Consider the following 60,948-nt stretch of genomic DNA (forward strand, 5'->3'; position numbering starts at 1 on the left):
TTTGCCAATAACTAGCTCTGTGACCTTGGGTAAGACACTTCACCCCTCTGAGCCTCACACTCCACATCTGAAAATTGAGGATATTAAACTATATGATCTCCAAATTCCTTGCTAGGCCCAACACTTTGTTTTCTGTTAATCTTTTCGCCATGCTGCTCGCCACATAGCATAAGAGAGTGCTGAAGGTGTTTTCAAGCTCTACAATACCCAGACTCTGTAATTTGTCTCCTCTGTTGACTTACCAAATTAACATCAAACACAAAATTGTCACTTACTGAAAATAGTGATATGTCACCTACTTTCCCCACGGAGCTAAAAGAGCAACCAATGGGAACCAATTAATGAGAACCTGTAGTGAATACTGTACTCCCATATTCAACCACTATAATGTGTGTTTGCTGTATTGACAATATTCAATTCTGCTAAAGAGAAAACAAGTGGGATGGATAAAACTCATAAGTGTTAAATATAGATAGCAAGTTAGGAAGCTGTGAAACATGTTAAACATAGATCAAATAAATGGAACATAAGTGTGTTAAACACAGATAAAAAGGATTGAATAAGAGTCCTATTTATAAATAGAATGGGGTGGGAGGACCAAGTCATAATGTACAAGTCATGCCACCTTCAGAATGACAGCTTATGTCATCCCTAAATCCAACACTCTTCATTGACACCCAGCACAATTCCATTTTGGCCCCACATGCAATATCCCTGAGAAAAGCTGATAAAACCCATTGCTACTCATCAAATTAACTGTTAAACTACATTTATGGCCAGGAGTACTCTCCAATAAAGCAAGCATGTTGGCTCCAGGCACATCCCATCTGCTGAACCCCTTTCTGTTCAGTCTCAGCTCTGGTCCCCATAACCACAACTTCAGCGGGGAGGCTGATACAGCAGAAAGAGAGAGAGACTAGATATAAACAATAATGTATAACCCAGGAATCAGATGGTACAATCCTTCCACCTGTCTTGCACTCTATCCTAAGTGTATTAACCTGCTCCATCTCTTTCCTCTGCTTCTTCCTGCATATTTTAAATTGACTTCAAAAGCCACATGATTCAAGCATCTGAATTTGGTCTGGGAGGCTTTGTTTGTGACCTCTGCAAGTGTTCTTAGGGGCTCCCATTGCATCAAGATAACTTCCCACACAACAACCACTTAGGTGAACATTTTCCATTAAAAAAGGAAGAAAAAGAATGTTGTTCTTAATACTCAGAGGTTTTACATTATCTAGTTAAGTGTTAACTCAGCAGCAAGGGTTAAGTGCTTGTTTTTTCCTAGGATGAAATGGTTCCACCCAGGCATTTTTAAAGAAAGACAAAAAAAGCTAATATGATGATTCAGCATCAGTTAAAAAAAAACAAAAATGGTGGGTGAAGGGAGGCGAGTGGAGAGCGAGGAAGGAAGAAATTACAGGGCGACATTCACACAGCTCTCTGCCTGGTACAGACGCAACTTCAAGTTCCTTTTCCTGACTTATACGATGAGGGTGGTGGTGAATTTTCTTGTCAGCAAATACATATCGGTGCTTCCTGTGTGCCAAGCACTGTGCTAGGCATGGGAGAAACAAATGTAAACGTATACTTTCTGCCCTCAAGGACAGACACATAAGCAAGACAGTTTTCTGGTGACAACCTGTACAGTAGAACAGTGCACAGAGGGAGGAGGCTGACAATGACTCCACAGAGGAAGCATCATTGAACTTGAGTCTAAAGAGATGAATAAGCATTTACCAGGCAGGAGAGAGAGGGAGAAAAGGGCATTCATTGGAGGACTGCTGCATGTATGTGAACACCCACGTGTTTTATGTTATCCTGACACTTTTCTTTCTCTGCAAGCATCTCTCTCACCAAAAGTCCAACAGAGAAAGCACCTACTCAACCTAATATTGGAGGGAATTCTCAGGCCCCTGACCGGCCAAGGGGCACCAGGTTAGCACAAAGCAGAGCAACAGGCAAGAGCGCCACTGGTCCACCAGGTGAACTGAGGTAGCAGAAGCAGCCGCAGCTAGAAGCATGCAAAAACAAACATACCAGGGCAGCCCACATCAGCTCTGAGTGATGGAGAAAGTCGGTGACATTTTCATCTAAACTGCAGCGTGTTTACACAGAGACCCTCAAAACACGGCAGACTCCTGATACAGACGTGGCACGTGCTTCTTGCCCAAGTCCCACTTAGGCTCATGGTAAGACTGGTCCGGAAAGGTAAGCAACACTTGTTAATATGAAATAGCAGTTGGCTTTTTTATGTCTGAGAGCAAAGGAAATTTGCCAATCCAGAACTGCCAAACATCCACAGGGCAATTTATGCTGCATGGAGGCGGAGGGGGTACATGTCCTACTGTTAGGTCCTGTGGCCCTTCTTTGAGAACATCAAATGTTATTGATCCAAGCAGCTTTCAAAGAAGCAGAAATCACAAGCAGGAAGTAGTGGAGACACCAGGAGACCCCGAGTTAATGTGTGAGGAATTTCTGTCTCCACTAACAAGTTCATGATAACATTCCATTAAACCTCCATTAACTCCAGAAGCCAAAATGATGAAAAGTAAACATGTGTTATAGCTTATTACTGTACCCAGTGCAGGGCTAACTGCTTTGCACATATCATCTCATTTACAAAAGCTCTAGGAGGTAGGCATTATATTATTGCTACTTTACAGACGAGAAAACTAAGTCTTACAAACTGTAAATAATCTTCTAAAGGCCACTTGGCTAGGAAGCTGTAGAGCTGAGATTCTAACCCAGGCAGGCTGCTGCCACTAGCTACACTCTCAACTGTGCTGTACCTGCTATTGCCAATGTGTGTGATCTCAGCGCATGGTGCATGTGGAAAATGGAAAGATCACCATCATCTATCCAGTGCCTGGCACTTTGTATTCACTTAGTAAATATTTATCAAATAAACGAAAGAATGATCTATTTGTACATCCCCTATGAGGTAGATGTTGACATCCCCATTTTACAGGTAAGAAAACTAAGGCAGAGAGAAGTTGTATAGCTTGCCCAGAGCCACAGGCAAGTGACTGGAGGCAGAACTGACTCTTGCCCACGGACAGTCAATCATGACACCCCGTGGCATTTACCTGGTACCCTGTTTGCTTCTTCATCCTTCTCCCATTCCCTTCTCCCACTTCCCCTCCCTCCTGCACTCCAGCCACACAAGCCTCCTTTTCCTTCTTCCCAGGGCCATGTTCCTTCCCGCCTCAGGGCATTTCCATCTGCAGGGACCTCTCTTCTTCTTCTACCATCCTTTGGGTACCAACTTAATTGCTACTCCTTCAGGCCAGCTTTCTCTGACCACCCCAGACCAGCTCAGATTCGCCGTTTCTTCCTCATTGTATTTAATGGCAGTTGGGGCTTTGTGTGTGTAATCATTTTATTAACGGCTATCTTGCCCAATAGACTGTAAATTCCATGAGGAATTATTTACTGACATATACCCAGCACCTAGCACAGTGCCTGGCACATGGTAGGCCCTCAACAAATATTTGTTACATTAATAAATTACATCTTGGCTCCAAAGTCTAGAACACAACATAAGAAGGAGTTTCCTGGAAACACTCAAATATAACCCCAATCTGTTAAGAAAAAGCACATTAAAATAATGAACCACCTACGGAATAATAAAGGCAGCTGAGGACACCCAACTCCTCCACTAGGGGACTAAGCCTAAAGAATTCTGTGACACACAGTATTAATTAATTTTTTGTAATTACTATGTGACTCAATCAAAAGAGATTCCGGTGCCCCCATAATTTTACTAATTAGATAGGCACTGTAAGGCAGCTGAGCTCTTCTGGTAAATGTTCAAAAATACCAGTAAGGAAATCAACTCACTCCTTCCGTCACTATCCTCACCCTTCCACCCCCATCTCAGTTGGAAGCCTGATAATAAAAGGAGATGGATGCCAGCTCTATCTGAATCACAAGACAGGAGAACAAAAAGGAAAGGACTGGTGAAAAGATTTTTTTTAATATGATTAAGACTGCATTGTAGAGCAAAAAAAAAAAACTATCCATCAGCAGAGAATGGTAAAGTCAATTATGGTGTACACACCCAATGGAAAATGATGTGTGATAACACAATGATACCACAGGTATTGAAATGACATACAGAATTCCTACACAATAATGTCAAACAGGTACAAAGTTGCATGTATAGCATCATATCAAGTACACATAATATGTACTTAGTGGTGCGTCAGAGCCCTAGTTGCACAGTGGTTAAAGTGCTCGGCTGCCAACCAAAAAGTGAGTGATTCAAGCCCACCAGCCGCTCTGCAGGAGAAAGATGTAGCAGTCTGCTTCCGTAAAAATGTACAGCTTTGGAAACCCTATGGGGCAGTTCTACTCTATCTGACAGGGACACTATGAGTCGGAATCAGCTCAACAGCAGTGGGTTTGGTTTTTTTTGGTTTAATAATGCATAGCAGAAAGATAGATATGGCCTTCAAACAAAACGTTAGCAATTGGGAGCTAACATGTTTCTTCTTTCCATATTCCTGGATTTTTCAAATTTTCTCTGAGGATTATTGTAAGGAAAAAAATAACACATTTTACGCTAAAATAAAAGGGAGTATGTTATAGAGCTAGGGAGAAACAGGAAATGTATCCCATAAAAGAAGAAAATGAGTACCTATCACTTTGTGTTCAGTCGCATAATTGTGTATCCTCAAATCGATGAGAATAGACTCTCCCTCTAGCCCACTTCAACCAGGCCTGGCTTTCCATGGAATATTACTCCCCTCCTTAATGGAGACATCCTTGAGTAGCACAAATGGTTAAGTGTTTGGCTCCTAAGCAAAAGATTAGTGGTTCGAGTCCACCCAGAGGTGTATCGGATGAAAAGCCTGGCGATATACTTCCAAAAGAAATGAGCCACTGAAAACCCATGGAGCAGAGTCCCTCTCTGCATACATGGGTTGCCATGAGTTGGAATGGACTTGACAGGGACAGGACCAGTTGGCTCTCAAAATGGGCAGCTTGAGTGTTTCAACAAAAACAACTTTCAGCTCCCTTTGGCCAGCTCCATGCCCATGCACACGACAGTCCCAGAAGATGGAGCTGAGGTGTATGTATCTTGGCAATCTTGAGCAGTGAAGCTTCTTAAGGTGTCATTTTAATCTCCATCGACTGTCAAGAGCCTTAGAACCCCAAGAGTTCACCCACCACATTGTGTTTGAAATTGCATGTATGAAAGGTTGGTGGGTGCAAGCAAGAATATTGCTCTCGGCAAGGGGTTCTCTCCAGGTTCTTATTAAAAGCAAGAGGGCCGCAGCCCTTGGCCCTGCCCTCGAGGAACTACCCATACAGCCATTTACCCATTTGCTCATTCACTGATCACTTTAAAAACATTTATTAAGCGCTCCTATGACCAAACACTATGGACATAAACTAAGGTGTGTTTCCTGTCCTCCAGGATCTAAGAGTGTATAGTAATGAAGACAAAAGACATAAATGAATGGGAACTGTCTACTTGATCATTTCAGAGACATATGAAAAGTAGGTATGCTCCGGAGACATCTAGAATAACCTGGAGCAGAACTAGAGGGTGCTTCATCAAGGACTTGATTTCCTGGATAGGAGGTAGTGTAGGGTAGTGGTTAAGGGCTTAGGGTCTGGAGCCAGACTGCATTTCAACTTCCAGCTATGCCACTTAGCTGTGTGGCCTTGAGCAAGTAACCTCTCTATGTTTCACTTTCCTCATCTGTAGAATGGGAATAAAACTGTATCTACCTCAGTGGCTACAACAATGGGCTCAAGCATAGCAAAGTTTGTGAGGATGGTGCAGGACCAGACACTGTTTCATACTGTTGTACACAGGGTCACTATGAGTTGGAACCAACTCGATGGCACCTAACAACAAGCTCTTAAAACAGTGTTTGCCGCGTCCAAAGCACGTGGCAATTGTTAGTTTATTTGGAACAAAGTTGGAGTAGCCTGAGTCCTAGAAGATGGCTGGGACACCAGTCTATGCCAGCACCCACCATGCTGTGTGAGACTTGGCACCATAGCTGGTGCTGAAGTCAAGGTCAAGTGTATGGTTGTATGGCTGTGGGAGGACAAGCAGCAGGGTAGGGGTTGCCAGCCATGGTCACTGGCACGGTTAGTAGCCAATTCTAACTCTCTTTTGTTAATAAAAAAAGAAAGAAAAAACTTAAGAAATAGGCAGCAGTCTATGGGCCTCCCAGTTGCTCCAGTCTCGGTCCAGCCAGTCAACACCCAAACATTTGAGTTTTTACTGCCTGCAAGATGTCAAGCTAAGGGCTTTAAATATGCCACCTAATTTAATCCTCACAGTAGCCTAATGATGTCAGTATTGCTACCTCCATTTTATAGATGAAGTACAAAGAGTTAGAAACCTTTCCACTAAGTAGTACGGTTAAAATTCAAACTCAGATCTAAGCCCAGCCACAACGCGCCACTGTCTCTCAGCACCGTCTATCACAGACAAATCAGTGCCTGAATTCCAGCTCCATCACGTCCCAGCTGTGAGACCCTGAATGCCTCAGTTTGCCTTCTTCGTCCTTGAGATGCCTCCTCTATACCATGCTGATGCCTACTTTTCAGGTTTGCTGTAAGGAGTTAATGAAAGAATACATAGAAAGTACCTAGTACACAGCTAGTACTCAATAATAAGTAATTCTGCCTCTCCTTAGGATATTTCTGAAGAGCTTTACAAAAACGGAAAATCTACACACTAAAGCCTGAACTTTTACATTTGCTAAGTGTGTTCACAAACATGATTCCATTTCATACTCATAACAGCCCACTGGGTTGGCAATTAAAAGCATAGTTCAGTGGTAGAATTCTTGCCTTCCATGTGGGAGACCTGGGTTCAATTCCCAGCCAATCTGTTTTATGTGCTTCCACCCCCATCTGCCAATGGAGGCTTGTATGGTATGTTGCTATAATGCTGAACAGGTTTAAATGGAGCCTCCAGACTAAGAGGAACTAGGAAGAAAGGCTTGGTGATCTACTTGCAAAAATCAGCCAATGAAAACCCTATGGATCACAATAGTCTGATTCACAACTGATCAAGGGATGGCACAGGACCAGGCAGCGTTTTGTTCCTTTGTGCATGGGGTCACCACAAGTCGGGGCCAACTCAACAGCAGCTAACAACAACAACAAAGATAAGGAAACTCTGGATTGTAGAAGATGACTTGCCCAAGATCTCACCTGTAGCAAGTAGCAGAAATCACATCTTGTGACTTCAGCTTTGAAGTTCTTCCTGTATATTTCTGCATGGCTTCCCCAATTCGCAGACAAGTGCCAACCATTAGACTTTTCTGCTCCCCTCCAATGCCAGGCTTCCCCTACCTGAGGGGCACTCCTCCGAGACTTTAAACTGCTCCAGTTCCGTGCAAGGTACAATCTCTATCCTGCTTTAAAAGTTTGGAGCAGTGGGCTGGCCTAATTACAATTAGTCCCCTTTTGTGCAGTCCTAATTCTCAGGCAGTAGGTAGTGGGTGGGAATTCTCAGGCACGAAAGAGACATTTAAAATGCTGTGCTGGCCTTGACCTTGCCACATCTACTCAGATTGAACAGTAAACACTACAGCTCATGTTCAATTGCTAAGCTTTTCTAATTTATGATTATGCATTATAAATCATTTTTTTATGTGTTGTTTCAAATGCTGTTTTTCAAGAATAAAAATCTGCCTGCATTGAAATGCACAGCAATTTTAATATGCAAACCTCCTATGGAGATGATGTCTCATTTTAATTATTGTTTCAGTTTAATGGGTTTTCATTAAATTAGAGGATAGAGCAATTACTAGGGTGAACAGCTCATGTTTCAAAGGTAAGCTCCCATACCTCTGTGGGCAAAACGACAGTTGTGGCATAGAGAAACAGAAAGCGACACTCTTCCGGATAAACTTGTATTCAGCCTGATGGGAAACAGTGCTGGCTATTACTTTGACCAGCTTCAAAAACGGAGGGGCACCCTCTCGCTGTGATTTGCAAACAGCTCTAAGCGTATTTTTAACTTGGAGTATCTTAACCACATAACTTCTCTATCAGGAATCTAGGCTTCCCTGTCATCAGGTTGGAAAGTGCTCTTACAAGTCCACAGCCCTCCAAGCTAGATGTCAAACCACAGGAAAACATTCCGGATGAAACTGTCTTCTCTCACACACAAGTAATGTAGTTGGTTTAGTGGATTAACGTCTGACTTCCCACCCCTGGGAAATTGGTCCAGCTTCCATGCTGGCTGCAATGACCAAAATCATATTAATTAGGCAAGCTGTCAGAGGCTCAATGAGGAATGACTTTGGTGGCCTCAGCAATATTTCACCCCAGAAACTACACAGAGTTGGCACTCGGGGACCAACAGGGCAGAATTATCTCAGATGAAGGTTAAGAAATGCATCAGAAGTAGAGAATGAGGGAGGGTAAGAGGTGAAGTCTGCCATATTGGGGTTCCAATGGTCAGAGGTGCGGTACATGACTCCATACCAGGAAGGGGTGGGGGCTGTTCAATGCAGAAGCATGTATCACAGGAGGTGGGAGGGCTCGGCAAACTTCAAATGTGTAATTTCTTTCTCTCCAAATGAACTAGAGGAGGAAGAGAAGAAAGCTAGAGGCGATCCTTCCAGAAATAACTGGCCTATTATATCAGAGCAGGACTGGTCACTATGTCTAAAAAACCCATTGCCATTGAGCTGATTCTGACTTACAGCAACCCTATAGGACAAAGTAGAAACCAAAAGGTTTCCCAAACTGTAATCGTTATGGAGAGCAAACTGCCACATCTTTCTCCCATGGAGCTGCTTGTGGGTTTGAACCGCCTGCCTTTCAGCTACCAGGTCAGTGCTTAGCCACTGCACTACCAGGGCTCCTGATCACTATGTACACCGTATAAACAGTTCAACAGCATCTCACATGCCATGGGAAGAAGGGGAAAAAAAGAAATCCTTTCCACACCAGAGAGAAATCATAAAGTAGCACTGCTATCAGCTACCATCAAGTCAGTCCCTGATTCATGGTGACACCATGCACAACGGAACAAAACACCGCCCAATCCTGCACCGTCTCCATGATTGGTTATGGACTGGACCACTGAGATCCACAGGGTTTTCACTGGCTGATTTTCAGAAGTGAATCACCCACAAGCCTCCATCGAAAGATGGGTGGTGGCTGCACGTGAGGCACATTAGCTGGGAAGAGAACTTGAGTCTCCATCACAGAGGGTGAGAATTCCACCACTGAACCACCAATGCCTCACAAAGTAACATTAGTCAGAGGTAATCTAGCAGAGCTAAGTAATGAATCAGGTACTCCCTCATTGCCACCCCCACCCCGACCCTGACAATGACCACCTTGCTTTTCCATGGCCTGCTGGGGGAGGCTCTTTCCTTTATTCTTGCAAGCGTCTGGAATATTTCGGACAGGAATAACAATTTGGAACTCTTCAATGCAATCCTTTCTTCTCAGCTCCTTTATAGCCACTACCCTAAAAAGTACACCATCAGCTCTTTGATCACGTGCATTAATCTAATTACATGCCTTGTTAACTAATTAGTTCCAGGGTCACTGCTGGGGAGGTCTCCCTCACTTTTTATCTATGTGGATGGCAGGGTACCCTAGGGTTTCAGGTTCCTTGGGAAATGGTACAATTACTGGCCTTTCAACTGTGCTAAAGAAGGACAATGAAGCTTTCTCGACTCAGGACTCACCTGAAGCTCTGGGCTTTGAACAGAAGCACTGAGAAATGTATACACCTGTCCAGAAACCAGGATACAGGAGTAGTTTCTTGTGGACTTGCTGCTCCTCTTTGAAAACTGACCTCCTCTTTAGGGGTTTCATTCTGACCATAGTAAACGTTAATATCACCCTTAAAATGAATTATTGGAAATGCTCCTTGACTCTTGAGCTCAAAGCCAATTGCCATCTGGCTGGTGAATCTTTCTCCACCAATTTCCCACCCCTACTCTCACAAAATAAAAAAGAGCCATAACCAAGGGCTAAAACCATAATCCTCATTTACTGAAACTTTAAAAAAGAAATGAAAATGTCCACTGGGGGGAAAATTGGTCTTTGATCATTGTTGCAAATAATTTGGTCCCTGCATGTTTTGGCAGTTTTCGGGAAATTACTTCTTCGGTGTATTAAACGGTGCCTTCACAATAATTCACTTCAAAGGGAGCCTGGTAGGTTCACAAAGAGACTTTTCTACTTGGGGATGATCTGATTTAGACAATAGGTATTCTTTCTGACTCCCTGAACTACCCACCCCCGAAGTGGTTAGTTCATTATGCACCCTCCCTCCCAGACTACAGTGTGAGCTCTCTCAGTGCAGGACCGGGAGACACCTGGAGCCGTAACCTCAACTCTTCTCCAGCCTGAAGTCCCCACTGCCTTCTCCGTGCCTATCTAAATCCTGCCCACATCTCCCAGCCCAACCCAACTCCTCTAACTCCGTGGAGCTCTGGCACCCCAACAGAGGATAATTTTCCCTCTCTACTCCAAAATCCATTCACTCATCCATTTAAACACATACTATAGCGCGTGGTCTGTGTCACCTCTATACCGTGGTAAAAAACATAGGCTCAGCCTGGAGAGAGACATCCAGCCAGGATTTTTAAGTGCACTGGCCGGTACTCCCCACACTGCTCATATCCTACATCAGTCAACTCCAACGGTAGCTCTCTATCCTCATATTAACTGACCTCTCCCAGCCGCGAAAGAGTCACCCTCTTTTCCTTTTTCCAGTCCTCTTGGCATTGTATGGAGCCCTAGTGGCACAGCGGTTAAGAGTTCGGCTGCTAACCAAAAGGTTGGCAGTTTGAATCCACCAGCCACCCCTTAGAAACCCTATGGGACAGTTCTACTTTGTCCTATAGGGTCGCTATGAGTTGGAATCAACTTGGCGGCAACAGGTTTGGTTTGGGGTTTTTTGGCATTGTGTTATTCTGGTTTTCCTCCTACCTCAGCCGTCTTGGACTCCTTCATTGTGCCCTTCTCCTCTGCCCGCTCTATAAATGCTAGGACGTTTCAGAGCACATCTGTCCATCAGCAAGTCCTGAGCCCACTGCCACTGTGACCCCCAACCCTTTCAACTAGGCTATTGCAACAGTCACCAACTGTTACCTTGTTCCCACTTACGGTCTTTTTTCCCTTCTCTCCTGTTTCTCTCTTCCCCATGCAGCAATCAGACAACTGGGAAATCATTTGCAAATTTAAATCACATCACTCACCACAGTTCCTTACTTTAAATCCTCAAATAGTTGCCTGTATTAATTTCCTATTGCTGCTGTAACAAATTATCACAAGCTTACTGGCTTAAAACAAAACAAACTTAATATTTTACAGTTCTGGACCTTAGAAGTCTGAAATTGGTTTCACTGGGGTGAACCCAACGTATCAGCAAAGCCATACCCCCTCTGGAGGCGCTAGGGGATAATGCATTTCCTTGCCTTTTCCAGCTTCTAGGTTTGCATTCCTTGGCTCCTGGTCCCTTTCCATATCTTCAAAGCCAGCACTGTAGCATCTTAAACTTTCTCTCTGCTTCCATCTTCTCTGAAGCCCTTCTCTCTCTGTCTGAACCTCTTGCCTCCCTCTTAATAAGGACCCTTCTGATTATACTGGCCACATCTGGATGATCCAGGCTACTCTCCCCCATTTCAAGATCCTTTTTTTTTTTTAACTTAATCACATCTGCAAAGCCCTTTTTATCATGCAAGGCAGCATATTTACAGATTGACTGGGTGCACAGTCAGGACCCAGCACAGTGGCTGACACACATCAGCACAGCTAGGGCTCTGTTAAGGCTTGATGATTGTTAAGTATTTAAATAAACTTCAGATGTTCTTTTTAAAGATAAAGCCCCCCCCCCCAAAAAAAAGACTTTTCTCATGCCACTCACTCAAAGATTGAGAGAAAAGAAATTCCAGAATCACATGTTGGAAAAAGAGAGATCCAAAGTAGGAGTCGAGAAAGTTGCTCTTCCAATCCTGCCCCGTTCCCCAACACACATGTAGACACACAGACTCGTAGGTTTAAACAATTCTTTAATTACGATCTTTTGTATAAATAAAATAACAACAAGATGCTATGACTAGCTTATGTATAAAACAAGCAGCTAAAAGCTGACTGGTGGGAAAACTCCACCAAGCTCCAAATACCACCCACTCTGTTTCCCTCCTTTCCAATGAAACCTGTAGCTCATAAAGGCCTAGCAGGGAGTAGGCTTGCCCTTCTAGCCACCTCCTTGCAGCTGCTCGCTACTTTCACATGGGCTGCCGTCCTGACCAGACACATCCCTGACTTCACCTGGGACTGACTGCCTGCTCCTCTCACCCGCATAAAATGCTGCATTGAGGCTGCCATCCAGCCCAGCACTGGGACTTTGGCAGGAGACTCGGGGCAGGATCTTCCTTCACATCAGTCCTGGAACACAGAGATGTTTCCTGTGTCTTCCTCGCTGCCTTCAGTGGGCTGGGCGCAGCACTCCATGAACTCACAGCACCTGGAACAATCTTCTATCACACCACCATCACACAAGTCACTCCCCTGATGAAAACCCTTCAATGGCTCCCACAGCCTATAAGATAAAATCTAACCTCCTCTCAATGGCACTGGGTTTTTTGGGTAATGAGACCCACAAGGAGCCCTGGTGGCATGGTGCTCGGCTGCTAACCAAGACGTTGGCAGTTGGAACTCACCAGCCATTCTGCAGGAGAAAGATGTACCACTCTGCTTCCATAAAGATTAAAGGCTTGGAAACCCTATGAGGCAGTTCTGCTCTGTCCTACAGGGTCACTATCGACTCAATGGCACACAACAACAACAACGAGACCCACAAAACCCTGCACAAGGAGACCCTGTCACCTCTCCAGGCCTATTTCATGGCTTCTTCCCTCCCTTCCCCCTGGCTCTCCAGATACTCTGGCCTTCTTCCAGTCCCATCAACTAACTCATAGGTTCTTGCTGCCTAAAGCCTCAGGTCAGGCTGTTCTTCTGCATAGAACACACTTTTCCCCACTCGGCTCCTGCTACTTCTGTTCATCATTCAGGCTTTGGCTGAAAGGTAGCTCCCTGAGATCCCACCCCACCTAAAGGATCTCCCGTCCACATTCCTGGGTCTTTTCCTCTCTTGAGTTTATCCTGGTGTGAGGCTAAATGGAGCTCCCCATTGTGCTCCAGTGCCCAGCACCCAGCACCACACAGCACTAAGGGCAGGGATTGAATAATATGGGAGGAATGGTGGAAAAATGAATAATTATGAGTCCCCCTTAGTCATCCACTCTGAACCTGTATGAACCCACAATTCTAAGCCTTTCTGAGGCTCTCTGCAGGTTCTACCTGAACCTACAAAGCAAGTATAATACCTGCGGTATACAGCAGCATTATGGTTTGTCCTGTATCTGTCTCACCTCAATTTAACAGTAGCTTCCAATCCCTGTACCCTTGGATCAGGGATTTTAATAAGCAAGGTCAACAAGTACTCGCATTTCTAGATCCTTTAGCAATTTTGGACCTTCCTTTCCCCTCTGACTTCCGTGGAGCCAGGTTCAAGACCTCACCTTTTCTTCCTTCCAGCTCCCTCCAGCTTAGGGTTCTCAGCACCTGAATAACATTTTAAAAATACAGTGCCCAGCCTCACCCCCAGAGACTCAGAAAAAACTAGTCTGAGGTGGCTCCCAGGCATCAGTGTTTATGTACTTATACATCCCAGGGTTATATATCCCAGAAGACCGTGACTGGCAGTCACAGCTGAAGACCTGCTTTTGTTTAGGTGCTGGCTCCAGGTGTGATGCGGCCTCCAGCATGCTGGTTAGCCCCCAGTGTTACCCACCACCCTCCCAGTCAACAAACCATACTGCCTCAAGCCTATGGTACCATAAAACCAGTTGCCATCAAGTTAATTCTGGCTCATGGCGACCCCACGGGTGTCAGAGTAGAACTGTGCTCCACAGTGTTTTTAATGGATGATTTTTCAGAAGATCACCAGGCCTTTCTTCCAAGCCACCTCGGTGTGAACTTGAACCTACAACCTTCAGTTAGTAGCTGAGTGTGTTAACCATCTGCACCGCTCAGGGACTCCATAGACTGGAACCCACTGTCAATCCTAGGGTCTGAGTGACAGATCCCTCTGAACCTCAATTTCTCCTCCATAAAAAAAAAAAAAAAAAAAACTCATTGCAATCAAGTCAATTCCAACTCATGGTCACCCTGTATGTTACAGAGTAAAACTGCTCCATAGGGTTTTCTTGGCTGTAATCTTTACAAAAAGATCACCAGACCTTTCTTCCATGGCACCACTGGGTAGGTTTGAACTGCCAACTTTTAGAAGTCAAGCACAAGCCATTTGTACCATCCAGGAAGCTTATTTTTCCTCCATAAAATGGTGGCTAATAATCACAATGATACTTACATCCCAGAATCTACATACGGTCATCTATACAAACAGGTATAAAAATGTCATTCTCCCCTTCCCCTTGCTCTAGTTCCAGGTCACTGTCAACACCATGGCCACATGCAGTGACTATGATGGGAAGGCTTTCCCTCCCCACCTTTCTCAAATATAATCTAGTGCTGTGAACAGGTGGCTGAATGCCAATACGATGAAAATAAATACTGAGGAATAAATACCTTACACTGAATCCATAAATAATTTGGACCAAAGATGAGGGAGGCAGTAAGGATGGTGTGGGTGGATAGGTATCTCTGGATGAATTAGTAAATAAGTAGCAACTTAGCCCTCTATCAGAGTCCCTGGGTGATACAAATAGTTAACACGCTCATGATTCTAATCTACCTAAAGGCCACAAAAGAAAGGCCTGTCAATTTACTTCTGAAAAATCAGTCACTGAAAACCCTATAGAGCATAGTTTTACTCTGACACACATGACATCACCATAACTTGGAATCAACTCAATAGCAACTGTTTTAGAAGCCCTTCGTCATCAGGGGAAGCCTGTAAAAACAACATTTGGCTGCCTTCTTGGCAGTGACATTGATATGTCATTTTTAAAAAGTGTTTCCAGCTAACTTTTCAAATTCATGACATAAACCAAAAGGGTGAGCATCTTTCTTAAGCCCTTCATTGCTGTCCCACAACATCAGTGGGCTTTTCCTGACACTATTCCCCCAAATCTGCCCTGCCCCTACAGCAGGCGTATCAAACAATCCAGACTCCATGACTTTTTTTTTTTAAGACAAATATAAAAAAACAAGAATGCAATACTTTGATCAACCACAGTGTAATAATGGGAGCATGATAAATGCAAAGACGCCTGTCAGCGTTTCAATTTATGTGTAAGTACTGCTGCAGCCCTCTCCTCAATTATGCTCTTATTCACTACATGCATGGAGTCTGTCAGTGCGGGTCCTGGTGTAACCCAGTCCAGGAGCCCCAGCCAGCATAAATACACACCACACACTCACTCGTTCCGTGCAACTTTTCCAAATGAATGATTGGAGAGATTTAAAAATTCTTCAAAAATGTCACAATAATAACTATTTTATCTTTCTTATGCCATAATTATGATTTGGAGCTTTGCTTTTCTTATTTCATCCAGGCACACCACAACTCATGAATAAAATATGACAAGTTTGATAGAAGCCGTTGGAGAGGGTTCATCCGTAACAGTAGACGTGCTCGGTGTACAAAGAGCTTTTGTATTCCGACAGTCTTTGTTTCTGGGACGGGCTTTCATCTAAGAAGAAGGGCCACGTGTGTTCTCCCATCTCCCGTCCCCCTCCTACCACCCCACAATTCCTGCCTTCAGCACAACACCTGAAACTGTGTTTACTTTGTCTTTTAATGAGAACATTTCTTAAACAATTAGGGAACAAATAAAAAAACCAAAGGGTACTCTGCTCATATGCAACTGGCTTGAAACAACACATCAAAACAATCGACTCAAAGACAGAGGCACAAACAGGGCTGCAAACCAGCGCACAAAGCACATGACTTTACAGCTTAAAATCATTGATGTGATTGCACCCACCTGGCAAGGTAGTTAAAGCACCCAGAAGGTTCTCTTTCGAGAAGTTTCCTCTCTTCAGCAAAAGCAGCCAGGCCCGTTCAAAGTTCAGGCTCTGGTATGTCTTTCAAAGAAATAAATGTGAAAAGCAATGTGTGGTTCTGCAAAACCATCAGCATTTATCAAATGGCCCCACGATTGTCAAGCTTCAAGTTCCGAGGCTTCATTTTTTAAAGCGAATCTATAAGCGTCTTGTTCTATCACATATATAAAACCAGCTGACTTCCCAAGTTTCCTTCCAAACACAGATTTTTTTTTTTTTCCCCTCCAGAGTGTGTTTCAAAATATGTGAGAGCAAAAAGACATTTCAACACCATTCCTGGCCCAAAACAGAGAACCAGAAGCACTGAGGGTCAGGATTTAGATCTCCTGGGCTGAGCTATTTGCCAGAGTTCCAATGTTGTGGGGTTTTTTGCAGAGCCTGACAAACACATCTAAGATCAACCTGAGACTACAGAACATTTCTAACACTCTTCAAGAAAGTGAACCCTGGTAGTGTCAGGCAAAACAGAATGCAAAAGCTTAAGTGTATGTTGTTGTTTTTGTTCACTGGGCAGATGTACGATGGTAACTATTTTTGGAAATTGCAGGACTGCCTTTTTTTTTTTCACTTTCACCCTGGCACTCGAAGCTATAAATAGCCTGGAAGCGTGCCCTCCTCCCCAGCTCAAGTCCGAAGCCCAGGTAAGCAGCTACTACATTGCAGCTGTAGTTTCTGAGGTATGACTTTAGTCACACTGTCTTTACCTAACATCATGTTACATTAAATGGCACCTCACCACATACTGACACATATGACACCAGGCAACCCAACGCTGGCTAGCTAGGTGCCAATGGTGAAAAAGAAAATTTGTCCTCCACCACCACTCCATGCCTCCCCACACTCGCACACCAGACATGTCTGCGGTTTGGACGGCTAGACAAGCCTGAATCTTTTGGCAGGTAAATACGGTAGCAGCTTCAACACTCATGAAAAGGAGCTAGTTTTTATTCCCACAGGACAGTGCACAACAGCAGCTTTTCGCACTCCCAGGAGCTGCCCATTTGGAGGTGCTAGGCTGAGTCTTCCTTCCACCAGACCCGATTTTCCAAAGGAGCCAAATGAGGCTGGGGAATTTGCAAAGGCATTTCAAATCTTTAAGAGGCTCTGTCAAAGGGGAGTAGACACCCAAATTTCAGATTCAATGGTACAAACAAACAAAGGAGAAAAATAAAAAAGACTCCCAAACCAGTCGCATCTATGCCTGTATCAACAGTGCCTGAAATCCTGAGAACCCTTGTTTTTAAGTCAAAGCGTCCCAAATGGCAAATCTCACGGTCTTGTCTGGCAGATCTGGGAGCTGCCTTCTACCTCTATGGGGCCTAATGGGTCACTTCCTCTCTCTCTTCCATTAGCTGGACATTCCCTCCCACACTCCATTTGCCGCCTTCTCCTGCCCAGACTTTCAGAAAAAAAAAAAAGACCTTCAAGGACGGGGTAAATACAACATACTTAAGGGCCACTTCCTCCAGCAAAAACCTGGGGACTCATGGTCTGGGACCTGAGAAAACTACATTTATGCCAACATCCACGTGTACCCAAAAGTTCCTGAGGGTCTTCAACCACAACTCTAGATGTGGAGAATGAAGCTGGTCATACTAGTCCAGTCAATCAAACCCACTTGAGAACAACATTAAAACTCTATGCAGTCCAGCCTAAAGCTTTCATTGATGGTACAGGATATGCTGAATTTCTCAATTTCTCAAAGTATGGAGTCTCTTCTTTCATTTGTGTAAGATGGCATGGGAGCTGGCTAAGCTGAGGCCCAGATGTTACAAGTATGGACAACATGCCTCCCCACCCCCGCACTTCTCACCAGGGGCTATTTATGGCCACTGTATATTCTAGGAAGGAGCCCTGGTGGCACAGTGGTTAAGCGTTGCCTGCTAACCAATAGGTTAATGGTTTGAACCCACTAGCCACTAAGCAGGAGAAAAGACCTGGCGATCTGTTCCCATGAAAATTTCAGCCCAGGAAACCCTATGGGGAAGTTTTACTATGTACTTTTTTTTATAGGGTCAGGGTCGCTATGAGTCAGAATCAACTCAACAGCACAAAACAACATATGTTCCAGGGCTTTTGTTTTGCAGCTGGGAGAGGGACAGTGGAGGGAGTTATTACGGTGGCAGCCTGTAGGTAGAGAATGATGTTGCTCCCTCCTCCTCAGGCCCTTGGATAGGCTTTGAGCTCCTATGTATACAGGGACAAGAGCTCACAGGATACGGTATTTCCTGGTGCAAGTTTGTGGATTCTAGACAAATTAACCAAAAAAAACCAGGTGCCGTCGAGTTGATTCCGACTCATAGCGACCCTATAAGACAGAGTAGAACTGCCCCATAGAGTTTCCAAGGAGCACCTGGCAGATTCGAACTGCTGACCCTTTGGTTAGCAGCCGTAGCACTTAACCACTACACCATGAGGGTTTAGGAGCATCCAGGTGTCAATGTATTTCAATGTGATCTTCTTCCATGAGAATCATGGATGCTCTGGATATCTGAGGCTCTAGCTCAGCCCTACTAGGGAGAGTTGAACTGAAGCTCTATGGAAAACTGTAAGAAGTAAATACTGAAACACCCTCAAATTTTGAATATGAGGCTCACAAAGGGAGGTAGGCCAATTTAGGAATTGAGTATAAAGGCAATGTAGAGGGGTGGCGTGGAAGAAGACAAGGTTTGTCAGGCAGGTCCACATCTGAGACCCAGCTGAGCTATTTACCAACTGCACAACTTCTCTGTGCCTCAATTTTCTCATATATAAAATGGAGGTAAAACTCCCCACCTCACAGACTGTTGTGTCACATGATAAGCTCAATAAACATCAGATCCTTCTCTATCTTTCCCCTTCACCCTCCCAACCTACAGAATAGTTACTGATTTTGAGGTCCTCGATACACAGATATAGGAGCCCTGGTGGCATACTGTTTAAGCACTCAGCTAATTGAAAGGTCAGCAGTTCAAACCCACCAGCTCCTCCACAGGAGAAAGATGTGACAGTCTGCTTCTTTTAAGATTTGGAAACCCTTTGGGGCAGTTCTACTCTGTCCTATAGGGTTGCTATGAGTCGGAACCCACTCAATGGCAATAGGTTTGGTTTGTTTGGTTTTCTTACATAGAACATAGAACAAAACATTACCTTCACAGATTCTCACTGATAGAAAGGACACTAAAGTAGTGGTTCTCAACTGGGGTGGGGGGGAGGAACATGCCCCCCCAGGAAATATTCAGCAGTGCCTGGAGGCATGTTTGATTGTCACAACTAAGGGAGTGCTACTGGCATCTAGTGGGTAGAGGCCAAGGATGCTGCTAAACAAGCAACAATGCACAGGACAGCATCATCATCCTGAACAAAGAGTTATCCAGCCCAAAATGTCAATAATGCCAAGATTGAGAAACCTTGCCTTTGTTGTTGTTATTAGCTGCCACTGAATCAGCCCCCAACTCATAGTGACACCATGCACAATGAGATCAGATCATTTTGATCCATAGGGTTCTCACTGGATGATTTCTTGGGAACATATCATCAGGCCTTTCTTCCTAGTCTGTCTTAGTCCCTATCTCCTACCAATTAATGTCTCTGAGAGATGGTCTTCTTGGCTTCTGTTTAAAAACTCGCTACCTCCTGAAGAAACCCACTCCATTGTTGATCATTTCTAATTCAAAATGTCTCTCCTTAGCTTAAGTCAAAATCAAGAACTTTCAACTGTTGGTCCTACTTTTGCCCTCTCTTTCTCTACAAAATAAATCTAAAACCTCTTGCATAGTAGATGCTCAAATTTGCAAAGCCCGGGGAGAGAACCATACATGAAAAGATGGAGTCCCGCCCCACAGAAGCTTACATCCTAACAGAGGAGGTAGAAAGACAAACTGCAAAATGAGGCAGAATAAAATGTGAATTAAATAAAATTTCAAGGAATATGCTACATCCTACAGAAGGAAGAACCCATTTAATTTCAACTGAGGTCATCAGAGATGGGTAAAGCAAAGATGCTGCACATATGAAGAAAGTCAGAGGTTGGAATGGAGACAAGGGCATCTCTGGCCGACAAGCTACCAGAAGAAAAGATTAGCATCATGAAAATGCAACATATGCTCAAGGATCAGCAAGTAGGATGGGCAGAGCTTAGAATCAGGAAAGCAACGTAGTGAGAGATAAGAACAGAAAGGTGAGTTGGAGCTAGATTCATGGAAGGTCTCAAATGTCATGCTAAGGGGTTTGGATTCTTCAGGCCACATTCTGAGAAGGGTAATTCTATGATGGGTTCTGTGGAAGAACAGTGCTGGCCAGAGTGAGTATGGACTAGGAAAGAAAGAGATTAACGCTGGTGTAAGAGGAAATGAGGATGAGAGGTTGTTTTTGGTTTTAGGAAGGAGAGAGATGGGCGTGTTAATGGGAAACAGAAGGAAGAGATCAAAATTGCAGGAAAGGGAAGGTACGACTCTCAAGGTTCTGGAGGCAGGAGGTGTGATCCCTGATTCCAGCAGCATAGTTATCTTTAGAAAGGAAGAAGATAACACAGCCCTCAGAGGCCAAGCCTAAAGGAGAAGATGGCAGGTGATGATAGGATAAAATTCTGGAGGGAAAAGAGCTTAGTAAATTCATTTTGGAGAGCCTCAATCACTTTTTAGTAAAATAAAGGCAAGGTATAACCAGTGTAATAGAAGAATAAAGGAGCGGGCCAGATAAAAAGGGTGAAATGGTTTGAAATAACTACTGGAAAGCATCCTGGGATAGGGAGGAATTTGAGATATATAACCACTGAAAAGAAACAGTAAGAGCCCAGCTGAGACTGACCAGTAGGAATCTGAAGGGTCATAAGCAGCCTTATCTCACCATTCCTACTGAGCCTGGAGGATGGAATTTACCTAAGGTCATGAATTATCGCAAGCGCAGTCCCCTCTGTACCCAGTGATAGGAAGATAATACTGGGCAGAAAGGAGAATAAAGCCACAGAAGTAAGGAAGGGAAAAAAGGAAAGACTGTCTTAGTTTTCTAGTGCTGCTGCAGCTGAAATACCACAAGCCAATGGCTTTAACAAATAGAAATCTATTCTCTCACAGTTTAGAAGGCTAGAAGTCCAAACTCAGGGCACCAGCTCCCACAGAAGGCATTCTTTCTCTGTTGGTTCTAGAGGAAGGTCCTTGTCATCAATCTCCCCCGGTCTAGGAGTTTCTTGGAGCAGGGACCCCAGGTACAAAGGATGCACTCCACTCTCAGCACTTCTCTCTTGGTGGTATAAGGTTCTTTTCCTTTCTGCTCGATTCTTTCTTTTTTATCTCAAAAGAGATTGACTCAAGACACAACCTAATTATAGATTGTGTCCTGACTCATTAACATAACTGCCTCTAATCCTGCCCTATCAACATTACAGAGGTTAGGATTTACAACACATAAGATAATCACATCAGATCACGACGAAATGGTGGACAATCACACAATACTAGGAATCATGGCCTAGCCAAGCTGACACATATTTTGAGGGGACACAATTCAATCCATAAGCGTGATGGAGAAAAAAAGAAGGAAAGACAGATTTAAAGCTGGGCTATCACTCCCCAACTCACTGTTCTCTCACTAGCACTACCCAAGTTTTTTCTCTTTCAGTCTAAACATTCTTAGTTCTCCAATATTCAAATGACATGGCTTTCAAATGGCTTAGCCTTGTCCATCTCCCTCTTCTGGTAATCCAGTTGTGATAATTTTTCCTAAAATGTGGAGCCAAGAACCAAATACAAGCTCCATACATGACACAGGCAGAGTAGAGTCCTGTAGGCTAATGCTATTCAGCTATATGCATCCTCTCCTAATGGAATCAGCTTTGCTTTTCCCCGAAGCATGCTGGGGTTGAATTCAGGATGGACTCAGGCTAAGGTACAATGCTGGGAAAGGCATAACTGGGCCAGCGGCCAAGGCTGAGGAATGCCTTAGCAACAAGAAGGAAAACATCTGGGCCTGGATGTGAAGTCCCTGGGAACACTGATTGCCCAAAGACGTGGGAGAAAAGCAATGAGCCTTGGTCCCAGCTGGAATGGTGTATCAGCTTATGTCCCTTGCTAGGTGGTTGCGGAGCACTAACCTGGTCCAGCCACTGCCCCGAGCCACAGTCCTGTAAGTAAGCTTCCCAAATAAACCATATGTCATGATTGCTGGTTCCAGAGTCTTTCTTCGGTCTCTTAGAGATGCGGCTGACCTTGGGTTCAGGTGCCGCTGGGTTGTTACCGAACAATTGGCGAGCCAGTCAGGAGACTGAGGAAACCTCTATGAGCACCAGACATATGGGGGGGGGAGGGACCTCGACGGGAGGAATCCCGGGATGGCCCCCATCCTCTGTGGGGGGGGAGGTTGGGTGGCCCCTGTCCTCCACATGGGGGAGGGGTCAGATGGCCCCATCCTCCATTGGGGTGGGGGGTCGTGCCTATCTTGCATAGCTGGAGCCCACTGCATGAGTACGGGGATGCCCCGAAAATGCCTAAGGACATTGAAGATATGCTATGTCAGCTGGAGACCCCAAAGTGAAAGCCAGATTGCCATGCTGAGGCGGCTAGTGTGTGTTGGCTTCTACTGGCAGCACTGAGAGGGGTGTCCAATGCACAGCCAGGCACTAGGGCCCTAACTAGGCAGCTGGAAGCAGAGCTGCAATTGCAGGATTTGCATGCAGCATATTCCTCCTCCACTGAAACGTTAGTGTCCCATTTGTGGAACCAAGTGGCATCTTTGGGGGAAATCCCGGGGTGGCCAGCAACCTCTTTGTGGGGAGGTCTGGCCCGTATGCTTTTCTATGGGAGAGATCCCAGGTTGGCCAGTGAAGCCTGGCTAGCTCAATCAGCAGAGCATGGGACTGGAGCTAGCTGGAGGGGCTAAACAGGTCCCTGGCTCTGAGAACAGCCTGTAACACCCAGTACAAAGCAAGAGTTAAAACAGCAGGGGAAAAAAAGGAATAAAAAAGCCTTTAAAGATAGTTTGTGTTGGGCGACCTTAAAGAGACCTCAGAATTCTCTAACAGCTGCCCCCGCCAAGATAACTGCATAGCAACCTAGCTGCAGCTGCAATGGTAAGGGGACAACTAAAAGGGGGAGGCCCACCCCCCGGTTACCAGGCAACTGGGTTGGACCCATGCTTGCACTTGGTGTGGTGGAGGTGTGGCCCCACAAATGAGTGAAGGCTTTGCCAACTTTACCCAGATCTTCTTTCACAGAAATAATTAAGATTGAGGATTAAGCCTAATTTCTCTGTCACCAGTAAGAAGCAAAGGCCTTGTTTTACAATTAAAGTCCAGTGAGGTATACTTTGGGTCTGAGGTCACTATCATTGAGACACTTGCCCCAGCCTGACTATGGATAAGTCCCTTGAGGACCCTACAGACCCATATTGTACGTACTGATGATGTTGATGTATTAATGCACACCTTTGTAAAGTTTTGCCTCCAAGTCCTGATGAGAATTGCTGCAGTTAGAGCTGTTTCTAGAGGGGCACAAGGAAACTGTGACATGGGCTATAGCTAATAGCCTGGCCATTCAGTCTGGCCGCTGACAACCCTCGGACTGACATATAAAGCAAACCCATATAGAAATGAGACATCTTGACAAAAAAATAATAATAACAAAATTAGTTCTGCTCCTGAGAAGCTTTTGTTACTTGTGTGGATAGTCATCAGAAAAGCCCCTATGCTGAGAGTGGAAAAGAGTCAACAAGTAGACTGGTCTTACCAGCTGACTGCAGAGGCTGAAGCATTGTCTTCTCCAGAGTAAAGAGATGGTGCAATCGACCACCTCCTGGATTTAAGAGAGGACCACCCATGGAGATTCACATACCATCCTAGACTGGGTCTACACGCATGGACTGCCACTGTCATCAAAAAACACTAGATAGCACAGGAAATCTGACCCACCTACGAGACCCTGGCCAAGGCTAAAACCTGTGCAGGGACAGATTCCCGAGCCAACAGGCCAGGGTGTTCTTGGCAGGTAAATCATATCGGGGCTTTTTATCCTGTACAGGGGCTTTCACTAGATCTTGAATGAATTCTTCACATTCTTTATCACCCCAAGACATAGGCACAATTGGGCACTTCAATGGACAGGTTTAAATGGCTGATGGGAGGGGACAAGACAACTCCAGCCTGGACCATGCATCTCGGACAAGCAGTCTGGGGTCTCAACTCAGTTCCCTGCAAGGGCATTTCTTATTTGTGCCATATGTTTGATCAAACTGTCTATTTTATAAAATGTGTTTCTTTGGTGTAGAGTTGTTCCTGACAAAAGATCTGGGTTCCACAAAGGCACTGACCAGCGCCAACAAGAGAAGCCCAAGCCTAAGGCTTCCCACGCCAAGGAGTGAGAGTCTCCCTCATCCCTCAACTAGGGGTGTGGTCAAGGTATGCCACAGGTACTGGAAGCCCTCCACTGGGTGATAGGGGACCAGTGACCACACATTGAAATGATCACACACTGGACCCCCACTAACAAGCAACATGTTTTGGCTTTGGTGGACACTGGAGCAGAATGCACCCTGATGTACGATAACCCAGATAGGTTTAAAGGGCCACTAACAGCTATTGATGGTACAGGGGTGGGGCCGTCAGGGTGCGTCAAATCAAACAAGTGCTACAGATTGGAAGGCTACCCCCAAAGGCCTACCAAGTATACATAGGACCGATACTGGAATACATTCTGGGCAGAGATTATCTTGTTGGGGCTGGAGCTGCAAACCTCCGGTGAGTACCACCTGCAAGCAAGAGCCACAAAAATTGTAGTACAAGGTAATGCTAAATGGTTCCCTGTGCAGTTGCACTCCCCAGCTCGGGTCATGGCCCTTAAGCAGTACTGCCTCCCTGGTGGGCACCAAGAAATCACTGAGGCCGTTCAGGAGCTACATTCAGTGGGGATTCTGAGACCAGCCAAGAGCCCCTTCAGTAGTCCTGTCTGGCCAATACGCAAGCCGGATGGCTCCTGGAGAATGACAGTAGACTACTGGGAATTGAGTAAGGTGGCTCCCCCGTTGTTTGCAGCTGTACCCAACATCGCGCAGATGATGGGGCAAATGGGGGAGGCACTGGGCACTTAACACTTTGTGCTCAACTTGACTAATGCTTTCTTTAGCATCCCTCTACACTCAGACAGCCAGGATCAGTTTGCCTTCAGCTGAGAGGTGAGGCAGTGGACTTTCACCGTGCTGCCAAAAGGGTACCTGCATAGTCCTACCATATGCCATGGCATGGTTACCACTGACCTCAAGCGGTGGATTCCCCCTGCTGAGGTGGCCGTATTCCACTATATTGATGATGTCATGCTGACCTTTGACTTGTTTGCTTCTTTACAGACTGCACCTTGTGAAGTAGTCACGCACCTCCAGTCACGGGGATGGGCAGTGAACGAGAGAAAAATGCAGGGACCTGGCTTGTCCGTCAAGTACTTGGGTGTTATCTGGTCAGGTAAGACACAAGTGATGCCTGAAGTGGTGATGGATAAGGTCCAAGCCTACCCCCACCCAGAAGCTATAAAACAAATACAGGCTCAAGAGTGTTAATGCAGGGTCAGCTGTGCAAATTGGACATAGCCTATATGAGTGGGGCCTGCGGCAATGGCAAAGCAACAAGAGAGTGCCACTGGGATTTTGGTCCCAGTTGTGGCAAGGAGCAAAAGAGAGGTACAGCATGTTAAAGAAACAGTCACGTACAGTATACAATGCCCTACTGCAAATAGAACCAAGTCCTTATAAAAAGCCAAGTTCCCCTTCGCTAAGTGTCAGAATGGGACTAAAACCTCTCGTCCCCTCAGAGTGACAGGTTGGACTCCCAACAACAGTATGCTAGAACCCTGCTAGTTGTTGCCAAAAGTTGGTTAGGGAAACAAAAGCAAAGCCTATGGGCAGGGGCATACCCATCACCCCAAGGGGTGCTTTGGACATGTGGTTTGCATGGGTGGCTGTAACTGCCCTACAACTGGGTGGAGCGCTGCATCTGGGGGCGACTGTACATAGCTGCTAATATTTATACCACCCTCCCCAATGTTCCCAGCAATTGGCAAACTGAAATAGCCCAGCACAGATACCAGCACACATCATGGTGGTTTTTGTCCCTTGTTCCTGTTCTCACCCCAGGCCACCACTATAGATGTGGAGTGGCAGGTAGAGGTGCTAGCCAGACATACCATAGCTGCACTTAACAACACCAGGTGGGCTATCACCCTTCTGAATGGAGACTCAACAAATACAGAAGGTTGTTCTTCAGAGCAGGATGGCCCTTCATATCCTGACCACCACCCAGGGTGGCGCTTGTGCCATGAAAAAAACTGAATGTTGCCTCTAAAAAATGTGTCTTTGGCTCTGCAAGACTTGCAGCAACACATCACTTCTATCAAACGTGACGCTGCTGATCCTATCTCCAGCTGGCTGCAATCCCTTTCATCCACCTGGTAGACAGCCTTCTGGGTGATATTGGGACTCTTATTACTATGTCTTTTCCTCTGTTGCTGGTTATACTGAGTATGTGGTCTGGTTTTGCAATGCTCCTCTGCATACCAAATCCGAGGGCTATCGCAGAAGATTGCAAGGACATTAAGAAGGTATGCAGGGGTGCAGAGTAAGGTAATGCTATTCAGCTATATGCATCCTCTCCTAATGGAATCAGCTTTGCTCTCCCCCAAAGCACGCTGGGGATGAATTCGGGATGGGCTCAGGCTCAGGTACAGCGCTGGGAGTGGCATGACTGGGCCAGCGGCCAAGGCCGAGGAATGCCTTAGCAACAGGAGGTAAAACACCTGGGCCTGGACGTGAAGTTCCTGGGAACACTGACTGCCCAAGAACGGGGGAGAAAAGCAATGAGCCTTGGTCCCAGCTGTAATCGTATATAAGTTTGTGTCCCTTGCTAGGTGGTTGCGGAGCACTAACCTGGTCCAGCCGCCACTCTGGGCCACAGTCCTGTAAGAAAGCTTACCAAATAAATTATATGTCATGACTGCTGGTTCCAGAGTCTTTCTTCGGTCTCTTAGAGATGCGGCTGACCTTGGGTTCAGGTGCTGCTGGGCTGTTACCCAACAAGTCCAAAACCAAAACACTACACCAGTTGCCCTCAAGTGGATTCTGACTCATGGTGACCCCGTGTGTTTCAGAGTAGAACTGCAGTCCATATGGTTTTCAACAGCTATGATCTTTCAGAAGTAGATGGCCAAGCCATTCTTCCAAGATACCTCTAGGTGAATTTGAACTGCCAACCTTTCAGTTAGTAGCCGAGCATTTAACCATTTGTGCCACCCAACCCACAATGCAGTAGTTTTCAAGTGGAAGCAATTTTGCAACCCAAGGCAACATTTGTCAACGTCTAGAGATATTTTTAGTTGTCATAGGTGGTGGGGGAGGTGCTACTGGCATCTATCAGGTAGAGGCAAGGGGCGCTGCTAAACATCCTACAATGCACAAAGCAGCAGCCCACAACAAAGAAATGCCGGGTCCAAAATATCAATAATCCTGCTCTAGCGGATCTATCATCTCCCATGATCTGGACGTTATGTCCCTATTAAGGTGGCCTAAGATTGATGACCTAGGCTCTTCTGGCAGAAAAATCTCACAGCTGGGTCTTACTGAACTTCAGTCAATTAAAAACCACAGGTCTTTTTCACATGAACTGCTTTCAAGATAGGCTGGTTCTTGTGCAGCTGAGGCTCTGAATCACTGGGAAGAACTTTTATATTAATCCCTACAATATTCCATCCTGTCCATGACAGTTCATGGCTCCCCTGTGGAGATGCTGAGAACCTTGATTCTAACATGCAGTGAAGGGGCTCTTCCTCCAAGCTCTATTTCACCTCTAGCAGCAGCTCCCCAATGGGGCACTACAAACAGTTGCTGGGCTGAGGAGTGGGGTTGGGGCTTGGCCAGTTTACAGTATCCCTCTCTGCTGGTTTCCTTCCTGCTTCACTGAGATGAACAGGGTCTTTGGCAAGTGCCTGAGGTAAGAGCAGCCTTCTGGGCAGTAGAGCCCCCCTGGGCAGTAGCACCCCCCATCATCCTCCCTGCACACCTCATGGGCCAAGTACCACAGCTTCCTCCCTGCCTTGTGGGGAAAGGAAGGTAGGAGAGATGGCTGACTTCTGTCAGAACAGAGATGTGCACATGTGTGGGTTGGGGTAGAGAAGTTTCCAGACCTCTTGGTTGAAGGCAAAATATCTGAATTGAGTGAAATAGCATAAAGAGAGCTCTTCTTCTATTTTTGTCAGTAGACCTATGTGAATCTGAACTTTCCAAAAAGTCTAAAAAAACAAAAGCAACAAGTCCACAGTCAAGATGATGTGAAATCTCCAAGTTACGATGCACTGTCAAATTTAAATCCATAAAATGACTAATCTATTGTCTTAGGCTGGGTTCTCTAGAGAAACAAAACTAGTGAAGTGTATGTATAAATACATAGAGAGAGATTTATCTCAAGGAAATGGCTCATGCAGCTGTGGAAGCTGGCAAGTCCCAAATCCATGGGTCAGGCATCAGGCTAGAGGCTTCTCCTGATTCACGTGGTTGCAGGGCTGACGAATCTGAGATGGCTTCTTTCCTTAAACCTCATGAACCAACCTCTGCTAGCTTCAAACTTTTCTTCTACAGCTTCCTCACTTCTCTCAGCTCTCATAGAATTGAAGAGAGTTAGGGACTTGCTCTGATTAAGCTTTGGCTTAAGGGAGTGCTGTGGTTGATCTGATCTTCTATTCAGACGGCTAAAACTTTCTCCATATCAGCAACAAGCCTGTTTCACTTTCTTATTATTCGTGTGTTCACTGGAGTAGCACTTTTACTTTCCTTCAAGAACTTTTCCTTTGCATTCACAACTTGGCCAACAAGAGGCCTCACTTTCAGCCTGTCTTGGCTTTCGACATGCCTTCCTCACTAAGCGTAATCATTTGTAGCTTTTGATTTAAAGGGAGAGATGTGCAACTCTTCCTTTCACTTGAACACTTAGAGGCCACTGTACGGTTATTAATTGGCTTAATTTCAATATTGTCACGTATCAGGGAATAGGAAGGCCTGAGGAGAGGAAGAGAGCCTGGGAACGGCTGGTCAATGGAGCTGTCAGAACACACACATTTATCGATTAAGTTCATAGTCTTACACAGGTGCAGTTCATGGTGCTCCAGACAATTACAATAGAAACATCAAAGATCACTGATCACAGATCACCGTAACAGATATAACAACAATGAAAACGTCTGAAACACTGCGAGAGTTACAAAAATGTAACACAGAGACAGGGAAGTGAGCACATGCTATTAGAATAACAGCGCCGATAGACTTCTTAACGCAGGGTTGCCATAAACCTTCAGTTTGTAAAAAACGCAGTATCTGTGAAGCCCAATAAAGCGAAGCTCAATAAAACGAATTACACCTGTACATTATTTCCTTTCAATCTCAGTATAAGACAGCCAACCATCCTTTCTTGGGAAGGTCTATCTTTTATTATGAAAGCATGTCTTTCTTCCTTTTTTGATATTAAGATATCCTTTTTAATGAAATCATGGTGAAATGAACAGATGACAGTTAATATATTTCTGCCGTTACTTGGCAAAAATAAAAAGTTGGAGATCCTGCATCATTTCCTAATATTTTTTCTGCAACTTTACTAGATTTTGAAATCTAAAAGTCCATGAGCCGTTGACCTAAAAGGTTTGATCAATACACCTGTGATGTCTTCATCTAAGTCACTGATGAAGAATGCCAGCCCAGAAAGGATTATGCAAAAGCAGACGCACAATCCTGGGAACCAACCTTCCAGTCAACATCAACTCATGAATAAACACTCTTAGAGTATGTTTGTTCAGCCAACTATAAATCCACCTAACTATATTATTAGCAGGCTCACATTTAACCATCTTGTCCAAAGAACATCCTTGGAGATGGTGTTAAAGGCCTCACTGAAATCAAAGCATACTTGTCTGCAAAATGACAATGGATGGACTAGTCCAGAACCTGAGGTTCTTAGACTTTTTTTCTTGCTCATCACCCAATATCCACCCACCCCTTTCTTTTCATAACTACATCATGGTTTTCCTTTAGAACCACCCACTCACCTACTTTTAGTCCAGATGGTTCAGATGTGGCTGCCACCCGCTTTCATCACAGGTAAAGATATGACCCAGGTCTGGCCAGTCAGCATAATTCATCCAAATGCCACAGTATTTGGCTCTGCAATGGGTCTACAATCCATGCCAGGCCAATAAGACACAATCCCAGGATTTTTGCCTGACTTATTAGGAAAAAGGAAAACTTTTTTCACTGGGGTTCTTGAGGCAATATAATGTAAACCTAGGGTCCCAGGGACCACCTAACTCCCCAGATGGAACACCTGCCTACATGTACCCAGCCCAAAACAGAGCAGAGCAGAGATACGGAGAGAAAGGGAGACTAAGTCCTGATATCACTGGAGCACCTGGATCTAGGTGCTCAGGCCATTTCTACTCTTAACATTGGTTGTATGAGCCAATTACATTTCTTTCTACTCAAGCCATTTTCAGCTGGCTATTAATCCACTGCAAGTAAGAGTTTGGCTGGTACATTAGATTCTTTAAAAAATGTGAGTTTGGCATTCCCGCCACGTAATTTATCACACATTTATGGTGCGTTTTCACAGTTCTAGGCACTGTGCTAAGCTCAAGCATACAACAGAGAACAGACTTGGCTCTGGCTTTGAACAAGTAGTCTACAGAAGAAGACAGACATGTGAGGACACAAATTACAAGAAAATGGGTGGTCAGAGCTAGAGCCAAATATGATTAATGTAGAAGCACAAAGACTAAACTGAACTAATTCTGCCTTCCAGAGTCAGAGACATTATCAGAGAAAGGTGACATCTGATGGATTCTTGAACCAGCTCCAGGTAAGTCAACGATTTCTAATGTTCCCACCTGTTTAAAAAATTTTTTTTAAATACAGAATTTTGCCAAGTAGAGATATTAGGATCACTAACCTATATTTTCTGGAATCCACATTTTCTTCATAAAAAAATAATGATAATAAGAACAATTATCCAGCCTTTCAGCATCTCCCTCATTCTTCCTGACTTCCCTTAGATCACAAAAGCTTGATGATCAGAACAAAGTTCTTTCCATTTCTCTGGATGAGATTCATCAGGCCTCCAGGACTAGAACTTGTTTAAAGCACTTTTGGAGGAATTCTGGTGGCACAGTGGTTAATAGAGCTCAGGCTACAGTTCGAATCCACCAACCACTCCTTGGAAACCCTATGGGGTAGTTCTACTATGTCCTATACGGTCGCTGTGAGTTGGAATTGACCTGATGGCAACGGGTTTGGTTTTTTTCCATGTTATAAACAACTTGGTCTTTGGTTTCCTATGAGCCCTGTTTGCCCCATACTGTCCTGTATTAAGATCATTCTTCTAGAAGAAAAGATTGAACCAATGAGAGAAAGTATCTGTACCATCTCTTAACATTATACCTTCTATTTCAGTCATGGTGCCCATTCCCTCCTTTCTCTTCTACTTACCCTAAACATAGTTATTAATAAGATCTTAAAACCATGGTTCTGGTACATTGGATGTTCTTCTAGAATTTTGTGGTTAAGGACAATAATTTGGGTGGAAAACAATTTTATGGTCTCACCAGTTATAACTTTATTTAATATAAAAAATTCTGACAGAAGAGCCAGTTTTCCTTTGCCATTTGTCCATGAGATATTTGTAAATTTTTCCCATCCCACAGTTTTTCCTGTTGAAATGACTGCTCCCAAAGCAGACTAAAGCAAAAGTTGGCACCAACTTGTCTCAATAGATACAGAAAAATAAGTTGGAAAAATGCAACAATCATTCGTGATTAAAATTAAAAAAAAAAAAAAAACTCTCAGCAAACAAGCATGATAATTTCCTCATTCTGAGGGAGGGCATCTACAAAAAAACCTACAGGTACAAACCCACCCAGAAGCACCTCAGAAGACAGGCCAGTGATCTCCTCCCAAAAGGTCACAGCCCTGAAAACTCTTTGGAGCCAACTGTCACCATGAGTCAGAATCAACTCAACGGCAACTAACGTCAACATCATCATACTTAATGGTGAAACATTGAATACTTTCACTCTAAGATTGGGAACAAAGCAAAAATGTTCCACTGTCACCACATCTATTCAACACTGTACTAGAAGTCCTAATCAACGCAGCAAGAAAATAAATAAAAGAGAAAAGATTGGAAGGAAAGAAGTAAAACTGCCATTATTTGCAGATGACATGACTGTGAATAAAGAAAACCCTATAGAATTTGTAAAAAAAAAAAAAAAAAAAACCAGAAGAAGTAAGTAGATTTAGCAAGGCCTCAAGATAAATGCTAACTATATAAAAGTTAATTGTATTTTTATAAAATAGCAACAAACAATTTAAAATTGAAAGTTAAATACAATACCATTTAAAATACCATAAAAATATAATATCTAATAATAAATCCACAAAAGATGTGCAATATCTCTACACTAAAAGCTACAAAACAACGCTGAAAAATATTTTAAAAGACTTAAATTGATAGAGAGATATATAACATTAATGGGCTGGAAAATTCAGTATTTTTAAGATATGCATTATTCCCAAATTGATATATAGACTTAATGCAATCCCAATCAAAATAGCAATGGAACCTCTGGGTGGTGGAAACGATGAAGCGCTTGACAACTGGAAAGGCTGGCGGTTTGAACTCACCCAGAGGTACTTCGGAAACAAGCCTGGTGATTTGCATTAAAAACGCTATGAAGCAGTTCTGCTCGGGACACATGGGGTCGTCAGGAGTTAGAATCGACTAAAAATAGCAACCACCATCACCACCACCAAGCAAAATCTCAACAAGATTTTTTTAAGAAACTGACAAGCTGATCCGAAAATGTAAATTAAAATGAAAAGGATCTAGAATAGTTGAATAATCTTGGGAAAAAAAAAAAAACTAAGTTGAAGCATAAACACTATTTGATTTTAAGACTTACTATAAAGCAACAGAAACCCTGGTGGCTGCTAACCAAAAGGTCAGCAGTTCAAATGCACCAAGCCCTCCTTGAAAACTCTATGGGGCAGTTCTAATCCATCCTATAAGGTCTCTATGAGTCTGAATCGACTTGATGGCAGCGCGTTTGTTTTGGGTATAAAGCTACTGTAATCAAGAGTGTGGTATTAACACAAGAATAGAGACGCAGATCAGTAGGACAGAGTGGAGAGTACAGAAATAAACCCACACATCAACAGTCAAATAATTTTTGACAAGGGCACCAAGTCAGTAAAATACAGAAAAGAAAGTCTTTTTAACAAATGGTGCTGAAACATCAGGATAGCTGTATAAAAAATAATAATAATAATAAAAACCTCAATCTTTTTCTCGCAACACATACAAAAATTAATTCAAGATGCATCGAGGACCTAAACATCAAAGTTGAAACAATGAAATTTCTAGAAGAGAACATAAACTTTTTTCACGACTTTAGCGTTGGTAAGGAAGCCCTGGTGGCTTAGTGGTTAAGAGCTACGGCTGCTAACTAAGAGGTCATCAGTTCGAATTCACCAGGTGCTCCTTGGAAGCTGTATGGGGCAGTTGTACCCTGTTCTATAGGGTCACTATGAGTCGGAACTGACTCGACCGCAACGGGTTTGGTTTTTTGGTAGGGTTGGTAAAGATATCTTAAACAAGACAAAAAAAAATTAATCACACTAGAAAAAGAAATAAATTAGACTGCAACAACATTTTAAATTTCTGCTCATGAAAAACACTAGCAAAAATATGAATAGATAAGCCAGAAGCTGGGAGAAAATATTTGCAATACACATACCTGACAGAGAGCTTGTAGCCAGAATATATTTTAAAAACTCCTACAAAGACTTTAACAGACCTTTCACAAAGATACAGAAATGGCCAAAAAATAAAAGATGCTCAACAACATTAATCATCAGGGAAATACAAATTAAAACCACAATAAGATACAACTGTAAGATACACTACTCTAAAAAAAAAGAATGGCTAAAATAAAATAATAATAATTAAAAGAGTTGTCATCAAGACATTTCTGACTCATGGCTAAAATAAAAGACACTGAAAATACTAAATGTTGACAAGGATGTAGAGCAAGGGAACTCTCATACTCTGATGATGGGTTGTGAAACAAACAACTTCTTTGGAGAACTCTTTGTGGTTCCTTATAAAGTTATACATACACATACCTTCTGACCCAGCAATTACACTCCCGAGTATTTACCCATAAGAAATTAAAACACAATATACCTGCAAAAGCCAGAACCTGTGTAAGGTAGAAACCTGTCAGAGAAGGGAAACTCAAACATAGTCATGCATCCCTTAACATTCATGGTATTGTAAAATAGGATGTTACGTGATTTGGACGTTGTACGAACATGCCTAAATCGCCAGCAATAGCATGAACTGATTTTCCACCTTCCTGTTGTTTAATAGGAAACCCTGGTGGCACAGTGGTTAAGCACTACGGCTGCTAACCAAAGGGTCGGCAGTTCGAATCCGCCAGGCACTCCTTGGAAACTCTATGGGGCAGTTCTACTCTCTCCTATAGGGTCGCTATGAGTCAGAATTGACTCGACGGCACTGGGTTTGGTTGTTTAATAACAACCAAACTGATACTTTTCCTTTGCCTCTGGTTGCTGTTATCAACTAGCACTGGTTTTGCTGTGTTTTGGAGTCATGAAACACTTCACAGTAATATTTTTGAAAGAAAATTAAACAGAGAGGTAATGCTACAATGCTCAAGAGACACGCAATACTTGAGACTGGATGCTGCTGCCGACGAGTCAAAGCATACACTGTTATAGGGTAAACTTTTTATTTGTAAGTAGGGAAACCGCCTTAAAATAACAACAGAAAGTACAGTTAGTACATACATCAGCCAGTAAAACAGGCATTTATTATGCCTATCAAAACATATATAAGTTATATATGTACTGTACCATTATACACTTGGCAGCATGCAGGAAGCTGTTGCATTTGCTATGTCCAGTTACGTCCGCTACATCCTGTTCTCCAATCAAGATTTCTGAACTCTATTATAAACTTATGGGACCGTGGACCTACATGCAGTCAGACGTTGCCTGAACCAACGTTATGCGGCTCATGATTATATTTTCCACAAAAACGAGTGATAGAAATGTGGCAAAACTGCACCCTGTCGAAGGTGGAAAACTTGCTGGACATGAAAAAACAAGGCAGTCCCATCGAGTTTCAGCTCTCACAGGTTTCACTGTTGTCATGGACTGAATTATGTCCCCCTCAAAAATGTGTGTAAATCCTGCCTCTATGATGTTACGAGGGAGGATGGGTGGCAATTGTGTTAGTGAGGCAGACTCAATCTCAAGATTGGATTATGTCTGAGACAATCTCTTTAGATATAAAAGACAGAAGCAAGCAGGAGTTCAGAACCTCATACCACCAAGAAAGCAGCACCAGGAGCAGGGCACGTCCTTTGGATATGGGGTCCCTGCACCTGAGAAGCTCCTCGACCAAGGGAAGATTGAGGATGAGGACCTTCCTCCAGAGCTCACAGAGAGAAACAGCTTTCCCCTGGAGCCGACACCCTGAATTTGAACTTGTAACCTACCAGACTGCGAGAACATAAATTTCCCTTTGTTAAAACCATCCACTTGTGGTATCCCCGTTTCAGCAGCACTAGATGACTAACACAACTGTATATTCATACAACGGAAGACTAATCGTCAATAAAAAGGAATGATCCACTGACACATGCAACAACACAGCTAAATCTCAAAGACATTATGCTTGCAAAAAGAAGCCAAATATAAAAGAGTAAATACTGGCCAGATGTTCTTCACAGAGAGTTGCAATGGTTTCCTGCTTTAATGGTGCCTGGATCCACCCCACCTCCTTACAGTGCCCTCAGAACACCCCAAGACCCCTGCCTCTGCTCTAGCCCTGCACAGCTGCCTCCTCCTCTCGTCAGCATCCTGCTATGAAAACCAATCCTCCTCACAGGTGCGCCAGGACTTCAACCAGGAATTAAAGGCCACCATCAACCGCCAGATCAACTTGGAGCTCTATGTCTCCTACATCTTCCTGTCCATGTCTTACTACTTTGACCTTGATGACGTGGCTTTGAAAAGCTCTGCCAAATATTTTCTTCACCAATCCCATAAGACGGGAAACATGCTGAGAAACTGATAAAGCTTACAATCAAAGAGGTAACCAAATCTTCCTTCATGATATCAAGAAACCAGACCTTAATGACTGGGCTGAATGTAATGGAGTGTGCGTCACACTGGAAAGAAGCATCAGTTACTACTGGAACTGTACAAACTGGACACCAACAAAAATGACTTCCACTTAATGTGACTTCATTGAGACGCATTACCTGAATGAGCCGATGAAATCCATCAAAGAGTTGCTACATAACCAACTTTTACAAGATGGGAACCTTGCAATCTGGCCCGGCAGAGTATCTCTTTGACAAGCACATTCTAGAAGGCGGTGATGGAGAGAACTAAGCTTTAGCCTGACTTCCTCATAGCCACAGGGGTGACTTCTGAAGTCACCTACACAGTATGTGCTTCTTGGGTTTACCTTTACTCTTCCTATAAGTTGTACCAACAGTCACTTAAGTTCTTTCACTTGTACCATTCCATCGAAAAAGAGAGAGAGAGAACATATACCGTATGATGATTCTATTCATCTGAAGTCCAAGGGCAGGGAAAGCTAAGCAGCCAGGGAATGGGGGAACAGGGAGGAAGATGATAAAAATGTTCTATATCTTGTTTTTGGGTGATGGTTTTATGAATGTATACAATTGTAAAAACTCACCAAACTAATCATTTAAGACCTGTTCTCGTCACATTATATTACAACTTAATCTGAAACATAAAAAATTAACATAGGAAACTGTATTTTCTTTTTTTTTCCAAAAGACACTAACAATTTCTTGCCCACCATAGCTCCTGATCTGTACTGTTCTATGTAACATTCCTTTTCTCCTGTGCTTGCTCCCAAAGCTAACTAAACCAAGAATGGTCTCCCAACCAAGGTCAGATAACTCTGACTCACACAGTAATCTTAGATTATGTGTAAGTATTTAATGCCTCTCTCTCCAACCAGATTATAAACTCCATGGAAGTAGGGACCTTGTTTGTTTGGTTCTCCATTCTATCCCTAGAATAATTGCTAGGCATAATAAACAACATATTATACAAATATAACATGGATGGATGGATATTAGAATTACAGTACATTCAAGCATGATCTGGTCCAATTCCTTCAATGAATACACAAAGAAAGGGACCCAGTGAAATTAAGTAACTTAATCCAGATGACAAAAGGTCAAAGCTAATATTAGAACTTAGATCTCCCAGTACTTCATCCAGAGCTCATTTTATCTTATGAAACTATGGTATAGTTTTAGCCTGAAAATAAGAAAGCTAAGAATTGACTTCTTTGTAATATCTTCTTGCTGATAAGAGATACACCAGAGATGTGTTCTCTTATGCTATTAGATACTTGGTGTTTGCATGTGATGCCTGGAAATGTGACAGCTATCTTGCATGCATAAGGACAACAAAACTGACATACTGAGAATGGTAGAACAAAAAAGATGGGTGGAAAAGACTACGTTTTTGTTGAATGTCACTGAGTTTCTGAATTAACCAATCTGGAGCTTCCCTATTTTAGGACTTTTTTTGTGTGTTATATGAGATAGTAAGTAAACCTTTATTATTATTTAAGCTAGTTGACTGTGAGCTTTCAGTTATTTGTAGTCAAAATACCCAAATCCTAAACACAAGAGGCATGAAGAAATATGAGGCACTCAAAAAAATGAAAGAATCTCAATGTGGCTGGACTGCCAGGAACAAAGGGGGAAAGAAGGGTTGTAAGACACTGTTGGACATGTCGCCAGGGGCCAGACCACATAGACCATGAGAAGAGTTATGGTTAAATCCCAAGACCGATGGGAAATCACTGAAGGAATACTGCATTTGCTAACTCCACTGTGTGCAGGTCAGGAGGAAAGACTTTGGCCATGCAAAGAAGACTTTGTATCTGGACTGACATACTGGTGCCTTAACTTTTGGACATGTTCAACCCTCTATGGCAATGCAAGGGCAATGAGAGCAATTCAGGCTCACCAATGTAACCAGTCAAGAAGGCTGCTAAGAGCATAAACTCCACCACGTCCAGGTCTGCCTTACCTTCACGCAGCTGTGCCAAATCACAGGACAGGTGGGACCACATGGGTTACCAACACACTGATCCCAATTACACAAGCAAGAGAAACCACATACAGCTACCATGGTCAAGAAGTTCTGGAGCCCACAGGCTCTGTTTTCCCATTGATATTCAGATTACTTTTACTTCCAGATGCTCTCCAGTCATTGTCCTCTACATAAATGTCTTCCAAATTCCATTTCAGTTCCTTCTTTCTCTTTTGAATGAAAGGATGCCAAACTGAACAGCTCTTCCTTTTCATCATTTTCAGACTCCCTATTATCTTGCTGATCAAGATACATTCTTCTTGCTGAAAAAAGTCATGTTCACTTATTTCAAAGGATTCAACACATTCTATTTTTACTAGTAAAATATACTACACAAAATATTCCCAAACACACATGACCACATAATTAGCTTTTTATACACAGAACCTCAAAGTAGATACATTTCCCACACAGATTACTTAATAATTTCTCACTATTTTAATATATTCAATTGCCCTCTTGCATCAGCAGAGCCATCATTCTGAAACAATATTCAATTGTTCCACAAAACTATTATTATATGTGCCATGTGTTTTATAAGAAGGAAGTCAGGCACGTAATTGTGAACAAGGCAATCTCGGAGACTAACGGGGGTTGAGCAAGAATCAGATAACTGAAGAGCCACCGTGACAGATTTTTATCAGCCTGGAATGGAGTGAACCAGGTGTTGACTTCAGTCATGAGGATGGAATCAATGCCTTTTCAAGGTCCTTTCCAGCCTGCAGTGTATATGGAGTAGAACCAGGAATAACGCCCCCCACCCCCGGGAGCTATATGGAAACCCTTGTGGCGTAATGTTAAGAGCTACGGCTGCTAACCAAAAGGTCAGCAGTTGGAATTCACCAGGCACTCCTTGGGAACTCTGTGGGGCAGTTCTACTCCCATAGGGTCACTATGAGTTGGAATTGACTCGACACCAATGGGTCTTTTTTTGTGGGGGGAGATGTATGTCTTATACATCCTGGATTTTCACTTACCAAAACCACCACAGATAAACTAATGCAAGTATTGATGAGTAGCTCAAGAAAACAGGTCCAAAAATGATCTAGGATGCATTGCGTAAATAAAATTCTACCTTCGATATCCTTTATCTGAAGGTTTCACTTGGCAAACATGATAGAATCAAAAAAAGGTAGTGTTCAATTCTACTTTATGTAATAATAAATAAATGCATGCATACTAATTATTAAGTACCTATTATGTGCCATTGGAGTTCCAGGTAGTACAAACAGTTAACACATTTGGCAGCTAACCAAAAAGTTGACGGTTCGAGTCCACCCAGAAGTGCCTTGAATGAAAGATCTGATGGTCTACTTCCAAAAAATCAGCCATGGAAAACCCTATGGAGCACAGTTCTACTCTGACACATACGGGGTTGCCATGAGTCAGAATTAACTCAATGGCAACTGATTGTTGTTTTTTTCTCTTTTTATATATTATTATATGCCATATGCTTACATTCCTTACTTCATCCCTGAAGAAGGGAAGATATTAATGTCCGCATTTTACAGATGAAGAGTCTGAGATTAGAGTAGTTAAGTTACTTGCCCAAGACCACTGAGCCAGTAAGTGGACATCCAGGATTTTAACCCAAATCTGCCTAATCACAAAGTATATCTTTCCACGAGTCCATAACACCTTTCCCTTAAAATCTTAAAGCTCTTGAAACATTTGAAGACATTTATCTAATGATTCTCAAAGAACTTCAGTCCATGGATCACTGAAAACAGTAAAGCTAAAGGTCCAAAAGGTTGTATGCTTTACCTACTGCCAACCCCACCCTCTGCAGCCACAGTCAAAATGACCACAGCCATCTTCCTTAACCCAAGAGACCTGGATTCTTGTGTGGCTCTGCCACTAACTGCCTCCATGACAGCTAGTCTCTCAGTGCTCAGTTTCCTCTCCTATTTATTAGGATAATGCCTGCCGTTGCCTGCTTCACAGACTCATCATGAGTTAAATAATTAGAGTGAACAGGCTTTAAACAGGTAAGAAATTCTTCTTCCTTGTGAAGACATTTTCTCTTTGCACTGAGGTCCGGAATGGGAGAACAAAAAGAACCCTGAACATCTAAGTCAATTGGCAAAATAAATTCTATTAAGAAAACATTCTGCATCCCACTTTGAAGTGTGGCGTCTGGGGTCTTAAATGCTAACAAGCAGCCATCTAAGATGCATCAATTGGTCTCAACCCACCTGGATCAAAGGAGAATGAAGAACACCAAGGTCACAAGATAATTATGAGCCCAAGAGACAGAAAGGGCCACGTGAACTAGAGACTTACATCATCCTGAGACCAGAAGAACTAGATGGTGCCTGGCCACAACCGGTGACTGCCCTGACAGGGAGCACAACAGAGAAACCCTGAGGGAGCAGGAGAACAGTGGGATGCAGACCCCAAATTCTCATAAAAAGACCAGACTTAATGATCTGACAGACTAGAAGAATCCCGGCGGTCATGGTCCCCAAACCTACTGTTGGCCCAGGACAGGAACCATGCCCAAAGACAACTCATCAGACATGGACTGGACTGGACAGTGGGTTGGAGAGAGATGCTGATGAGGAGTGAGCTACTTGTATCAGGTGGACACTTGAGACTGTGTTGGCATCTCCTGTCTAGAGGGGAGATGGGAGGGTAGAGAGGGTTAGAAACTGGCAAAACGGTCATGAAAGGAGAGACTGGAAGGAGGGAGCGGGCTGACTCATTAGGGGGAGAGTAAATGGGAGTATGTAGTAAGGTGTATATAAGTTTATATGTGAGAGACTGACTTGATTTGTAAACTTGCACTTAAAGCACAATAAAAATTATTTAAAAAAAAAAAAAGCTAGAAATAGAACTACCATACAATCCAGCAACCCCACTCCTTAGAATATATCCTAGAGAAATAAGAGCCTTTACGCGAACAGATATGTGTACACCCATGTTTATTGCAGCACTGTTTACAATAGCAAAAAGATGGAAGCAACCAAGGTGCCCATCAACAGATGAATGGATAAATAAATTACAGTATATTCACACAATGGAATACTACATATCAATAAAAAACAATGAGGAATCTGTGAAACATTTCTTAACATGGAGGAACCTGGAAGGCATTATGCTGAGTGAAATTAGTCAGTTGCAAAAGGACAAATATTGTATAAGACCACTATTATAAGACCTTGAGAAATAGTATAAACTGAGAAGAACACATTCTTTTGTGGTTGCGAGAGGGGAGAGGTAGGGAGGGTGGGAGAGGGGCATTCACTAATTAGATAGTAGATAAGAACTACTTTAGGTGAAGGGAAAGACAGCACACAATACAGGGGAGGTCAGCACAATTGGACTAAATCAAAAGCAAAGAAGTTTCCTGAATAAACTGAATGCTTTGAAGGCCAGCGCAGCAGGGGCAGGGGTCTGGGGACCATGGTTTCAGGGGACATCTAAGTCAATTGGTATAATAAAATCTATTAAGAAAACATTCTGCATCCCACTTTGAAGAGTGGCGTCTGGGGTCTTAAACACTAGCAAGCAGCCATCTAAGATGCATCAATTGGTCTCAATCCACCTGGATCAAAGGAAAATGAAGAACACCAAGGACACAAAGCGATTACGAGCCCAAGAGACAGAAAGGGCCACATGAACCAGAGACTACATCATCCTGAGACCAGAAGAACTAGATGGTGCCTGGCTACAACCGATGACTGCCCTGACAGGGAACACAACAGAGAACCCCTGAGGGAGCAGGGGAGCAGTGGGATGCAGACCCCAAATTCTCGTAAGACCAGACTTAATGGTCTGACTGAGACTAGAAGGACCCCGGTGGTCATGGCCCCCAGACCTTCTGTTGGCCCAGGACAGGAATCATTCTCGAAGCCAACTCTTCAGACAGGGATTGGACTGGACAATGGGTTGGAGTGGGATGCTGGTGAGGAGTGAGCCTCTTGGATCAGGTGGACACTTGAGACTATGTTGGTATCTCCTGCCTGGAGGGGAGATAGGAGGGTGGAGGGGGTTAGAAGTTGGCGAAATGGACACAAAGAGAGTGGATGGAGATTGCAGCCTGTCTCATTGGGGGGAGAGTAATTGGGAGTGTGTAGCAAGGTGTATACGGGTTTTTGTGTAAGAGACTGACTTGATTTGTAAAATTTCACTTAAAGCACAATAAAAATTAAAAAAAAAAAATCAATACCTTATATATCCCCCCCTAAAAAAAAGAACCCTGAGCCCAGAGTCAGAAAGCCAGGATAAAAGTTCACAATTCAACCATTACTACCCACGTGTCTCACGTATCATTCCCTGCTTTGAGCCTCAATGCCATAGAAGATGATGGCACTGCACTAGATCAGTAATTCTCCAATTAAGACACACTGCCCAGTAGTAAACCATAAGGGTTCTCTTGATAGGTATCAAACTCGACTAAAAAATAAAGGTCTTTTTATTAATTCTCACGAACGAGTGACACCCCACTTCAAAGTTATTTTTATATACAAGTAAAGGTTACTTAATAGTGACCTACTACGTAGGTACAATAATTCGCTATCAGTCACCTAAAAGTAGAGCATTTCCACTTTACTAAGGCTGCAAATGCCTGCCAACATTCAAAGCCCTTACTGCGCAGGAACATGTGCGAACAGACAGAAGGCCCACAATTTTCAGAAAGAACACACTGGTATCAACATCATCAGTGCTATCTTCAATTGATCATGGCTTTCAATTGCTGTTATTACTACTTATAAATGAATGTTAATTAAGCTCCATAATTATCAATTTAGATTGTGATGGGTCGTTTGGTTAACCCTACCACATGTGGTGATGCATATTTGGACCCACAGTGTTTGAAGCCTATAATTTTCAGTAGTTTAAGACATAACAATCAGACGAATGGTGAAACTACAAATATTTACTGAGCCCCTGGTATGTGCTCAGTCTGTCCAAGCACTGGAAGCCTGCTGTGAACAAGATAATGTCCTATCCTTCAAAATCCTACAGTGAAGGATTACAGACAGTAAACACGAGGTAGTACAAGGTATCAATAAAGTGTGATAGAAAGGGAAGACTGCCTTTGTGAAGGCTAAGGGCCTTAAGGCCTCTCTGAAGAGGGAACATGTAAGTTAAGGATTTAATAAGGAGAAGGAGGCAGGTTTGTGAAGATCTGGAAGAGATTCCAGGCAGAGAGAACAGAAAGGAAAAAGTTTCTGAGGCAAGAACAAACTTGGAGTGTACAATGGATCAAGGATTAGACTGTCATTCAGCAAAAATTTACTTCCATCCTTCTCCCAGTGTGGGAGAATATACTATCCTGCCCCACTGATGTTGGGTTTTGCCACTGACTTTGCTTTGGCAGATGGAATATAAGATGTGACATGAGCAAAGACTTAAAATATGGCTGTGCAATAGGCTTGCTCTCTTGGGCTTCTGACTTGCCATGAGAAAAGCATGCCCTTGGTAGATGCTGTACCTTCAGCCTGGCCTCCATAATAAACACACCTGGATCAGAACTGAGCTCAAACTACTGTGAGGAGCCATACCCAGCTGTATTTTCAGCTTTTAGTAGAGCCCCTCAGTTGAGCCCAGCCTAGATGTGCTGATTCACAGTCAAGTTGCAGTCCAATAAAGTGAAAATAAATGCTTATCAGTGTACGCTGCTGAGTTTGGGGGAACTTTGTTCCACAGCAATAGATAACTGATACAGCAGGTTCAAAGAGAGAAGACTGGTCTCACTGCAGTGAGCAAGAGGGATGAGTGGTGATGTGGATGAGGTAGGCAGGAGCCAGATAAAGTACAGTTTTATAAGAAAGGTCTTTAGTTTGGATTTTATTTTAAGTATTTTTTTTTTATACTGAGAAGCTACTGCAGAGTTTTAAGCATAAGAGTAACATGATGTGAATTATACGGGCCTTTGTGTGGGGGACAGAGTGCACAGGTGACAAAGTGGAGGGCAAAAGCCCAGTTAGGAGGCTGTTGTGACATTCTAAGCAAGAAATCATTATCAGAAGCAAGCAAATTTTGCAGAAGATCATTCAAAAATGGCTGCAGCAATACATCAACAGGGAACTGCCAGAAATTCAAGCTGGATTCAGAAGAAGACATACAATAAGGGATATCATTGCTGTTGTCAGATGGATCTTGGCTGAAAGAAGAGAATACCCGAAAGATGTTCACCTCTTTTTTATGGACTATGCAAAGGCATTCGACGGTGTGGATCATAACAAATTATGGAACACTGCAAAGACTAGGAATTCCAGAACACTTAATTGTGCTCATGGAGAACCTATACATCGACCAAGAAGCAGTCATTCAAACAGAACAAGGGGATACTTGCATGGTTTAAAAACAGGAAAGGTGTGCATCAGGGTTGTATCCTTTCACCATCTGTATGCTCAGCAAATAATCCAAGAAGCTGGATATGCAGATGACACAACCTTGCTTGCTGAAGGTGAAGAGGACTTGAAACACTTACCATGGAGATCAAAGACTACAGCTTTCAGTATGGATTACACCTCAACATAAAGAAAACAAAAATCCTCACAACTGGACCAAATAACAACATCATGATAAATGGAGAAAAGACTGAACTTGTCAAGGATTTCATTTTACTTAGATCCGCAATCAACACTCATGGAAGCAGCATTCAAGAAATCAAATGACATATTGCGTTGGGCAAATCTGCTGCAAAAGACCTTTTTAAAGTGTTAAAAAGCAAAGTTATCACTTTGAGGACCCAAGCCACGGCATTTTCAATCATCTCATATGTATGCGAAACCTGGACAATAAATAAGGAAGACTAAAGAATTGATGTCTTTGAATTATGATGTTGGCAAAAAACACTGAATATACCATTGGCAGCCAAAAGAACGAACAAATCTGTCTTGGAAGAAGTGCAACCAGAATGCTACCTAGAGGCAAGGATGGTGAGACTACCTCTCACATATTTTGGACACGTTATCAGAAGGGATCAGTTCCTGGAGAAGGACATCATGCTTGGTAAAGTAATGGGTCAGCAAAAAGAGGAAGGCCCTCAATAAGATGGACTGACACAGTGGCTGCAACAATGGGCACAAGCATAACAAGGATTGCGAGGATGGCAAAGGACCAGGGAGTGTTTTGTTGTACACAGGGTCACTACGAGTCGGAATAGACTCAACGGTGCCTAACAACAACAACATACACATATACATATGTGTGTCTGTGCACAGATGTATGTGTATACACCTACTCCTCACTTATCAACTATCTCATTATGTGACATTTTGCTTTTACAACAATAGTAAAAGATTTACTATCCAATTATCTTGAGCATTAATGAGGTGGTAGGCATGGCAACAAGGCTATGGAACATCCCTTCCCTTGAAAAGGGTCTCCAGGCCACCACTGGGAAAGTTGGCCAGGCTGCCCCACACCCTCCACTTGTTCCTGCCAGTGGGGGCACCATGTCCAGCTGCCGCAGGCCAGCCTCCTCTGTGGCCATGGCCGCCAGGCAGACGTGCAAGCAGCATCAAGCCAGCGGGTACCTGTTCTGGGTTCCCAGCTCCTATGTGGCCCAAGCCCTGCAGCTCAAAATTGCTGTTGGGTGGGAAAGGAGGAAAGAAAAAGACATTGGAGAGGGTGTTTGGAAGAAATGCATGCGAGTTTAACGAAATCCCAAAGTGAGCTGAACTGAGCCTGAAGCCTCCATCTCAGTGTGGCTGGGCCAGGCTCCTAAGAGAAGCCCTGAGCCTTGGTGACTTGCCAGGCCCGGAGGGCAAAGCAGCCTCCAGGATCATAATTGTGAGTGAACTCAGGGCTTGCAGGGGTGGGAGTGGAGCCCTGGAGACGGCCCTGCTACAGAAGCATTGACCCAGCACAGGAGGAAGGTGAAGTCGTTAAGCCGTGGGCCCTTATGTCACACAGCCCGGCTTTATCCAGCTTTGTCTCCTCCAAGTCTCCTCCACAGAGAAATAATCCATAACTGGACTTGTTACAGTAATGAGCACATCAGTAAATCTTAGCTATTATTATTTCTAAGATCACATTTTCTTCATTAAAAAAAGAAAATTGGACAGATGGTATAAAAGCAGAAAAAAAAAAGTCCTCCATTTTCACGTAATGCTGATTTTCACACATACACATGTATGACATCACTGAAACAGAAAAGTTACTTAAGCCTGCAGAAATCAAATGCCGAGGAAGGCAAAGTAAGTTTCTGCAGGGATCTGGCATCAGCAACAGCAGGGATCTCTTAAGGAGATTTTCCAATGGGGGCCCAGAATGAAGGGATCCCAGGCCTAAGGAATCCCAGGGCCAGGACAGCCATGGAAGCTGTTGTGCCCTACCAGTATCACCGTGAAAACTTGAGGATTCTGTAGGTTTGGAAATACAAGACAACTTACAGAGTTTCCTGTCATAAACCTGGGGTTCCAGCTCCCAGGATGGCAGCGGCTTCTCAGTCTTTCTTCAGCCCAGGGACACCTTTTCTATTCCTAGTTTGTCCAGAGGTAGGAAAGTATAGGGCAAGAGTCAGACTGCAGACTGAGAAGCATGGGCCAGCTCTGCCACCTCCAGGCAAAGTGACCTTGGACAAGTTAACTAACTTTTGGAAAAATGGAGATAATAACAGTGTATCTCATAGGGTTGTTGTGAGGATTAAATGGACTATAAAAGTGTCTGGCATGTAGTAAGCACTTGGTAAGTATATTCTTCCCTGACTGAAATATAAGTTTCATGAAGGCAGTGATTATCATCTGTTAATGCTATAGTTTCAGCACCTAGAACAATACATGGCACACAGTAACCCAGTAGATGCTCAATAAATATTAGCTGAATGACTGAATAGTTCACTCTCTCAATCTCCCTCATAGTGCAACAGCAGGGCTTGAGGGCGAAGTGCATCTGGGTTATTGCCCCTTTGTTTTGTGGTCTAGCTCTGAGTGAGTTCTTTTAAACACCACCCCTCCAGACCATTTAAGCTTGCTGGACCATTTCACAACTTCCCTTCTCATCCCATCCTCTACTGTGCATCAAGCACTTCCTCTTGGGAGCCCTTTGGAGAGTAAGGAAAGGTCACTTGCTCTCCTCGTGCCTAGCGAATGGTTGAGGACGGAAGGGGGACCCATTAACCTGGCTGGCAATTACCCAGCTGAATCCCACCCAATTCCCACCACACATCAGTTGAGCAATGGACCCCCATCTCTTACTTTCCACGGTGTCTGGGAAGGCATCATCAAGAGAACGTCAGAATTGGTAAAGTGTTTTTAACATGCTACAGCTCCTACCCTCTCTACCTCGACAGAAAATGTAAATATAGGCAGACAAGTGGCTGGGTTATTGTCTCTTGGGAACATTTAAAGAGCTACAGAGCACAGCAGGAAGCAAAGAGACAGCATTCATTTATGTTGAGCACTTGGCTCCCCAAAAAGCAATCTGACATGGCATGTCTCCTGCCCATCCCCAAAGACAGCAAGAAGGAAAGGGTGACATTGACACTCCATGAGTTCATTTTTACCCAAGGGCTCTCTCCTCTGCAGGCCTCACTGGGCAATACCAGTAGGCCCCAGGTGGCCCTCCAACCTCCAAGATCCTATCATCACTCTCTGCTGGTAGATGTGGTCTCACTGCCAGCTCTCCCTCAGGCGGCGCTGTCCAATAAACATTCTACGATGACAGCTTTGCTATCTCCTAAGCACTTGATATGTGGCAGTGCACCTGAGGAACTGAACTTTTCATTTTAATTTTAATAAATTTAAATTTCAACAGCCACATGTGGCTTGTGGCTACTTGTACTGCACAGCGTAGCTCAAAGGTGCTAAAATATCCCTACTTTCACCTCTGTCACCAGTTCTCATACTTCAGTGGGTTGCTCTCCCAACAGAAACCAAACATTCAGGGAATACACTAATTTAAGCAAAGTCTAGCTCTGCTTCCTGGGGTTAAAGTCCAAGTGGATTGCATCTCCAAGGAATAAATAAATAAGCTCCGGTTCCCATATCTCCACAGTTCTTACCTAGTTAGTATACAAAGCTCACCCCCAGACATTACCTCAGTGGCGATTCACAATAACCCTAGAAAATCTGCGTTATCTCCCCCTCTTGTAAAGGTCCAAGGTCATGACGCCAGTCATAGCCAAGCAGGGACTTGAAGCCAGGTTTGAATCCAGAGGCCAGACTATTTCTCAATTTTATCAGAGAATAATGAAAGGAAAAAGAAAGAAAACAGCCTCTTTGAAAACAAGTTTTCTGATGAAAACAAAGAGCAGAGTGATCCAGATTCTGTCTGTACAGCAGCTCAGACCATTCTCTCCCAGGACCCCGAGCCTAGGCTGAAGCTCTCCTGCTTAAAACCATCAGTGATTTCCCATCATCTGCACTCTCTGTGCTCCAGCAAAGCTGTCAGATAGGACCTGTCAATACCTTGGCACCTTTCCCGTTTGTGCATTTGGACCATCAGCACTGAGCACTCCTGCGTGCCCCACTCACTGTGAGGCACTAGCATCTCTACCCAGAATGCCTCTGCCTGCTTCTCTACCTGAAGAAAAGTCACCCATCTGCCAAGGCATGAAGCACCCTCTTCTGGGATATCTCCCAGGGAAACACGTACACGACCCCTCTCCAATCCTCAGCAAAATAATTTGCTGTGGTCTTAAAATCCTCTCTATTATGTTTTCATACCTTGCATTATATGTCATTGTATAAAGGCTTCTCTTGCTGCTCTACCAGGTGCTTTTCATTACTTCATTTATTTAACAAGTAATATTCCAATTACACCACCACCCATCTGTTAGTTTGTCATACTGTGGTGGCTTGTGTGTTGCTATGATGCTGGGAGCTATGCCACCAGTATTTCAAATACCAAAAGGTGGACAGGTTTTAATAAGCGCTTCCAGACTAAGACAGGCTAGCAAGAAAGGCCTGGCAATCTACCTCTGAAAATTAGCCAAGGAAAACCCTAAGAATCAAACAGAATATTGTCTGATAGTGCAAGAAGATGAGCCTCCTAGGTTGGAAGGCACTCTAAATACACAGTGGCTACAACAATGAACTCAAGCATACTAATGATTGTGAAGATGGCACAGGACCAGGTATTTTATTCTATTATACATTGTGTTGCCATGAGTTGGAACTGATGCAACAGTAACTAAACAACAATCATTCCTATTAAAAGGATATCTAGTATAGAAGAACAACATTAAACAAATTCATATCTAAACGGAAACTATAATTCCTGACGGTACCTATGTTACAGGAGCTGTCAGTAAATACTTTACTTTTCTCACCCTGAAATTTTGCACTTGGAATATTTAGCATAGACTTATAGAGTATCTCATAGAAATATTATTAATAATAATAGTAATTATGGCTAACACTTAACACTATGTGCCAATCACTTGCTAATCTCTCTGCAGGATTACATTTCTTAATCTTTACAACTCTACGGGGCAGTTATATTCTGCCCTATAGGGTCGCTATGAGTCGGAATCAACTCGACAGCACTGGGTTTACTTTGGCTACATCATCAGGAAAGACCAATCACTAGAAAAGGAAATCATATTTGGTAGAGGGTCAGCAAAAATGAGTGAAACCCTCAATGAAGTGGACTGACAATAGCCACAACAATAGACTCAAACATAGCGATGATCATGAAGATGGTACAGCACCGGGCAGAGTTTTGTTCTGTTACACATTAGGCTGCCCTGAATCAAAGCCAACTAGACAGCAACTAACAACAACAACGGGAGCTCTGGCTCCCTTTAATGAAGAACAACATTAGAACCCAAATAGCAAGCTGGAGGGCCAAGACTCCAGTGTGCATGAGTTCTGTAGCAGGGTTGTTGTTGTTGGGTGCCATTGAGTCGATTCAGGCTCATAGCTACCCCACGTGACAGAGCAGAACTTCCCCATAGGGTTTTCTAGGTTGCAATCTTTACGGGGTTCAAACCACCACCTTTTCAGTTATTAGCCAAGCACTTAACTGTTGTGCCACCAGGGCTCCTTCTGTGGCAGGGAGAAACATAAAAATCAGTGTTGGGGGAAAGCTATACACAAGTAGAGAGTGGAGGCAGGGGGAGAGGAAATAGGTCTGGAAATTATTAACTTTTGCTATATATATTTTAGAATTCTTTGCCTAATGACAGTGAAAATAAAGTACTTTATAATTTAAAGACTAAATAAAGAACATTCCAAAAAGTAAAAAAGCAAATGCTGCATTTTGAATCAATGGTCAGTAGAGAGCAGGCCTGAGAAACCCCACAGACCGAGCAGACCACTGTCCTCTCTGTGTGTGAAGAAAAGCCGCGATGGTTCTAGAACCAAAAGACCATTTAAAACCACAGTGAGGGGACACAGCTTCAACCCTAGGCCAAGCACTCCACTTTTTCCTCACTGAGAATAGCTTGGGCATCTACATTTGAGCCACACGGTATACTGAGAGGCAGCTCCCCTTGGCCATTGGGGTTCCCAGGACTCCTGGGGCTGGATCAGTTTGTCCTGTGGAAGGAGCTGTGGCCCCTTCCCTGCCCCCTCACCTGCCTATTACAAGTGCAGGGAGCACCTGAGGAGGTATGCTCTACCATATCACATCATTCCATTTATTCTTTTCTATTTCTCACATTCTTTCAATTCAAACCTCCACCCTCCCCCTAGCCCTCAGCTGATGACCTCACTTCTTATTTTACTGAGAAAATAGAGAGCTACCTCATCTTGGCACCTTCAAATCTACCAACCTACCAGTCCTGAATTCATTATCCCCTGCCTTCCCTCCTGGTGCCAAAGATCAGCTTTCCCTTCTCCTAAGATCCATCTCTCCACTATATAAGATTCCAGTCCCTCTCACCTATTCAAGGGCTACCCTCCTGCTACTGGCCCCTCTCTCTCCGGCATTCTTCTCTACTGTCTCTGCTATGTTATTTCTACCAGCCTTCAAATATACTACAAAATCTCCTAACTTAAAAAAAAAAAAAAAAAAGCCCTCCCAGAGTGTTGACATGTCGTGGGGTTGTTAACCCATGTCACAGAACAACGTGTGTACTGTTTGATGAGAAACTAGTTTGTTCTGTAAACCTCCATCTAAAGTACAATAAAAAAAAAAAGAAAAAAAAAATCCCCCCTAGATCCCAAGTCACCTTCCAACAGCTGCTCCATTTCACTGTTCTTTACAACAAAACTCAGCAAAATAGTTGCTATACTTGCTGTGTCTGCTTCTTTACCTTCTTAACTTATTGCAAACACACTTTCATCCCTGCCACACCATTGAAACTGTTCTAGTCAAGACTGAGAAAAGGCTCTCATCTTGCCAAATCAATGGGTAATTTTCAGATGGAATCATCCTCAACTCTCAGTAGCATTTAGCCCAACTCACCACCACCTTCTTATCACGGGGCTTCCATGGTGTAACACTCTGAGTCTTCCTCTGACATTCCAGGTTGGTTCTTCTCAGTCTCGTTTGCTGGCTCCTCCTTTGCTTCCTGATTGAACTGCCGAAATGTCCCAGGGATCAACCCTTGAGCCTCTTCATCTGCACTCACCTCCTACACTCACATTTCAATTTCTATCAGAATCAGCTGGGGGTCTTGTTCAAACAAATTACTGGATCCCGCCCCCAGAATTTTTTGATTGAATGGGTGAGGCCTGAGAATTTGCATTACCAACAACAAGTTCCAGGTCATGCTTCTACTGTTGGTCCAGGGGCCACACTTTGAAAGCCAAAAAACCAAAACCAAACCTGTTGCCATTGAGTCAACTGCGACTCACAGTGAACCTGTAGGGCAGAGTTGAACTGCCCCATAGGAGCACCTGTTGGATTCGAACTGCCAATCTTTTGGTTAGCAGACGAACTTTTAACCACTATGCCACCAGGGTTTCAATAAGGTTTCCAAGGAGCAGTTAGTGGATTTGAACTGCTGACCTTTTGGTTATCAGCCAAACGTTTAACCACTGTGCCAGCAGGGCTCCAACCTTAAATAACCAGGTTTGTGCTGATCACACCAGGAAACACACCTCCAGCCTCTCTCTCTCCCTTAACTTTGGATTTGTATGACCCAATGCCTTCCTGATATCTTCTCATGGATATCTAATAGTCCCCCCAAATCTAATGTGACCTAACACGATCAACTGTTAGTAGCTCCCCCTCTGGGCTTCCCAGCTCACTCACCAGAAGCACAACACAATTCATTTGGGGAAAGAGTCCTAGAAATAGATAACTGGAATATGGGGATATGAGATTCAGGCCTAAGAAACCATCATTTCAAAGATGCACTATTATTTTAATAAGTGCTTGCGAAATAAGAAATGCTACCTTTAGTGATATATGTATACACCAATTATAAGACACATCATGTCAAAAAAAAAAAAAAAAAAAAGCCCAGGATAATCTCTAAACTTGAAACCCAAAACTATCCCCTTAAGTCTTCTTTGAACCAAATACTAGCTTATTTTAATTAGTAAGGTACGTCTGCTTTGAGCATTGTGATCTTTTAAAGAATTATCTGTGTGAGATCAAATTGATAACTGCAGCTCCAAATGTGGTATGGGAAGCTTAGGGGGCAGCGAGTTTAAGATAATGGTGGTGGAATAATGTGAAAAAGGATCACGAGAAGGGTAGCCCAACCTCAAGAATGTAACCAATGTCACAGAAATTGCTGAAATGGTGTATCTTTGGCTGCATATACTTTCGCCTAAATAAAAAAAGTTAAATGAGTCTCAGAATTGAGAAAAGATGGTAATACCTATCATGGAGGCTGATATGAGGGTTAAAAGTGAGAACACAGGAGGAACTCAAAATCTCCTCTCCCCCTGATGAGATCCACTACATATGGTGATAAAGAGCAAACAGGCAGAGGAAAGGAACGCTTCTACCTAGGTCTTGTATCTAGGTCTCAGGTGGTAGCAGGTGAGTCCAATGTAAATCAAATTAGCCATCCCCCTGGGACACCTCCCCTGCTCCACAAAGACATAGGGACAGAACTTGGAAAATGGCAGCTGATGAGAAACACACTCCAAAGAAAGGCAGTGTAAAAACCCTGAACAAGCCCAGCTGGAAGCCAGGCAAGTCCTGTAAAGGATGAGCTCCAGGAGAGGCCTCACTGTGGAATACTTCCCCAGTCAGAGCACACCAGGAATGGTGCACAAGGGGAAGCCCTTTAGTCATAGACAGTCTGCTAACATAGTCAAGAGACAAACTAATGTGTGTGCACACACACCTATTCTCACTACAGAATCCCGGGGTGGTGCAAATGGTTAACGTGCTCAGCTAACCAAAAGGTTAAAGGGACCTCAGAAGAAAGGCCTGGTGATCCACATCAAAAAATTAAGCATTTAAAGTCCTGTGAAGCACAGTTCTTACTCTGACTCACAAGGGGTCGCCATGAATCAAAGTTGACTTGACAGCAACTGAAAAAATTCCCTTTACAAGGAAAACCAGATGAAAGGAAATGGGGAACCCAAGGCAGGAATGGGGAGAGTGTTGGTACAGTGTAGAGACTGCAACCAACATTATGGAACACTCTGTATACAATTTGTTGAATGGGAAATTAATTTGGTCTATAAACTTACACTTAAAACACAATAAAATTAAAAAAAAAATTTTAATTCCCATTACAAATAATAATAGCTGTCATCTCCTCAACACTTACTGATGCCAGGGACAATGCTTAGCATTTTTCCTACATGGCTTTTATTTTGATCCTTGCAATAACCCTGTCAAGTGGTAATTCTTCTTATTTGACAGGTAAGAAAACAGATGCAACAGAGAGGTAAATAACTAGCCAGCTCAACTTGTAAATGGTGGAGCTGGAATTCAAACCCAGGTGTCCACTACTACTCACAGGCAGCCCTATACTTAGGCACATAGCCACACTCACGCTCACACTCCCACATCCACACCCACGCAGCCATTGCACGTGCACTGACACACACCACTCCACAGAACCTATCATCACCACACACACACACACCAATCCTCCCTCTAACCTTACCTGGTTCCAGTCCTCTGTCGCTAGCAGCTCATTTTGGCCACAAGGGACAGGGAGAGTCTCTAGTTCAGTCACAGCCATTAGCCAAGTAAACCCAAGGTAATGATTTCTCCGCGTGGTCTCAATTAGCGCAACAGAATCTCAAAGGGGCATCTCCAAAGTGCTTTAAGCCCATTAGTGTTGCAGCTTGTCAAGGTGTGAAGACACTCACAGGGCATCTTAAATCCAAGGTGCCTCACAGAGCTGCAGACCTCCTCGGGCATCTGCAGAACTGTGCCTCTCAGGGTGACCAACAGAGTGAAGTGGTGTGAGTACCAAATGCTCCTGCTGGCACTGCTGTGGGGACACCAGAGAAACCAGGCCTGGACACACCAATTAAGTCATCACTGGCCTCTGTATCAGGAGAACAAAGTGCACTTAAAACCATGGAGAAAAGCTGTGACCAGAGGAAGCCTTCAGAGATTTATGTATCCTTCCTCTGATTTCAGACGAACCTATTCAGGATAGACCCAAATCTGTCTGCTCAGGAGATTTAGCTCTTCCTTCAGTAATCCACTTTGAAGTCAGGAAGTTCTGCCATAGGTATAAACTCCACTTCTCCTATAGCAATGCACTGGTCCTTGCCTCTGTGGAGGCAGAGACAGCAGCCCACCACCATCCTCTTCCTGTACCTTCAGGTACTCAAGAGGAGGTATGTCACCCCTAGGCTGCCGCTCTCCAGGCTTTTCCCCCTGAAGCATGGGCTTTCTGTTCAAAGCACCCGCGATTCCCGGGCCCAAAGCTGGATGAATGGACCAACCTCTGCTTGCCTGAGTTCCCCCTTACTAATGCAGTAGAGTTTAGGGTCAAACAGGTCAGGGTTCAAGTACTGATTCTACCCCTTAACCTCTCTGGGCCTTGGTTTTCTCATTTGAAAAACAGAGCTGCCCTGAGGACAAAACGCAATAGAGCAGTGGTTTGTGAATTCATGAGGGACTGTGCACAACATGGGGAATAAAATACAAGCAATAGACACTCTCCTCAGAAAAAAGCACACACACAAAAAATCTGCATGTAATTTCAGGGGTCCAAAGACTCACTAAAGCCTGCCGAAGTTGCAATCTCCGAAATGCACGATAGCCCAGCCTGGTGCCTAGAACCCAGTGGATGCTCAGTAAATGGTCTTTCTCAGTCCCCCTATACCATGTTTTAGTGGTCAGACAAAAGTCCTCTGCACCCCAGCCCAAAGCGACTGCTTCCCATTCCTAACCCAAAACCAAAGCACATCTGTCCCATTCAATGGGCAATGCTTACAGACAATGCTTGAACTGCTACTTTTCAGTAATTAGGTGTGCAAATCAGGCAAGACCTCTGAGTTCAAACCTCAGCCCCACCACTTGTAGCTGTGATAATTCACCTCTCCGGCTTCAGTTTCCTTTTTTGAAGGTGTATACGATAAAAACACATATATCCCTCACAGGCAAGCATAAAGTAAGTACTCAATGACTGTTAGCTACTAATATTAATAGGAGTCCCTAGGTAGTGCAAACAGTAAGCACTCGCCTACTAACTGAAAGGTTGGCAGTTTGAATCCACCTAGAGGTGCCTTGAAAGAAAGTCCTGGCAATCTACTTTCCAAAAATCAGCCATTGAAAACCCTATGAACACAGTTCTACTCTAACACTCACAGGGTCACAATGAGCTGGAATCATCTCAATGGCAACCGGTTTGCATTTTTAAGTAACAGTATTTAATTTAAATAATAGAATTTTAATTAATTTTTTAATTAATAGTTAATAAGGAGTCCTGATGGTGCAATGGTTAAGCACTCAGCTGCTAACTAAAAGGTCAGCAGTTCAAACCCACCCAGTGGCTCCACAGGAGAAAAGACCTGGCAATCTGTTTCCGTAAAGATTACAACATAGGAAATGCTATGGGACAGTTCTTCTCTGTCCTGTTGGGATGCTAAGAGTCAGAATTAACTCGATGGCACCTAACAACATTACTGATTATCTTTTACTTATTCGCTTATCTTCCAACTACACGTTCATTTTCTAAAGGACAGGAGTCAGAACTTGGACCTCCCCGTAATCTGCAGTTTCTACACAGTGCCTTGTGCCTTGCATTTAGTGAGCCATGAGACCCCTTTGATGATTTGGTTCGACAAAGAGGCTATGCCTAAGGTCCTATGGGATCCAGAGAATCCAGGTGTCCCTCTCGGACATCCATCTTCTCCCTATGTTCCAGGGCTGCTGCCAATACACTGGAGCTTAAGCCAGAGATGGAACAGCTGCTTTCCCTTTCCCTTGGCAGGGCCAACCTCAGTAATTCCATCTTTCAAGCATCCTAAGTGCATCCAACTTCCTCCCTGTTGGTTCGGCTCCACAGACAGCTTGCCTTCCCACCAGCCACAGCAGAAGTGGGCAAAGTCAGGCAAAAGATGTGACTCTCAAGTCCTCTCCTGGTGTCCCATTCTCTTGGCGGAAGTGCCCAGGCCAGCGTAACACCTGATATAAGACCTCAGTAAATACCAAGTCCAGAGATGGACAGATGGATAGATGAGTGGGTGGCAGGGCAGATGGACGGATAGATGGATGGATGACGATGGGCTAGAATTAAACTTCATATCAAGAAACTTCAGAACCAACTCTTCAGAAGACCTGGATTCTAATTTTTATTCTGTAACTAACAAGCTGTATAACCCTAAATAAAGCCTTTCTCTCTCTGGGTATTAGTTTCCTCATCTATGAAGTAAGAAAATTGCACTAAAAAGGTGATGACATTTATATGGCATCCCCAACTCATGCACACTTGCTTTGCTTTCAGGCCACTTGGACCCTAGCAGCAGCTTACACCATTCCCATGGTCATGCAGCTGGATTCCTGCTGCCACCGACACCACTACAGACCCACAGCCTGCTGTGGAGACAGCTCCCAGTTACTCCTTTTGTACTCACACATGCTCCAACATTCCTCAACTCCAATCTTGCCACCTACCTTCATCTCATGCTCCAGGGCTTCCCTGATGGCACTGAGGCATATCTTAGGGCTCACATGGCATCCATCCACATGCAACCCAGACGTGTGGGGAAGAAAATACTTCATGGAAGGAAGCTGGACCAATCCGAGTTGGGAGGCAACAAATTATTCTCCCTTCCTCCCTTACTGCCATGGACTGTTTGGAGATGCAGAGACTCTATACAGCCTCTAAGAACATCCTAAGGAGCCCTGGTGGTGCAATGGTTAACCACTTGGCTGCTAACCAAGAGGTTAGTGGCCTGAACCTACGCAGAGGATCCACAGGAGAAGAGACCTGGCAATCTGCTCCCATAAGGATAACAGCCTAGAAAACCCTATGGGGCAGTTCTACTCTGTCCTATAAGGTGGTTATGAGTTGGAATCAGCTTGACGGCACACAACGACAATGACAACATGAACATCCTAAGACACTGAGCAATCAGCTTGTCAGTGAACGGTGGTCTGCTTGGTCATGAGCTCTCTTATATTTGTCCTCCTTCCTCCTCTGCCTCCGTCCTCATTTCCTTGACTTCAGCTTTTTGGATTACACTTCCAGTAAAGTGTGAGTACAGAAAGAGAAGTGAAAAAAAGTGAGTGTCTGTCTGACACTATGCTGAAAGCTTTACATGAGTCACCTCAGTTAACTACAACAACAACAACAACAATTAGCATTTATTGAGAATTTTCTACTAGCCAGGCACAGGTTTTCAGTCACTAAATCCTTGTAACAACCCTATGAAGTAAATACTATAATCATTATTATCTCCATTTGATAGATGATAACACTGAGAGGTACATACACATTAACTTGCCCAAGGACTTCTGTTTGCCAAAGGTTACACATTCACTAAATGCACGAGACGAAATACTCAAAACAACCCTATGAGGTAGACGATTCTCTTGGCCCCCTTTGAAAGATGGGAAAACAGAGACTCAGAGGTCAAGTAACTTGACTAATATCGCAAAGCTACTAAGTGGCAGAGCTGTAACTTAAAGTTCTAGAATACAAAGCCCATACCAGCTAAGCCCCCTCTAAGGTCTCTTCCAGCTCTGACATGTTAACCTATTAGAATAGATTCCTTTGGTGCCATCTCCAGTTAGATCTCAGTTTCCAAGCCAAATTCCTTCCCTTCAGCCTCCGCTCTACTCTTCTTACCCACCTAGTTTCAAGGCATAAAACTCTGTCTACTATCTCCCTAAACTTTTCCAGTTATATTAGGACAGTCTACTATAGTAGGCTGTAACAGTGCTTACAAATATTTGCTGTCCCTCCTAGTGGGCTGGGGTGGAGGGAGTTGTACTTCTCCTTTAAGGTAAGGCCATGTGACTTGCTTTGGCCCATGAAATTTAAGGAGAAGTAACAAAAGCTTAAGGGCCAGTGAATGCTTCACCTTTCTTGTTTTCCCTCTACCACACTGCGATGGTTACAGTTGTATGTCAATTTGGCTGGGCCATGATTTTCAGTGGTTTGGCAGTGATGATGTAGTTTGGCAGTCATATAATGATGTGATCACCTCCACGATGAGATTTGATATAATGTGATCACCTCCATGATGGGATCTGCTGTGAGCAGCCCATCAGTTGAAAGGGAGTTTCCTTGGGTGCATGGCCCGCATCCAATACAGGCAGACTTTGTGGCAAGGCTTGTGGGCTTTTGCTTGCTACTCTGGATCCTGCAGCTGGCTCCTGTCCATCCCACCTCTGGTTTTTGGGACTTGAGCTAGCAGCTTACCTGCCATCTTGCCTGCCCATCTTGGGATTCATCGGTCTTCACAGCCTATGAGCCAGAGCCTGCTGTCTGACTTACTGATCTTGGCTTCACCAGCCCCTGCGGCTACATGAGTCAGGAGAAGCCTCCGGCCTGACCCAGGGTCTTGGGACATTCCAACCTTCACAACTCCATGTGTCATTTCCTTAACATAAACCTGTCTCTCCCTCTATATATATGTTTATACTTTTAACTGGTTTTGCTCCTCTGGAGAACCCAGCCTAAAACACACAGCAATGGCAACTTTCCTTATAGGGGTTGCACTGGGTCCCAGAGGGAGGAAAATGTGGAGGAAAGAGGTAGCCAGTTCATGGTGTACATATGGCAAGAGCAAGAAATAAACTCTTACTGTTGTAAGCCACTGAGAGTTGAGCATATTTATTGCAAGAACTCCCAGCCTTCCTGTTGGTAGAGAAATTGGTATAGGAAATGAAGTGCTGCCATAACAACAACAACAAATGAACTAAAAATAAGTGGCATTGGATTCTGGGGCCAGGCAGTGGCCAGAAAGGTAACTATCTTAATGAAGACTAGAAGGATGTTGATTCATGTTACGCAGTGATGAAACATTTGGTGAAAACGTCATCTGAAATAAGTTGGAAGGGAAAAATGTACCTGATGAGTTTGGAAAAGAGAAAGAAGCTGGAAAATAGAAAGTGAGTAGTTTGTCTTGATTATGACTGGCTGCATATTACTAGAACTACAGGAAAGAAATGAGAGCAGAAAAGAGCTGGCCACCTTGTAAAAGGAATGAAAGAGCATAGAGAGAATTCAGAAATTCCAGGATTTGTTGGGTTGAAAGAAGCAAACTTTTTCTTATTTCCAAACAACAAGAGATAAAATTGAGAAATGCTATGAGAAGGCCAGTTAAAATTCAGCCTTAGAGCACGGATCAAATCAAGGGTTCACACATCCCACCCATTGTTAAAACATCTGAACAAATTAAGGAATAGCCAGTGAGTTCTTCCAGTTGGACAAAATGGCTCAGAAAAAAGAGATTAAGGGTTCAGCTCTTCTCTGAAAGACTGACAGGCTCAGGGTAATCAAAATTAATTGTGAGTGTGGCTCTTGGTAAATGAAGCTGACTAGAATTAAACAGATTAGTCAAATGACTAAGCTTTACTCTCGTTTTTACAGCCAATAGAGCCATACTGCCTCAGACTAAAAGAGGCTGTTTAGGAAACAAAAAAACCTTTGGGTCCCCAAACTTCCATGGAGAGAAGGCAGATTGAAGCAGTTTGTCATTGGCCAAAGGAGATAAAAGAAAAGGAAAGGACCCTAGGAAAGCGAACCCAGGAACCATGGAGAACAATGGACTGGAGATCTACTCCCAGGGAGCAAAAAACCATGCCCAATCCCTGAGGAAAGAGGCCCTTGTAATATCTGTCAGTTAAATCAAAGCATTGCTATAGAAGTAACTGTTGTGTATATTACATTCTTTAGAATCCTTTCCAGAGAAACAGTGTTTATTTAAGTTACTCTGGCCCTGTTCTATCATTACCTATTGGCTGCAGGAGAAGTAGATAATTTGTCTTTTTAGTTCATCGGCATCTAAAGCAAGAGACACCTACCTAGGTGATGTAAAGACCTTCACAGGATTCTAGGCTCTGAGTCTACTGCCATAATTGGATGGGACTTTAGAATGGCCTCCCTAGAGGGAGAGGGAGGGGGAGTAAACATTTTGAGAGTCTAAAGGAGACTGAACCAAATATTTGTGATGCAGAGGGCAGGCTATAATAGACTGTATTATTGTTCACAAATATTTGCTGCCTTTCCCTGGGGGAAGCTATTTCCCCAATCCAGCTTGGTCATGGAACTTGCTTTGAGCAAACATGATATAGTTCCAGGCAAAAGCTGTAAAAGCCAGCTCATGCTTTGCTGTGCTCTCTTTTCCTTCTGTCACAACGATGAGAAATGTTCCAGATAAAGGCTGCTCTGGCAGTCTGTTCTAGAACTCCCAGATATCCCATGATGAACATGTAGAGAGAAAG

The 60,948-nt window shown here is 43.7% G+C and overlaps 1 pseudogene; it reads left to right on the forward strand.

The window, feature by feature from the left end:
- Nucleotides 1–24,846: 24,846 nt before the first annotated feature.
- Nucleotides 24,847–36,540, forward strand: LOC135232138 (ferritin heavy chain-like; annotated as a pseudogene).
- Nucleotides 36,541–60,948: the final 24,408 nt, after the last annotated feature.

The sequence above is a fragment of the Loxodonta africana genome, chromosome 7, assembly GCF_030014295.1.
Source record: "Loxodonta africana isolate mLoxAfr1 chromosome 7, mLoxAfr1.hap2, whole genome shotgun sequence".
Classification (NCBI taxonomy): domain Eukaryota; kingdom Metazoa; phylum Chordata; class Mammalia; order Proboscidea; family Elephantidae; genus Loxodonta; species Loxodonta africana.